Here is a 72089-nt window from a genome sequence, read left to right as displayed (position 1 = left end):
CCCCAGATCAGCCCCCACGGGCTGAATTATTTTGGATGTTGCTGCTGTTATTGGAACCTGCAGCTGCATTTTCAGCCTGAGTCATGTTGGCTGAAGAATTAGCTGCCTGGGCAGCCTTCTTTGCCTCTTTGAGAGGGTTCAATCAAGAGTGTATTTCCTTCATGATCAAATGAATGTCCAACACAACAGACTTTGATTTGGACTCTTGTACCTCCTCAATTTTCTTTTGCATGTAGTTTTGCCATATATTGGGAAGTGCAGAATAGAACATATGGAATACCACATCATTTGGCAGTAAAATATCAAGTATTTCCAATTTCATAATAATGTCATTGAACTTATCAAAAAACATGTGTATGTCAGTGACTTGGACACCACTCATTGATGTAAATGCCAGGACTGCTTCCCTGCAGAGCTGTGTTCTCAGGATGAAGAACTCTTTCTCAATCACATGTCAAAGAGAATAAGTGATCCTGCCCTTATCATACTTATTAAAATGAGGCCTAATGCTGGCTGCCAACACATTTGAAATGAACACATAAAGCCAGTGATTTTTGGCCTCTCAAAAAGAAGCTCATTCAGGGTCTCCATCAGGGCTTTTGACTTGCTTGTCCTCCAATATAACCCAGCATTGAGTGTCAATTAGCTTGGCCTTCATATTCACATGCCAGGAGAGGTAATTTGAAGGTCTGACCAGAGTGTTTGACTTGGTGGCATACTTAGTGTCCTGTTTGAACTGGCTGATTGCCTTGCTGACGCGGCTATCCAGGTCATAGAGGTTATATTGCATTCAGGACCTCAAGTTCAGATCCCATGCTGACAGTCAACCTGATGGTGGATTTGCAGGCATCATGACCCTGTCATTCTGAGTGCGGAGCTCCTTCAATTGAAGTTGAAGCTGCAATTCTTTGTGTCTCTCTTTTTGAAGTTCTAAATCAATCTTTTGATGTTTGAGATTCAATCTTCTCAGTTGCAATTCTTCAGAGTCAGTTGCCAGCAGCAGGTTAGAGATTACTGCAGGCGTCTCCACTCCATCTTCTGAAGAAGTCAGATCAGCATATTCAACACAATGTAGATGGACTGGTCTCACCATAGTAGGGGCTGTAATCAGCCCAGCTTGCTGATTGGGCATTTCAGGGGGTCCAATATTGGAACTCTTGAATGCCCCTGGGGGGGTTGGTGAGCTCAGGCCCCCCTGGTCATTTTCAGATCAGTCAGATTGACTGAATTGACTCAATTGTGACCATGAGTGAGTCATCATACATTTCACCATGTCATATTAATCTTCTTTATAATGAAGTAATCTTATTCAGTGAGATTCTTGCCTATAAGCTTGATTGACCGGATTGGCATGTTCTTGTGTGATCAGTCACTGAAAAATTAGTGAGTTGCAGATTTTTTCACCTGCTAAGTGAATAGATTGAATACAGAAAAAAAAAAAAATAATATAAGAGTGCATCAAATCAATCAATTGACATAAAATAAGACAATATTATATTGAATGAAGTGAGTAGCAATTAATATACACTATATTTGGCAAGAATTCCTCAAATTGGCAGTTATTTGCGCAAAATGGGTCTCATAACCTGTGAAGGATAGATTGCTTGATTGATTATGAAGTGATCACTAGCTATGTGGAAGTTATATATGGTGCGGATTATGTAAGAAGGCGGATAGGCCTGACATATATTAAGTGCTTTAGTAAGTGAGTGTGAGAATCTAGAGGATCTGATTCTAAAGTGCTTTGATAAGCAGTATGATAAGCAGTGTGAGGACAAGGAGCTAGTATAGAGAGCCTTGGCATCACAACACCCCACATGCAACATTCAATGAAGAAGTGTGTGTAGAAGAAACTATAAGGAGTTGAACCCCTAGATTTGCTCTGACTGGCTGACTCAGCCTAGTCATCATTTGCACATGCGCACGTGATCATGCTACGCGAGCTTGCTTAAGCTCGAGTTCTCATCTCATTCTTTTCTTCCCTTTCTCAAGCAATTCGTCCTTGTTATATAGGAGGACTAGCCTCTAGTTCTTAGAGCTTAACCCTTTACAGAAACCTTCTACAAACAATCATCAAGTCTGACTTCAGAAAAAAACACTGAAGCACCTTTTACATCAGTTGATGAGGAGATTCAGATAGTTTAACAAGAGTAATGACAGCAAGAGATATACAAAAAAATCCTCAAACTACAACAATAAATCAACACTTTTAGTGTAGAACTCTAAATCTCTAAGAGCAAGCAGCACAGAGCAGAGTTAATAAATCACACTATTAGTGTCAATTTCACTTTTTCCAAGCCTCATTCTTCACCAATGCAAAAACTCTCAAATGAATTTAAGACAAAAAGTCTCAAGGAACTAGAAGACTTTATCTCCTCAAGCCTTGTCTCTTATGTGTATCAAATGTTAGACTCAGCGCCAGGGCTAGGTTTATCTACATCATGTGATCAACACCCCACATGTGATCTAGCAGATCAGTCGTGATCCAGTCACGTGATCATGTGGGCTGTTTATAATTTGAGCAGACTTTAACATCTCTTTTTTCTCATCAATCTTAGTATTTTCATTATATAGCAGTTAGCAATGCAGAGAGTTTCCTTCTTATGCAGCTCGCATTTACTTTCTAACATCAAGAACATTACTTTGAAAATGATGATGAATACAAGATTCTTGAAGCAGTAACACATTTTAATGCTAAACTGCAATAGAAATGACAATAATATTATATCAAATTGAAAATATCAATTATTTGAAATAAATTCTATAACTAGATTCATGCTAAGATCATCAACTCAGATAAAATAAGCCAGAACTATGAGTTGAAGTATCAGACATTGAGATAATCTAAAGATCAAATTATTCATGACTTTATGTCCACTATTCAGTCAATTAAGAATTATCTCCTTAAGAAATATAGTAATTATTAATAAAAAATATATCTATTTGACAAGATTCTACTCTTTTTTCATGCAGAATTTAAGAGATATGCAGTTAAGCTGTGAGATCTCTTCTATGATACTTTTATCATAAAACTGAATATTGTGAAGAGCAACATTTCAAAGATTATTATATTAGTAAATGTAACTATACAACAAAAGAGTACTACTTGCAGAAAAGATTCACATTATGATATATCAACAGCATTTAAAAAGAAAAGTCACAAATACAAGAAGTGCTCTGATATTTAATATGGTATTTATTAAAACTTTATTTACTTTAATGTAGACTGCAAGACTCAAAAAGACAAGTTCTCTGAAGACAAATTCTTAACTTCAAAGTCTTCATCAAAGTTCTCTTTCAAATCAAATTTAAAAAAAAGGCAAAAAATAAATAATGAGTGTCATTTATGCTGCAATGACAACTTTTAACACAATTAAAAATCAGTAATTATTAAGTCTATTCTTTTTTTTTTCTATCTGAATTTCAATATTCATAAAAGATATGCTGATTCTCACTTTTATAGATTCTGAAGTTTAGACAAGTTTTATCAATGAATTCTGAGTCAAATAATATAAATTATAATCAACAGAGTATATATTATATAGAATAAAGAAATTTGATGATCATTAAATACACTTATTTAAAATTATTAATCTAGAGATAGAAGTTTCAGATAGTAAGAAAACTATGATCAAGGAATCTCATTTTTTTTATATTATCAAACTTTTAGACTATGATATGATACTAGAATTTCTCTGACTCAAATAACTTAATTTTTTCATTGATTGAAAAGATGAAGAATTCTATTTCTATCAAACATTAAACAATCAAGAGATAGCCCTGAGTGTAATAGATGCTACTAATGAAATACTCACTGATGCTTCTGACTATGTACTTAGAAGAGTATTTGTCTCAATCTCATAGACTTCTGAGTCTTTCTCTGAAATTTCAACACTGTTAAAAGTTAGCTTACTTGCAAATACAGCTTCTGTCAATGATCTGCTCAACTATATCTAATTATATTTATATCTTTTCTTTGAGAAAGATGTATTTATTGCATATATACCTGATGCAGACCACTCAATTGATCTCAAGAAAGAAGTCAGATTCTTATTTATGTCTATCTACAATTTCTCTGAAACAGAGCTGAAAACTTTTTGAAACTATTTGAATAGTATACTGAAAAGAGGCTGAATATCTTTTTCTCAGAGCTCTGCAGGCACTTTTATTCTCTTTGTTTCAAAAAAAATAAAGATCTATAATTTTATGTAGACTACAGAGGTCTAAATCATCTTAGAATTAAAAATAAATATTCATTATCTCTTGTGAGTGAGATACTAAATAGACTCTCTGAAGCACAAGTCTTCTTCAGGATTGATTTTAAAGATATTTATTACAGAATATATATTCTGTACAGTAATATATAAAAAATAGTATTTCATACACAGTATAATTATTTTAATTATAATGTTATATCTTTTGAGCTCACAAATGCCCCTGTCATCTTTCAAGTCTATATAAGCTATACCTTAGTAGATCTTCTTGACATATGCTGTGTGATTTATCTAAATGATATTCTTATCTATTCAAACTCAATAAATAAGTATAAGGTGCATGTATAAAAGGTACTTGAACATTTAGACTGCACAAATCTATTTATAAAATACACTAAATGTGAGTTTGTCAAAAATAAAATCTTTTTCCTAGAGTTTATTATTAGATCTCAAAGCATTTAAATATAACTAAACCAAGTGATAATAATTACAGAATAATCAGTTTCAATTAGTGTTAATAAAATTCAGAGTTTCTTGAGATTTGTAAACTTCTATCATCACTTTATTGAAAACTACTTTAAAATCACTAAGCTCCTTTTTGATCTCATAAAGATTTTAAAAAAGAAGAGATAAAAGCTGCAGTTCATATGAATAAAAAATACTCAATATATCTTTGACAATTTAAAAAACACTTCACACTAACTTCTCTACTCACTTATTTTAACTCAAGCTGAGAAAGTTAGATTGAATCTGATGTCTCTATAGCAGCAGTGACTATTATTATCTCTTAAAAACAAGATAATGATCAATAACACTCAATTGCATTTTGATCTCATAAACTTCTAGATGAAGGAACATAATATAATACTTATAATAAGAAACTTCTTGCAATTATTGCATCTTTCAAAAATTGATATTATTATCTGAAAAAGAGTTAATATTTAATTTTTGTCTATTTTGATTATATCAATCTTTAGTTTTTCATAACAACTAAAATACTGAATTAATATCAGTCTAGATAAGCAGAAGCACTATCAGTATATAACTTTATTCTACATCACTACTCAGATAAATAAAACTCAGCTAATAAACTTAGTCACTGTGCAAATTATATTGACTCTTTGTATGATAAAATTATGCTTTCTATCTTATAACAAAAGCTCTATCACAATGTCAAATAATGTTAAAAATTTAACTCTCATGAAAAACTTATAAATCTTGTTAACTACATATAGGTCTATAATCAAAAGCGTATACTCTGTGTGAAATCTCTTAATCTCAATACTCTGAGCTCTGAATCTCTCTCAAATCTTACTGAGTGTAGATTCTCTCTTATCACTATATAAGATGCTCATTTACAAACTCACATCATAATTATTGAAATCACTCAACATGCTGATCAGAGAATCTTTAAGAGAGAAGCATTTAGTTTCAAAGAAATATTTTAAGAATTGAGATATTTTCAAACTATTGATTAATACTGCTACAGTCTATAAGGAGCTGAACCTGTAGATTCGCTCTGGCTGGCTGACTCAGCCTAGCCATCGTTTGCACGTGCGCACATGATCATGCTACGCGAGCTTGCTTAAGCTCATGTTCTCATCTCATTCTTTTCTTCCCTTTCCCAAGCAATTCGTCCTTGTTATATAGGAGGACTAGCCTCTAATTCTTAGAGCTTAACCCTCTACACAGTCTTTGAATCAGTATATACAAATATGCTAGAGTTTCTCATCTTTATTCTTGTTAAAACACAGAACTCAAACTCCTTTGCAATAGCAAAGAAGTAGAAGATAAGAGATAAAGATACAATTTTGAGTAGTGATATATTCTGAATCATCTCAGAAGATAATCTAATTTGAGTAAATAATAGCGTTTATATTCTTCTGTAACAAGTACTGATTAAAGAGATAATCTACATCAATTATAATAACTTATAAAAAAGTCATTTTGACAGAAAATAGTTCATTGAGTGTGTTTAAAGTAAGTACTATTAACATAATCTTACTCAGAAATATCATTAAACATATTTATATTTATGATATTTATCAGAAAGTAAAAGCATCCTGTTACAAATAGTATAATGAACTTGATTCAATTTCAACATTAATCAATTTATAATAAATTATTATTATGAACTTCATCACTAATCTCTCAGTCATTATTTAACTAGACAATATCTATAATATAATTTTTGTCTTAGTTGATGTATTAATCAAATATACTTTATACATTTTATATGCAAAAGATATTACTGCAAAAGACTTTACAAATATTATTTATACTCATACTTATAATATCTTTAATATCTCTGAAAATCATATTTTAGACATAAAAGCTTTTTTCACAAGTTGATATTGATCAACTCTCTGTTATCTATTTGAGATTAAATAAAAACTATTTATAGTCTTTTATTCATAGACAGATGATCAAACTGAATATCAAAATCAGATATTGAAGTATTATCTTTGATACTTTATAAATTTTCATCAAAATGACTGAGATAAATAACTGTTTTTAGTATAGTTCATCTATAACAATTCATAATATATCTCAATCAATGAAGTTTCAGCTTATATACTCTTCAGCTACAAATCTGCCCTTCAAATTGATGTCAATAATTCACTCTATTCAAGTTTAATTGAGATAATTAACTGAATCAAAGAAATATAAGCAATATAAAAAAAGATATAAAAACAGCTGAAAAAGGTCAAGATTGCATAAAAGATATATTATGACTTTAAACACAGTGCAAAGTGCTTTCATGTGAGGAACTGAGTACTTCTCAATATAAGAAATTTCCACATACTCTATCTCATTAGAAAATTAAATTATAAATTTATTAATTCTTTTTAAATCATTGAATCTTGAAATATATATGTATATAAACTCTCTCTTTTACATTCAATGCACAATATTCACTCTGTCTTTTATATCTCACTGCTTGAATTTTATACAATGAGAGATGACACTCCTTTACCTCTAACATCATAGCTAGTAAATAATGAGAAAGAATTTCAAGTTGAGAAGATATTAAAATAAAGAGAAATATCAAAGTAAAGAATGATACTGTATATGCTGAAAAAGCTATGAATATTCTGATAATATATGAGAATTTCTTGAAAATGTTCATAAAACTGAGATATTTTATATTTTTGAACAACAGAAATTACAGTGATAAGTATGCTGAACTCACTCTGAAAAGTGCATTAAGCACTAATTCTTTCTCATATATGTACTTTTTCTACTACTTTTTCTCAAATGAGTTTTTTTTATGTAATTTTAATAAGGCAATCAAAGCATCAAAAATTATTATATTTTTAGAAAAAAATTATTTTACTATTGTTCGAATAAGTCAAGAGTTCAGATGCATATCTTTAGTTCTCTCTAACTTAATTTCTATTCATAATCATCATAATCATCATATGCTACTCAGAAACAGTAATTCTTCTCTTATTAAACTTAATACTCTTCTTCTCAGTCAACTCAAAGTTCTTCATCTTATACATAACTTCTTTCTTTATATTTTTTTACTTCTCATTCTTAGAGAACATTATTAGTATATCTACAATCTCAATTCAGCACTGAGTATGACAGACAATATTAATTAAAACAGAAGTATGAGTTTTCACTAAATGAATAGCATAAGAGAAAGCTGTCATTATTACTATTAGATATAGCAGTTTGACTCAATAATATAAGATCTTTACTAATTTTACTCATTTTGTAAAGAATAAAAAGCTTTGAAGAACATGTAACTGACTCAACTCAAAAGAAAAAGCAAGTTAAATAAACAATTATCAGTTATTATAATAAGTAAAAAAGCTAAAGATGCACTATATTCACTTGAATACAATACTTATATACAAGATAACAAGGATCACAGCATTTTCCATAGTGTGAATAATTATATATTATAGATAAATTACTCAGCTTGAGCAAACATCACTCACAGAAAATATCTCTAAGATAAAGTCAGTTATATAATCAAATAATTATAAGTTATGACTTAGTACATCTGTCACATTGTCATTATATATATAATGGCATCAAATATACTAAAAAACAGAAGAGCTGGCTCAAAGAGTGTAGATATTGATTCTATTATATTGATAAAGATAAGAAAGAAATGAGAAAAATTTCAGAATCAGAAATAACAACAACTGTAAGAAATTTATAATAATTCTAATTATGAGATTTTAAAAAAAAAAAGTTCAAAGAGTAAAAAATATCTACTCTTTTTATTCTTATAGCAATAAATACTCTCATGATAATCATTTTACATAATCAGTCCTTCAACATTATTGAATAATTATCATAAATAATATTCTCTATATTAATAAATACTTCATACTCACATCTTATCTCTATATTCAAAAAATAATCATCTTCTAGACCTGCTGAGGTCAGTGTCTATGAAAGAGAAAGTAACTGTGATGTCAAGACTCTTTAGCTTCTTGTTCTCACACTGCTTATCATACTTGCTTATTAAAGTACTTATCTTCATATTACTTATCAAAGCACTTTAAAATCAACATCTATCAGAAAATCAATATCATCTCAAAATTCAGCATTCAGAATCAACACAGATTAGTACTTCTCAAAAATTAGTTTTTTAACATCAGTACTTCTTAAAGAATAAAATTAGTACTTTATGAAGATTTAGATCACTGCATTGCTAATTTCTCATTTTATGAAAGATTAAAGATAAAATCTATTACTATTTATTCATATATATAAATATTCTAAATCCTCAAAGTTTCTTTGAGAGATTTAGTAATTAGCTACTATTCAACTCTATACATATCTTTTATTCATTATCATCCTCTTCTCTTCATAGTACTTGCCTATATATCTACCCTCTTATAATTTTAGTTATAGAGCTTCTCACACTTTCTTTTAGCACTTAATTCATTCATGTTAATGTTCTCACAATGATTCTAAATGTTAAATTTTGATATAATACTGATTTTCTAGTGCTTTGATAAGCAGTATGAAGATAAATGCTTTAGTAAGTAGTGTGATAAGCAGTGTAAGAGCAAGGAGGTAGTATAAAGAGTCTTAATATTATATAATTATTTATTAAAAGTAATTAATAATTTCTTTTCTATCTTTTTTCTATAGTAATATTAAAATATTTAAATCATTCAAATTTAATCTCATTATTTATAAATTTAGTATTTAATATAGTAATTTTATAATTCTTGATTAAATCTATTTGTATATATTAATTTTTCAAATATGTTTTGAATATCAAGATTACCAATGATGAAATAATATGATTATTCATGAATACACATTTAATGACTGTAATCAAATCTTTTGAAAAGAATGAAGAAATAATAAAATTAACTTTTTTAAAAGTAGTTTTAACTCATTTTTCACATTTTTATTCTTCTTGAAATTCAATCTTATTGAAATTATATATATTATAGATGTGAAATTAATACTGCTTAAATAGAATCTAAAGATATTTAAAATATATATTAATATATTCAATATCTTTAACTATTACTATTTTTGAATTCATTAACTTTTATTTTACTCTTTTATATTCAGATAGATGTTCAATAAATCTATAAATTTACATCTTACTAACTTTTAAAAAGAAGATAGTAGAATCTATATATTGATACCTGAGTATTAAATTCATGAAATCTTTAATATATTCAGTTATAAAAGAATAATTCTTTTCATCAAGTAACTTGTTTTATCATTTAATCACATTTTTTTAACTTTTATTTAATCTTTTGTTAACTGAAATCTTTGCAGTTATCAGATTTCTTTCATTGATATATACTTATAGACATTGATAATAAATCTCAAATTCTTATAACAGAGATAGTATTTTAAAATTTAAGTTTTTTTGATAATAAGTGATAACTTTTTGAATATAATCTTTGATATTTTTATTCTTATTTAACATTATAATGAGTTATTAATTATGTGAAGAATAGATTACTTGATTGATTATGTAGTGATCACTAGCTACATGGAAGTTATATACAGTGTGAATTATATAAGAAGATAGATAGACCTGACATCCTCACTCACTGATGTAATTATACTCAAGATTATATACAAAAATAGCTTATAGCTAGGTATCAGTATATAATTTGACTGGAAAACTTATATTGTTGAAAAATCAGTCATTTTCTCCATGTAATCATTTTCACCTGCTTACTGTATCTTCTAATATCTGCTGTTATAGGGTGTATTCAGTCACCCCAAGTGGCTTGATCAGCCTGTATGTCGCATTCTCAGCACACAGAATATAATCAATCAAAATCTCATTCTTGCAGACAAGATCCTGAAGAGTATGGAAGTAGACCTCTATATGTTTAGATTGGTGCAGAATAGTCTCACTTTTGATCAGTTCAATTACTGATTTATTATTTGCTCAAATTGTATACACTGGCTTATTGGCTGATAATTTGATTAAACTGTCATTATCATTAAGATTATTAAGCTGGGATGGCATGAAGCTGACATCCTTCAGCAATTCCCAGAGGCAGATAAGCTCATAGGCAGTCTCTAAGAATGTGATATATTCAGCCTCAGTAGATGATTTTAAAACATCTGTCTACTTGCTGCTTCATTTAGCAACAAGACCCTCTGTCATATAAATGACATATTCAGTGATAGAGTGAGAACCCAGATCATGGTTCACTCAATGAGTATCAGTGAACACTACAGATTCTATATATATGTCTTTTCAGTAGAACACACCTATGTCAGGTGTGTCTTGTAGATATCTAAGAATTCACTTGAATGCTGCTTAATCCTTCAAAGTAGAGCAGGAGCTGAATCTCTCTAGAAAGTCAGCAGTGAAGCTTATATCAGAATATGTGTTGGCAGTAAGATATTGCAAAGAGTTAATCTCTGATTGATAGGAACATAATGTAAATTCCACTATATAAGCAATCAGTTCTTCATTATCACTCATGAAATCAATATTCTTTTCTATAGAAGAGGATATTGGGTGGCAGTCATTCATTGAGAATTCCTCAAGCAGGTTCTTTATAAATAGTGGCTGGGACAGTGATAATGATTTAATATCCCAATCAATCTTTATTCTTAAATAGTAGTTAGATTCACTCACATTTTTGATCTCATAATTAGCAGTAATCTAGACTTTTGTCCATTCAATATCTGATATATTTGAACTATATAGATGAAGATCATTCATGTAGATGATTATATAAACCTTGCAGACATCATTTATGAAAAAACTGATGTCATGAGAACTAATGCAAAAGCCTGTTTTCAATAGCATTTTTCACAGCTCCTTATACCATAATAGTGCTGCTTGCTTCAAGCCATATAGTCTCTGCATTAATTCACATATCAGATTACTGCATCCCTTATAGAACCTGGCAGGTTGGTGCATATATATACATTCATTGATGGAAAGCTGAGCATTTAAGAACATCATAACCATGTTAATCTGCAGAATGTGCCATTCTCAGGATACTGAGATTGCTATGAGTGCTCAGAAGATGAAGGCTGATACAACTGGTGTGAATGTCTTTGAATAGTTGACACTCTTTTCTTGATAATTGCTGTAGATTATTTAGCAAGCCTTATATTGTTTGATTCTATCTGTATTATTAATCTTTTTGTTGAACACTCATTGATCATATAGAATCATCATATCTGAGGTCCTTTCAACTAGCTGCTATGTATCAATTTGCTTGAGGCAGTTAATTTCCTTAACATAGACATGAAAGTAATATTTCCAATCTGCAGATGCCTGAGCCCAGGTGAGATTCTTTGAAATTGACAAGCTGGTGATCTCAGGGTCTGCAGGGACATCAGTCAAATTATTGATGAAACCTCTCACTGAGGCCTCTCTCACTGAAGTAATATTCTTAGTGAGCATTGGAGGATTCTTCATCTCAAAAGCAGATTCTGAGAGAACAGTAGTGTTTTACATCAAAAATGTTGAAATTCACACAGTAATCTTGTAGTCTATTCATTAATTATTTGTAGAGTGTAGAAATATTAAAGGAGCAGATAGAAACTTCCTGTTCATCATGAAATTATCTGTTGATAAATTATATTGAATGAAGAGGATTGCAACTGTAGCTACACAGATGAGAGAAGGCAGATTCTTGATACTTTGCTCAGATAGAGCCAGAGAATCTACTAAATAAAGATATTCTTGAAATATCATATCTTTTAATATATAAAGGTGATCATTAGAAGGATTGATCAATTTATAATTAGTAAAGCCACTATAGCCTATGAATATAAGCTTCTGTGATCATGAGATCATCTTCATATTCAGTTTAAGTACTATTTTTAAATAAGTCTTGCACCTCTATCAGCAAATTCTGTATGTGAAAAGCAGGGCCTTGAGCTAAACTTCATATGAAGTAACCAGCTTCAGATCTGAATCCTCTACACTGTTATAGAGCTTGACTGACATTGACATAAGATTAAGTATTTCAGTCACTGCAATTACTGTCTCACCTCATATCTGAAAGAAGGAGAAGGAATCTATTAATAACATTCAGGCTTTTTTGATAATCAGGCTAATAGAATATTCAGACACACCATCTTACTACTGAGTATGAGGTAAAATTGATTTTCATTTAATACTCTCACTCATCATAGAGATAGCTGTGGTGTTTGAATTCAACTCACCACAGTCAGAGTGAATAATTACAATACTGTAATTGAGCAGATTCTTCATAAATTGATTGAAGGTTCATATATATTTTAGAGTCTTATTATGGTACTCTAATAGAAAGGTCCACTGCATTCATGTGGCATTGTCAGTGATCATCATCATGAGCTTCTTATCTGCATAATATAGTGTATCTTCTTCATTACTAAGCATTTCTCCACCCTCAAATAGGTTCATCTAGATCTTAGATCTTTATGAGTGGCATAGCATAGCAGAGCATTTTTATAACTTGTATATTTATGCTTGATTTTAATACATGTGGTGTAGAATGAGAGCTTCTTTAGACTGATGATGACAATTCTGAAACAGAGCTTCTGTAACATTTTAATTAGATTCTTCTCATCAATATGACTCAATCACTGATGTCATTTATCAATCAGTAACTGCTTTAGCATAATGACAGGTAGTCAGATTAATGAGAATAAAATGAAGGTATTAGTATCTAAATCCTTCAGGTTAATTAACTGCTCCACATCATTGCAGTTGAAAAGACTCAGTGATGCAGCATTCAGATCATAATCTGTTGAAATCACTCTGAGCTTTGAGACTATCAAATATGACAGTGGTCCAAGCTTTAAATTATTGATAATACCCCTGAATATAGAGAAGATATCAGATAGAATATATATATTATTGGAATTCAAATTCACATAGAAGATATTATTTTCTGTAGATGCTATTATCTCAAAGTAATTTTCAGCATTCACCTGCAGATCATGATGAATATATCCCTGGCACTTCAATAGATCAGTGGATATGAGGTTGGCAAATAAGCCTAGCATCAAATAGATGTGGTCAAATTTGATTAATCTTTCTCTGACTGAGATGAAGATGACTCTAATCCCTTGAACCTTCAAAGTAGCCTTATTGACCACTTGAAATGTAGGGCTGCTAACCTCTATTATTTGAGAAAATCACAATTGATTACTTGCAATATGACATCCAGCTCTGCTATCCCATATGATGAGTGGGTTGGTGTTTGATTTGACAGAGTACACAGGCACTCTAATGACCTGCACTAGATTCATCATTTGAAACATCTTAGAGCTACCATTTGCAGTTGACAGAGTCTTTTTGTCCTCACTACTCTTCTTCTTATTATATTTCTCTATTCTTGCTATGTTGATGGTCCTTCATTCCTCAGAGATGCTATCTGAATTGATTGTCCAGCAGAGCCTGCCATGATAATGATCACATTCTAGACAGATTGAGAGGTCAGAATTTGAACATTCACTCATTTGATAGTCTCTACATCCCCTGGGTCAGCCCTCACAAGCTAAAATATTTTAGATATTGCTGCTATTATTGGAACCTGCAGCTGTGTTTTCAGTCTGAGTCATATTGGCTGAAGAATTAGCTGCCTAGGCAGCCTTCTTGACCTCTTTGAGAAGGTTCAATCAAGAGTGTATTTCCTCTATGATTGACTAAACATCCAATATGACAGACTTTGATTTGAACTCTTATACCTCTTTGATTTTCTTTTGCACATAGTTTCATCATATATTAAGAAGTGTAGAATAGAACATGTGAAATACCATGTCATTTGACAGTAAAATATCAAGTATTTTTAATTTCATAATAACATCATTGAACTTATTAAAAAATATATATACATTGATGATTTGAACATTATTCATTGATGTAAACATCAGGACTGCTTTCCTGCAGAGCTGTGTTCTTAGAATAAAGAACTTCTTCTTAACTACATATCAAAGAAAATAAGTGATTCTGCCCTCATCATACTTATTAAAACAGGGCCTAATGTTGGCTGCCATTGTGTTTGAAATGAATATATAAAGTCAGCAATTTTTAACCTCTCAAAAAAGAGCTAATTCAGAGTTCTCATCAGGACTTTTGACTTGCTTGTCCTTCAATATAACTCAGCATTGAGTGTCAATTAGCTTGGCCTTCATATTCACATATCAGGAGAGGTAATTTGAAGATCTGACCAGAGCATTCAGCTTGATGACATATTTAGTATTCTGTTTGAACTGACTAATCACCTTGCTGATACAGCTATCCAGATCATAGAGATTATATTGCATTTAGAATCACAAGTTCAAATCTCATATCAATGATCAACCTGCTGGCAGATTTGTAAGCATCATGACTCTATCATTCTGAGCACAGAGTCTCTTCAATTGAAGTTGAAGCTGCAATTCTTTATATCTCTTTTTTTAAAGTTCTAAATCAATCTTTTAATATTCAAAATTTAATCTCCTCAGTTGCAATTCTTCAGAGTCAGTTGCTGGTGATAAGTTAGAGATCACTGCAAATATCTCCACCTCATCTTCTGAAGAAGTTGGATTAGCATATTTGACATAATGTAAATAGATCAGCCTCACTATAATAGGAGTGGTAATCAGCTCAGCTTGCTGATCAGGCATTTCAGAGTGTCTAATATTGAAACTCTTGAACACTTTTGAGGAGGTCAGTGAGCTCAGAGCCCTCTGATTATTTTCAGATTAGTCAGATTGACTGAATTGACTTGATCATGACTGTGAGTGAGTCATCATATATTTCATCATGTCATATTAATCTTCTTTATAATAAAGTAATCTTATTTGGTGAGATTCTTGTCTATAAGCTTGATTGAGCAGATTGACACATTCTTGTGTGATCAGTCACTGAAAAATTAGCAAGTTGTAGATTTTCTTTCACCTGCTAAGCAAACAAATTGAACATAGAAAAAAAAAATAATAATAATATAAGAGCATATCAAATTGATTAATTGATATAAAATAAGATAATATTATATTGAATGAAGTAAGCAGTGATTAATATATACTATATTTGGTAAGAATTCCCTAAATTGACAGTTATTTGCGCAAAATAGATCTCATAATCTGTGAAGAAGAGATTGTCATACCTATCCGCCTTTTTATGTAATTCACACTGTATATAACTTCCGCGTAGTTAGTGATCACTATATAATCAATCAAGCAATCTATCCTTCACAGGTTATAAGATCTGTTTTGCATAAATAACTGCCAATTTAAGGAATTCTTATCAAATATAGTGTATATTAATCACTACTCACTTCATTCAATATAATATTATCTTATTTTATGTCAATTAATCAATTTGGCACACTCTTATATTATTATTTTTTTTTTCTGTGTTCAATTCATTTACTTAGTGAGTGAAAGAAAAATCTGCAACTTGCTAATTTTTCAGCAACTGATTGCACAAGAACATGTCAATCTACTCAATCAAGTTTATAGATAAGAATCTTATTAAATAAAATTACTCTGTTATAAAGAATATTAATACAATATAGCAGAATATATGATGACTTGCTTGTGATCATGATTGAGTCAATTCAGTCAATCTGATCAATCTGAAAATGATCAGAGGGCTCTGAGCTCATTGACCCACTCAGTGATATTCAAGAGTTTCAGGATTAAACCTCTTAAAACACCTAATCAGCAAGCCAGGCTGATTACAGCCTCTATCATAGTAAGGCTGATCCACCTACATCATGTTGAATATGCTGATTCAACTTCTTCAGAAGATGGGGTAGAGACATCTGCAGTAATCTCTAACCTATCACCAGCAACTGACTCTGAAGAATTACAACTAAGGAGATTGAATCTTAAATGTCAAAAGATTGATTTAGAACTTCAAAAAGAGAAGTATAAAGAATTACAGCTTCAACTTCAATTGAAAAGACTCTGCACTCAGAATGACAGAGTCATAATGCCTGCAAATCTGCTGACAGGTTGACCATCAGCATGAAATCTGAACTTGAGGTCTCAAATGTAATATAACTTCTATGACCTGGATAGCTATGTTGGCAAGATGATTAGTCAGTTCAAACAGAATACTAAATATGTCATCAAGCTAAATGCTCTGGTCAAATCTTTGAAAATTACCTCTCCTGGTATGTGAATATGAAGATCAAGCTAATTGACACTCAATGCTGGGTTATATTAGAGGACAAGTAAGTCAAAAGCTCTGATGGAGACTCTGAATTAGCTCCTTTTTAAGAGGTCAAAAATCACTGACTTTACACATTTATTTCAAACACATTGACAGTCAGCATTATGCCCTGTTATAATAAATATGATAAGGGCAGAATCACTTATTCTCTTTGACATGTAGTTGAGAAAGAGTTCTTTATTCCAAGAACACAGCTCTGCAGGGAAGCAGTCCTGGCATTTACATTAATGAGTAGTATCTAAGTTATCAACATACATATATTTTTTGATAAGTTCAATGATATTATTATGAAATTAGAAATACTTGATATTTTACTGTCAAATGACATAGTATTCCACATATTCTATTCTGCACTTCTCAATATAAGATGAAACTATGTGTAAAAGAAAATTAAAGAGGTATAAGAGTTCAAATCAAAGTCTGTCATATTGGATATTCATTCAATTATAGAGGAAATATACTTTTGATTGAACCCTCCTTCAAAGAGGTCAAGAAGACCACTCAGATGTCTAATTCTTCAGCCAATATAGCTCAGACTGAAAATGCAGCTGCAGGTTCTAATAATAGCAGTAATGTTCAAAATAATTTGGCCTGTGAGGGCTGACTCAGAGGATATGAAGACTATCAAATGAGTGAATATTTAAATTCTGACCTCCCAATCTGCCTGGAATGCAAGTATTGTCATAGTGGGCTCTGCTGGACAGTCAATTCAGATAGCACTCCTGAAGAATGAAGAACTATCAACATAGTAAAAATAGAAAAATATAATAATAAGAAGAGTAGTAAGGACAAAAAGATCTCATCAACTGCAAATAGCAGCTCTGAGACATTTCAAATAGTGAATTTAGTGCAGATTATTAGGGTGTCTGTGTACTCTGCTGAATCAATCATCAACTTACTCATCATATGGAATAGTAAGGCTGGATGTCATATTGCAGGTGATCAATTGTGATTTTTCTAAATAATAGAGATTAGTAGCCCTACAATTCAAGTGACTAATAAGGCTACTTTGAAGGTTCAAGGGATTGAGATCACCTCTATCCCAGTCAGAGAAAGATTAATTGAATTTGACCACATCTATTTGATGCTAGGCTTATATGCCAACTTCATATCCATTGGCCCATTGGAGTGCCAGGGCTATATTCACTGTGATCTGCAGGTGAACGCTGGAAATTACTTTGAAATAATAACATTTACAGAAAATAATATCTTCTATATGAATTTGAATTTCAATAATATATATGTTCTATTTGACACTCCTCCTATATTCAGGGTATTATGAATGATCTAGAGCTTGAACCACTAGCATACTTGACAGTCTCAAAGCCCAAGGTGATATCAACAATTATGATATGAATGCTGCATCACTGAGTCTTTTCAACTGTGATAACATAGAGTAGCTAATTAACCTGAAAGATCTGAATACTAATATCTTTATTTTGTCCTCATCAATCTGACTATCTGCCATTATGCTGAAGCAGCTACTGATTGATGAGTAGCACTGATGATTGAGTCATATTGATGAGAAGAATCTAATTAAAATGTCATGAGAGTCTCATTTTAGAATTGCCATCATCAGTTCAAAGAAGCTCTCATTCTGCACCATGTGTGTTAAAGTCAAGCATAAATATGCAAGTTATAAAAATACTTTACTACACTGTGCCATCTGCTATAAGGGGTTGAACCCCTAGATTTGCTCTGGCTGGCTGACTCAGCCTAGCCATCATTTGCACATGCACACATGATCACGTTATATAAGCTTGCTTAAGCTTGAGTTCTCATCTCATTCTTTTCTTCCCTTTCTCAAGCAATTCGTCCTTGTTATATAGGAGGACTAGCCTCTAGTTCTTAGAGCTTAACCCTTTACATTATGAATTGCTTCACTCCTTTCATTGATAGACCACTAGGAGCCTTAATCCTGTATCACAAAGCTCAGCAAATGTGCTGACATATGATAGGCTATTGGGAGCTTTAAATCTTGCATCATGAAGTTCAGTGATAGCACTGATATATGAATAGGCTGGGTTAACAATTATGCTAACAAATGAATGAGAACAATATTGAAAATGTCTAGCTAAATAAGATAAAGTGACAGACTTGTACAACAAATACACAAATGAATCAACATAAAGCAATGAGCAGGGACGCCTTCAGCAGCTTTGAACAATAATGAATGGCCTTTCTCCAACAGCAGAAACAGGTCCAGTGTGAGAACAGAAATTTAATAGCAGCTCAGCAAGCTGAAATAGCTAATCTACAACAAGCTTTGAACACTCTGACATCAATTCTCTCTCAATTGAATCTGCAATCATTCATTGCAGTCAGAAGACCAAAGATCAAGCTACTGAACTGTGAGAAGTATGATGATTCTAATCTGAAGCACTACTCTCAGTGAGAGCTAAAGCTTCAATCAAAACTTAAGATTGATGAGAAAGCTTTAGATAATAATAAGGAATATGCTTGGTATATATACTTGAGACTAAAAGAAATAATAGCAGCTTGAGTTTATCTCTGAGTTGAGAATAATAAAAACAAGATCAACTTCACAGTAGAGAGCTTACTGGAGCAGACACACATGCTCTTTAGTGATTCTGCACAACAGAAAAAGGCTATGCAAAAGCTCAATAATCTATGACAGAGTAGAAGAGCTCTCTTTGACTTTCTGCCTGAATTTAATCAGCTACTGCTGGAAGCTGATGGTCACAGATGAAATGATCATGTTAAAAAGAGGTATTTGAAATCCACTCTAAGCATAGAGCTGAGGAAAGGCATGATGGGTGTAAGAGAACCATCTCTCTATGAGAATTACTACAAGGAGCTTAGATTAGTTGATCATCAACTCTCTGAGCTTCAGACTTTAAGGCAGTGATCTAAATGTTATGAGAGCAGATCTTCTTCAGATCATATGATGTATAATTTACACTCTCTACTTTGTCATACTGTTCTTGACTGATGAAACTGATCTCAAGCTTCCACTGATGATCTGATGAATCTCTCTCCTGATGCTGTGACCCCAAGCACCTGCCACATCAAATTGATAAATCAGACAGAGATTAATTGATGAAGAAAGCAAGGCCTGTGCCTGAGATGTGAAGTCAAAGATCATATGATTAAGAGCTGTCTGTTCAAATCTCTCAGACACTCTGCTACCCCCACAATAGCTAAAGTGATCCCCAAGCTGGTACTGGACAACAATGATGTGGATATGAGTGAGGATTTGAGAAAAGAGTAGCTTCAATCAAAAAGACACTGAAAGAAGCAAAATAAGAAGCTTATGAGAAAGTAATGGAGAAGATTTAAATCTAAGATGATATTCAAATCCTTCACTGTTGATGCTCTAGTAGATAATGCCTTTTCAACTAGAGCAATGATAGACAGTGAATGTAATGTCTATGATCTTATTTCTCAATTCTATATTAGTAAGCATAAGCTCCTGTGCATTGAAATTCCTCTGTTAAAATGACTGACTTTGAAGACTCCATGAGACTCTCTACAAGCATAGTGACTAGCATTCAAATTGATATAGGTGGTCACATAACTGAACAAACCTTTCTCTACATGGTGAATGAGTTACATGATCATGATATATATTTAGTTAACCCCTGGCTGGCCCAGCAAAAGGTGACTGTAATCCCTCATCAAAGAATTGTGAGATTTGAAGAAAGTGGCATAGAGGTAGAGCCTAGTTCAAATGCAAAAGCTGATGTGATTTCCATCTCTGTCATAAGCTTCTCTAGGCTTGTGAGCACTTGAGAGAAGTGAAACATTAAGATCTTTGCTGTCAGTTTGACTGACATTCAAAAGACTTTAGAAGTGAAACTAAAGATTGACTCTAGAGAAAAGCTGCCTGAACATTATCATGAGTTTTTATATGTATTTGATAAAGAAGCTGCTGACACTCTACCCCTACTTTGTGACCCAGGTAGAGATCATGAGATTGAACTGATTAAAAAGATTGAAGATAGCATAGAACAACTCCTTTGGGGCTCACTATATAATATGTCTTGAGAGAAACTACTGGCTTTGTGAAAGACTCTTACAGATTATCTAGATAAGAGTTTTATTAAAGTGAGCAACTCTTCTGTGACTGCTTCTGTACTATTTGCAAATAAGTCTAGAAGTGAACTAAGATTCTGTGTGAACTATCAAGCTCTTAATAAAATTATCTGAAAGAATTGATATCCTCTATCATTAATCAGTGAGACTCTACAGTGAATTGGACAGGCTAAATGATTTACTAAGCTGGACATTATTACAGCTTTTCACAAGATTTGAATCATGGAAGGTGATGAGTGGATGACAGCCTTTAGAACCAGATATAGGCTATTTGAGTGGCTGGTTACACTCTTTGATTTGGCTAATGCTCCAAGCACATTTCAAAAATATATCAACTGAGCATTACATGGATATCTGGATGACTTCTGCTCAGTCTATTTAGATAACATCTTGATATTTTCCTCAAGAAGCTTACAGGAGCATTGTGAGCATAAACAAAAGGTGATTATGTGTCTATGAGAAGCAGGCCTGCAGGCAGATATCAGAAAGAGTGAGTTTGAGATGAACAGCATAAAATATCTTGAATTCATCATTGAAGCAGACAAGAGTATATGAATAAATCTGAAGAAGATTAAAGCTGTTTTGAAATGAGTAACATCTACTACTCTTAAAGATGTATGAGAATTTTTAGACTTTGTCAATTTCTATAGATGATTTATCAGAGATTTCTCAAAGATCACAATCCTACTGACAATTCTTATATGCAAGAATGTTTCTTTTTTGTGGATGAGCAAGGCTGAGGAAGCTTTTAAGTGTCTAAAATCAATGTTTATTGTTAGGCTCAGCGTCCGACCGAAGGCCGGTGCCCGGTTAGACTCGACGTCGGATTAAGCTCGGCGCCCGATTAGGCCTAACCCACATCACGTGACCATGCGACCATGCGGGTCGCTCGATTAGGCCTAACCCATATCACGTGACCACACGACCATGCAGGTGGTTATAATCCATGCAGGCCCCCAGCACCCCCTTTTCATCCCATCAAGCTTAGTATTTCATTATATAGCAGTTAGCAATGCAGAGAGTCTTTCTTCTTATGCAGCTCACATTCACTTTCTAACATAATACTAAGCTTCCCTTCTACCTTCTCACTCAGATTTCAGCAGAGAACTTGAGTGCCTCAGTTGAATTAGAACCTGCTAGTTCAGAGCCTGACAACACATCAGATCAACTGCCAAGACAACAGCACTGTTGAAGACAACAGCTCAATCCAACATCAGATGGTCACCACAGACTCCCAACCCCCTGGAAGGGGCTGAAAGAACTGGTGATATCTTCTAACAAGACCAACTGATCAATCATGCATCTTAATTGAGGAATTCAGAGAGGCAATTCACTCAGACAGCAACTGTGTTTATAATGAGTTGGTGACAATCTTCAATGACATCTTTGATGATGAAAAAACATTAAGGAATACAGTCACACATCTGAGAATGGAATGGGACAACACTACTAATCAGGCCACTGTCAAGCAAAGCCAGATTGATGAGCTAATTGCTGAATGTGATGAACTTAGCCACACCCTGGTCCACATGACAGTCAGCAACCAAGCAGCAAGTTGAGGTGTCACCCCCTCTGAGACTGCCAGGAGATCTGTCAAGATTGATGATTCAAAACACCTCACTGACAGCAAGGAGCTGAAATTTGAACACTGGCTCTCCCAGATGAAGAACAAGCTCCAGGAGAATGCCAATCACTACCCTACTGAACACATGAGGATAGTGTACATTGAAAACCAGACTGATGGGGACACAGCATGTCACATTGCACCCTGTATGAAAGAGGACCACCCTGAGTGATATCAAACTGCAGAAGAGATGTTTGAGCATCTCAAGTCAATATATGAGAATGCTAACAAGCTGCAAAATGTCAAGAGTGATTATCACAAGCTGATTATGCACAATGGGGATAATTATCATGAATTTGTCACAAAATTTTTACACCTGGCAGGGGAGGCCAAGATTGCCAGAGGGGACTACAAGACAGACTTCAATGACAAGCTGTTCTTTGACCTTCAAAAGATGATAGCAGTAGCCAATGTGATCACTGATACATATGCTGAGTTTCAGAAAATCTGTGTGCAGGCAGCTCACACCCTTCAGACAATCAATGCCACCCAGAAATCAAAGAACTCACAGGAAAATGAGTCTAATATCTTCAAGCAGAACACCCTGTGGATCATCAATAGTCAAACACCTTCTAGCATCTCTGCAACAAAATCCTCTACTGTGAAGGAGGTCTTGAGCTCTCATTCAGATATTCAGTGCTACTACTGTAAGAAAAAAGGCCACATTATCAGAAACTGCTCTGCAAAGCAGAAGTCCCAGCAGATGATTGCTGAGCTCACAGGAAATGATGTCTCTGAGTCTTCAGCAGACTCAGGAAAAGAGTGAGTCTGAGAGAAGACTCCACCTCAGGTAGTTCAATAGTCTGTGAGAGGTTTGAGATGAAGGACTTGATTGAGGGGAAAAGCTTTAATGTACCAATCAAATTAGCCTACAATGGAATTGCTACTTCTACAAATTCTCTTGCTGATACTGAAGCAAATGGAGCAAATTTTATTGATACCTGATATGCCATAGAACTGGCAAGATTCTTTGGTAGGAAGTTTCAAGAACTCCCATTCAAATGCCGCATGAAGGGATACAATGGCGCCTCTGGTGGGGTGATAGACTGCACATTGACTCTAAACCTCTGGGTGGATGGCTGGAGATTTCAGAATGTCCCTCTGCTGATAACAGACCTAGGCCAGCACCCTGTCATCCTGGGATGGAAGTGGTTGACAGTGAAGGATTGAATCTTTAGCTGACAAGAAGAAGATTAGTCATTTATTGTACAACTGCAACTCAGAGAGACTGACCTCATTTATTCATAGTCAGAATTTATTGAACAAGAGATTCTTCCTCTGTAAGACTAAGTTTCTGATTCTCTGAGAAAGTGTTAACATGTGCTGTATGATCATATACTCAATCATATAAAGTGAAATATGAAATATTATACAGCTTTATTGCAGCTTATACACTTGAAATTTAATCTTTTTTAAATACTTAAAAGGATAAAAGAAGCCTTCCTTCCTGAATATAGGCTTTATTTCTTTATGTAGTTAATATTTTTAATGATAAAAATATTATTCTAAAATAAGATAAAAAGTAGCTAATTTGCTTATATGGCTAACTCAATTATTAATTATATTATCTTCATATTGCTTATCAAAGCACTTTAGAATCAGTATTTTCTAGAGAATCAGCATCATCTTAAAATTTAGCATTCAGAATCAACACAGATTATCACTTCTCAAAAATCAGTCTTTTAGCATCAGCACTTCTTGGAGAATAGAATTAGTACTTTATGAAGATTTATATTACTACATTACTAATTTCCTATTTTATAAAAGATTAAAAATAAAATCTATTGCTACTCATTCATGTATATAAATATTTTGAATCTTCAAAGTTTCTTTGAGAAATTCAATGATTAGCTATTATTCAATTCTACATATACATTTCATCTATTGCTATTCTCTTCTCTTCATAGCGCTCACAGTATCTATACACCTACTCTCTTACAACCTTAGTTATAGAGTTTCTCATACTTTCTTTTGACACTTAGTTCATCCACCTTAATATCCTTACAGATGTCAGCTTGTTGATTATATTTTAAATTCATTGTTATAGACTTAATAGACAATCTCTATTAAAGTAATTAAAAACTGTAAGAATACTAAAATAAATAAACTAAGTATCAAAAAAAAGTGTGAGAAGTTCTATAACTAAAATTATAATAGAGTAGATATATAGATACTACAAGTGTTATAAAGAAAAAAAAATAGTAATAGATAAAATATTTATATACATAAATGAATAGCAATAGATTTTATATTTAATTTTTTATAAAATGAGGAATTAGCAATGCAGTGATCTGAATCTTCATGAAGTGCTAATTCTATTCTTCAGAAAGTGCTAATATTAAAGAATTGATTTTTGATAAATGCTGATCTGTGCTGATTCTGAATGCTGAATTTTGAGATGATACTGATTCTAAAGTGCTTTGATAAGCAGTATGAAGATAAGTACTTTAGTAAATGAGTGTGATAAGCAGTATGAGAACAAGAAGCTAGAGAGTCTTGATATTACAATCAGTATAGATCAGCATTTCTCAAAAATCAGTTCTTTAGTATCAGCACTTCCTGTCATGGCTCAACTAGAGTCAGAATGATAACAAGACAACAGCTTCAATTCTTCCATCGAACTAGGCAGCTGCGACGAGAATATTAAACTGAGGATTAGAATGTGGAATGAACGAGCAGCTAAATATATATAGTGGTTGAGAATCGGATCGGATCAACCTTCGGAGTATATATGGTTGTGGATCGGATCGGATTAACATGAGTGACCGAATATGGTTGAGGTCGGAACGGATCAACCTTTAGAGCGTAGCGGGGTGGATCAACCTTATTCCATATACAAGCAGCTGCGCCGTAACACTTCCTGAAGGATAGAATCAACACTTCTTAAAGATTCAGATCACTGCATTGCTATTTCCTCATTTCATGAAAGATTAGAGATGAAATCTACTGCTACTCATTCATGTATATAAACATCTTGAATCTTCAAAATTTCTTTAAGAGATTTAGTAATTAACTACTATTCAATTCTATATATATTTCATTTATTAATATTCTCTTCTCTTCATAGTACTTACAGTGTCTATATACTTACTCTATTATGATCTTTATTATAGAGCTTCTCATACTTCCTTTTGACACTTAGTTCATCCATTTTAGTATCTTCACAAATTATAAATCTCATATTAATGAAAAGTTCATATAATATATAGATCTTTATAAAATAATATTATATAAATTTTTATTATATATTACTTATTTGCTATAATCTCTGCATAGTCTATCATTTCAGTAATATAAGTGTTATCATTTAAAAGCAATCAACTACACTGTATATTATAATTTTATTAAATATAAAAAATAGTAGATTTTATAATATTTCTCAGTTATATAAAAGTAGATCTTTAAATCTGATATAACAGCTGTATAATGAACTCAATATGACATATATTCATAAAATTCTGACTTAGTTCTTGACACTTTTAAGCAGTAAATCTTATCATTTTCTCAACTTCAAATTTATAAAAATAAGAATGATTCAGATCATATATCTATCTCTTCTTCTCAGCTATTATCATTAAAAACAATTTAAAAGCTGAAATATTATATTAATATTGTGAAAAACATCATACAAAGTATTAAAGATACTCTTGAATTGAAATCACTCATCTTAACATGTTGTTTGAACAAAATATTCAAAATAAGTTTAATTTATGCAGAACTTAATGAGTAATAAACCACTGAATTAGAGAACTTTCTTAATATCAATAAACACTGCAGAGCTAAAACAACCTGTCATCAGATTCAGTAGAGAAAGTCCTCACTATTAAAGATGTCAATAGAAAAATCAAGCAGCATAAGAATAATGAAGCTGAAAAAGAGCAGAATAAAAAGTAATAGAGACTTGAAGTTAATCTTATGAAAATTGACAATAACTCACTCACATCACTCATAGAAGAGGAATTAAATCAATTTAGAGATGACACACATACTAAGAATGATGTAGATAATCATTTTATTATAGATTAGCTACTAGTTGTTAATATAAAGTGCAATAACAAGGATGTGATTCAAGATTTTTATCATTTTGGTGTGGTGCACCCACATGAGGTGTGGGTTGCGCAGCGGCACGATTAATTACTACAACAATGACTATACTACAATTATTACCACAACTATTACCAAGTACTATAACTTATTGCTATATCTACAACTACAAGTATTACTACAAGCATTACAATTACTGCTGCCAACAATATACTCGAGAATTACATCAATTAAAAAAATATAATGATATATAAAGAAAGTGTTTTCCCATTCCATCCATTACTCAATCCAGAGGACGCCTTTCCGTTCGAATAGGTAATAACTATGCAAGAGACTAGCTCAGCCCTCCACCCACGGAACAAACCCTCTCATAATGTACAGTCCAATGTAGTAAATAAGTAAAATAAAATAATAAAATAAAATAATAATAATAAATGAAAAAATTAACAAGGAACGGAGACATTGAAAAAGAGTATGTATATAATATCGAAAGGGGGGGAAATTAAATGAAGTAAAACCACAAATTGTGGGGAGAAGAGCTGCCATCGGGATGGAATATGGATGGGATGTCAAACAGATTATTCATCTATCGGAATCTCGGGTTCCACTCCAATATCCACATCATCCACATCATCCTCTTCCAAATCAGTCGTCCACTCCTTTCCAAACTGTGTTTTGCTGCTAGAGGTCTTGGTCAGGGCCGCTTTACGCTGATCCGCACTGTAACCACCTGCTACTGCACTTATTAAAGTCTTCCCCCCACCAGCCCGTTTAAAGAAATCTTCCGTGCGCAACCCGCGCACTTCATCTGGGTTAACTATCTCCATCGTAATCCCCGAGTCTCGTTTTGATCGTATCAACTCCCGGATAGGTACCATGGCAGCATCCCTGCAAGCCTCTTTGATATCACTGCCAGACATCCCAGACATGGCCTTGACGAGGAAATCCAAATCGAAGTTCTCCCGGTCAATCTTTGTATCCTTTAATATAAGTCCCAGTATCCGTAATCGCTGCGCAGTGGGCGGTAAAGTAACAGGGAATTTCTTCGGCATGCGTCTGAGAATCGCCTCGTCGATGTCCTGGATCCGATTCGTGGCGCCCAGTATAAGAACGCGCTGCGGTTGGCCAGATGTATTTGCGGAGGTCAGCCCGTCCCAATGCGTCATGAACTCGGCCTTGACCATGCCGCTAGCCTCATGCTCGCCGCTCCGCCGGGTCCCTAGCACCGCATCGATCTCGTCGATGAAAACGATGCTGGGCTCCAGTTTTCGTGCGAGGGAAAATACTGCATTGACCAGCTTGTTCGAGTCGCCGTACCATTTCTCTGTTAGGGTTGAGATGTGAAGGTTTATAAAGCACGCGCCGCTCTCGTGGGCGAGCGCCTTTGCCAGCATCGTCTTGCCACAGCCCGGTGGGCCGTAGAGAAGCACACCGGAGGGTGCACTTAGGAGTGAGGATGTGGAGGAATACAGCTGTGGCATAGTTAAGGGGTATATGACAGACTCCGTTAATTCTTCAATGATATCTTCCAGCCCACCGATGTCGTTAAATGAAACGGGGATGTCCTCCGGTGCCACCACGTCCATTGCGATGGCCTGCTCATAATGAGACAGCACGAGATCTTCTTTCTTCTGTCTTCGTGGACGACCTTTCCGGCTCGGGGATTCGTCATCTGAATCTTCGGGTGTATTAAGCCGTCGCAATATGGCCGCAGATTTCCGCTTTGCTTCCTCGTGCTTCTGTCTTTCGGGATCAAACTCGACTTTGGAGAGGAGGAATCGGACTACGAAATATGTGGAGAGAGACTAACACATGTCAGCAAGGATGGCCGCAAATGTGAAGGGTATCCGCAGTGGCTATTTAGAGGATTCTTTACTGTGCCAGCAATCATTATCAGCTCCTGCAGCAACTGTTGCCATTTGCGTCCGCCGCCCGAAGCCATGGCGGCAGTGAGTGGGATTGTAGCCTCAAGCTCTGTACGGGGTAGAAGGGTCCAAGTAGATGTGTCCACTATAAGCAAGCCTGGCGAAAGTCGTTCCTGTGACTAGTCTGATTAAAATAAAATCCCCGTGTTGAAAAAAATACTCCAGCTATAAGGTATGCAAATTGTTCTCTGTGTTAAATATTTAATTAATGTTTCTTGTTTGTTGGTTCCAAAAAGGAATATGAGCCAGCCGAGGATCAAAGTCACATGTTCTTGGCGCACCTAACGAAACCCAACGCGTTTCGAGTTTTGTTTACGCACAACTTGAATGAACAATCGCCCTTAATAGAACTGAAGATAGGGCTGCTTGATGTCTTTGCATACAGGGGGGGGGGGTGTATTGCCGCTGTATATTGCGCGGATACGTATTTACCTTAGCTATGCCAAAGCGAAAAGCTGCGTCGAAATTGTCCAGGTTGGTGGACGACGACTTTGACGATGACTTGTTGATGGAGGTTGATGCAGACCACACCCCCGACGAAGACCTAGATACCACCCCGCCCCCCGCGAAAAAGGCAAAGGGAAGACCAAGAAGTACTGCTCCCAAAACTGCAACGACACATACAACTACGTCGCTTAAGCCTGCTTCACGCAAAGGTCGATCTACGGTTGTCGTCGGACCTAATAAACGTGGTCCTGCGAAAGTTTCGGCCGCGAGAGGTCACTCAGTTGAACAAATTGAGGAGGCACAAGAGCCCGCAGATACAAGTTTGTCAAAAGAAGACAATGTACAAGAGGAGGACCATGAGCATGCAGATGTGGAGCAAGAACCGGTCGTTGAAGATGAACATGAACAAGCATCGAGCGACGAGCTCGATTCTCCCAAAACAACGACGCACGTTATTCGACAAAGTGGTAATCAGGCAAATACTAGGGCGAAGCAGCGAAAGACGACTGTGAAGCGAATGACTCTAGATGACGGCTTTCAGTATACTCCTTTAGGGTCGCGTCAAACTAAACCCGCCAAAGCACCCCCGAAAGCGAAAGCTCCAATGAGACCTGCAGCGCGAAGACAGAAACCACCAATTGAACCAGAGGTTGAGCCAGAGGTGGACAAGGAAGAGCAAGAACAGATGGAAGAAAAAGAGGAAGAAGTAGAAGATGAACAGGAAGAAAGAGAAGAAGAACAAGAGAAGGTCGAAGAAGAAGATGAGGAGGAGGAGATAGAGACAACTGTCTTACTTGAGAAGCATGATTTAAGTGCACGCTCCGTATCGCGCTCTCCTACCAAAAGCTTCTGGAGAAGTCACATACAAACCAAACCTCCACAGACAGCAATCCAACAGCGCAAAGCTGGAAGCACATCGGATGGAGAAAAGGGCGAGAGCGACACAACGCTACGAAGAAAGCTTGGGGATATGACCAAAAAGTACGAAAACATGGACATGAAGTATCGAAATCTGCGAGAAGTTGGAATCCTCGAAGCCAATGCCAACGTGGAAAAGCTACGGAAACAATGCGAAGCAAACACCGCAGCATCCAACGAATTAATCGCCTCGTTAAAGAAGGAATTGGCCATGCAAACCTCTCTAGCCAAAGAATCCCGCGCCCTTCAAAAGCAACTGCAGGATCGGGACGACGAAGTAGCGGAGCTGGGGACGAAGATCAAGCAAATGAGCACCAACTTAACGAGCGCTCAAAATGAAGTGAAGGCTCTTCGGATGAAGCTGGCTGCTTCTCGAACTGCAGCGACCAATGTGGAATGTGTCAATTCCCTGGGTGCTGGAAGTGCTACTAAAAACGGCGGCAGTGTCTTGCGAACTCTCATGGTGGGAAGTGCTGAAGCGGCCCTGGCAGCGCAAATAGCGCAGCTGAAGGAGGATCTCTATAGCGATCTCACCGGCCTGATTATTCGTGATGCAAAGAAGAGGGAGTCGGATCACCTGTATGACTGTATACAAACGGGAATCAATGGAAGTAAGTTTGGACTTCCCCGTCTTACAGCTACCATCCTCTACTTTCTTGTATCTGAATCTAACACGATATTTCTTTCCATTCTCTCATTTCTCTTTAAGCAGCATTACACTTCAAACTCGCCGTTGCGCATGACGTGGAGAACACGAGCTTTGAAGCTGCAGAATTCCATTATTTCCCCCTTCTCGACCCAAACCGTGATCGCGATCTAGTCGATATTCTCCCTGAATATCTTTCTATAGATATTACGTTCCCGCGACAGCATGCGGCTGTGTTTTATAGTCGAGTTGTAGATACTCTGACGAAGAAGATACGACGAGCGGAAGATTGAACGGGGATGTGCATGATGTTTTTCGTTTATGGGGTTGCTGCATTTCCCTTCCCCCCCCTCTCTCCCAACCTGATGATGCAGGGCATTTACATCCATCCATTCTCGAGTGAGATCGATTCGGATATGATATTTTGTATATCCAAGGAGGATTCGAACCCATTTAATTTTACTTTGAGCGGCTGCGTTGGTGGAATGTTGTTGGCGCTAGTTGTATGTATTTATTGTATTTTTTTTATTAAGATGTTATTTTTGTTTGATTATTTTATTATTTACATACAAAGTTATATTTTACAATATAATATCACACGCTCTACCCTTGAACAGCGGAGTCGCCCTTCATGAAAGCTTCATGATTCTGAGCTTTCCACTGGAGGCATTATTACGAGAATAATTCATTACAGGGATTGTCATTGACTAGGAGAAAATATCTCGAAGAACAAAGGGACACAAAAGAGACACACCCTGAAGTCAATGGGGATCATGTTAAAAGGGTCTCTGGAATGATGCTCGAATATCGATGAATATTATAGATACCATTAAACTCCAGTGGCTAACCTGTCGGGTGTATTGCCCCTGTAAAGTTGAAAAGGATATCAATTCGTCGGTGGCCAATTCACAGCCTTGCTATATATATGGGGTTCCATGTAACTATAGCTGTAGAAGGCGGATGAGAATTGTATAGGGCAGTGGGCAGTGGAGGCAGGGGATATTTAGGTGCATTGTACCAAATGTGACCAGATTCCCAACTTTTCCGAATTTGAAACTATTATAGTAGGTGAATATAAGATATGGATATGGGATATGGATTTTCTCCGAACTCTACAGCCCTTGCTGCCCCTTTATTTACAGGTTGATGCCCCTGACTAATAGTTAACTAGGATCTGCTGCTTATATAATCGCCTATCTGGTGGTTGGTCGTTTGCCCAAAACTGGTTAACTCTCTTATTAACTTCTTACATCGCCAGTTTTATCCGCCAAATCCAACATGATGAGGAGTGGATTTAAAACCAGCTCCACTACCATCCAAGCTACAACGACAATGAATCGATAGCAGGCTGTAGCTGTATTTTATCCCACTGGTCTTCTGGACCCCCTCCATTCCTTTCCGCATAGATACAGCCAAACCTTAGGAACAGCTGTTCCCTTCTACTCTTGCTCCTTCAATCAAAAGATCCCGCTTCCAGCCATGGCTCGATTAGGTCGCATCGGGTTTCTGGCCCTGGCCATTGTATTTCATACAATATACACCTACTCGATATTTGACATCTACTTCGTTAGCCCGATCGTCAGTGGAATGCGTGAATTCGGCGCTCAGAGACCTCCCTCTGCAAAAGCACCGGCAAAGCGACTTTTTCTCTTTGTTGGAGACGGTCTTCGCGCGGACAAGGCTTTCCAATCATTCCCGGACCCATCTCCTGGAGGCGTGCTAGATGATGATTATGCCAATCCCAACGGTCCCGCGTCACTCCGCACCCCTAAACATCTTGCGCCGTTTATTCGCTCTCGCGTTCTCTCCCATGGCACTTTCGGCGTGTCGCATACTCGGGTACCCACAGAGTCCAGGCCGGGCCATGTTGCGCTTATTGCTGGTTTGTACGAAGATGTCTCATCGGTGACGACGGGATGGAAGCTCAACCCAGTTAATTTCGACAGCGTTTTTAATCGTAGCAGACATACCTGGAGCTGGGGGAGTCCGGATATCTTACCTATGTTCAAGGAAGGCGCAACACCTGGGAGGGTCGATGCGGAATCCTATGGCGAGGAGGCGGAGGATTTTAGCAGGGATGGCACGCAGCTGGACATTTGGGTTTTTAACAAGGTGAAAGCATTATTCGCTGCGGCGAAGGAGGATCCGGAGCTCGATGCGAGGCTACGAGAAGATAAACTTGTGTTCTTCTTGCATTTGCTAGGCTTAGATACGGCGGGACATTCTTATCGGCCTTACTCGAAGGAGTACTTGCATAATATTAAGATTGTCGATCAAGGGGTGCAGGAAATTACGGAGCTGGTCGAGGAATTTTACGGCGACAATGAGTCAGCGTTTGTTTTCACAGCTGATCATGGTATGAGCGATTGGGGGAGCCATGGGGATGGACACCCTGATAATACACGAACTCCCCTGGTTGTATGGGGTTCTGGTGTTGCCAAACCGAAGATCCAGAAAAGTGGGAAGGCCCCTGGGCATGAGGATGGATTTTCGTCTGACTGGAACCTGGACAATGTTCAAAGACATGATGTTTCTCAGGCCGATATCGCTGCTCTTATGGCGTATTTGGCTGGTTTGGATTTCCCCGTGAATTCGGTCGGAGAACTACCTCTTTCCTACCTTGACGCCTCACCTAAAGAAAAGGCCTTGGCAGCTCTTGCGAACACGCAAGGAGTTCTGGAGATGTATCGGGTCAAAGAGGAGAAAAAAAGGACATCGACTCTGCAGTACCAGCCGTACAAACCTTTCGGGGATGATGAGCATTCTGTTGAAGCACGAATCCTAGAAATCAACAAGCTAATATCCAAAGGAAGATACGATGACGCGATTAAGAAATCCTCTGAGCTGTTGCATACTGGTCTGGAAGGTCTACGATATCTACAGACCTACGACTGGCTCTTTCTAAGGACGATTGTCACCGTAGGGTATCTGGGATGGATTGCATATGCCTTGACTACAGTCATAGATCTCCACGTTTTGCATGAATCCTCGGTTCCAAATCGTACAACGTTCAGTAAGATGTTCTTTTCATCTTTACTTGTCATCTTGTTTTCCGTCTTCTGGATTCAGAAGTCGTCGTGGAGATATTACACATATGGTATTTTCCCCGTCTTCTTCTGGGAGGAAGTTATAGCAAGTCGAAATGCGCTGGTCGCCGGACGGAAAATACTTCTTAGTCATGTTAAGTCACTGGGTGGCTACATATCTTTCGGTTTACAGATATTGGTCTACGTTGGGGTCTTGGAAGCCCTTGTGAGCATTCCGTCGCCCGTTTACCAAGTCATGGTATTGGAAAAAACTAATTCCATAACAAACAGGTTCAATCATACTTCCACCGTGAAATCTATACCATTTGCTTCATCCTTGCAGGACTGTGGCCTGTTTTCTACGGTACAGGCTTCGTATCGTGCAATAAACTTGTCGTGGCCACATGGAGCATCGGATGTGGGTTAATGAGCATTTTCACACTTTTACCAGTTATCAAGGTGGAAAATGCAACGACAATGTGAGTATCCAACTGCTTCTGATGTGTTTCATGGAAGAAATAGTGGAATACACATTCTTACAGGTCGTACAGAACAATTGGAGGTGTCCTCATGGTCCTTACTGGACTGCTCTATCTAGCATTTGAGGAATCAATCACCCCTCGATCTAAACCCGTATCAAATGCCGTTAGCAACGGCTCCCGACAAATCATGGGGATGCAGGTATGATTGCCATCCATAATGCTTTCTTCAAGAACCTTTTCTGAGTTGTACTAATACCTAAGCGAATATAAATTAGATTGGCATGATTCTGCTGGCAATAATAGTGAGTCGATCTAGCATCGTGTCACTGCAGGCAAAAGAAGGTTTGCCTTGGGGAAACCAAACCGTTGGATGGTTGGTTTTAGGTTAGTTTTATCCAACTCCTACCGATTTCACATATACTGCCTAGCATAGCTTCATTCATTCCTATATATCCTAGAATATTCAGGCTAACTTTTGCAGTGGCTTCTTTTGTGCTACCGTTCTTCCATAGATTATACCCAAACGGCTATTACCTCCATCGCCTCGTCGTGATCTTCCTCTCCTTCTCCCCGACGTTCATCATTCTCACCATCTCGTACGAGGGACTCTTCTACTTTGTCTTCTGCATCACCCTCGTCAGCTGGGTTCAGCTGGAACATCGCATATACACATTTACATCTCCCCAATCAAAGCCAACCCCATCAAACGGGGACCAAGTTACCAAACACCCTTACCGCATCCTAACAATAGCAGACGCTCGCATCGCCCTCTTCTTCTTCTTCCTTCTCCAATCAGCCTTCTTCTCCACTGGCAACATCGCCTCGATCTCCTCCTTTTCCCTCGAAAGTGTCTGCAGACTAATCCCCGTCTTCAACCCCTTTTCCCAGGGTGCCCTACTAATCCTTAAAATCATCATCCCATTCGCCATCATCAGCGCAAACCTGGGAATTCTTAACCGGCGCCTAGGCGTCGCACCATCCGCCCTCTTCATGATCGTCATGTCCATCAGTGACATCATGACTCTAAATTTCTTTTACATGGTGCGCGACGAGGGGAGTTGGCTTGACATTGGCATGACCATAAGCCACTTCTGCATAGCCAGTGGGTTGTGCACGTTCGTTGCTGGGCTGGAATTTCTCAGTGAAACGTTCATAGCCGGAATTGAGTTTGAAAATACTGATGTCGTCAGTAAGGGTGAGGATGATAGTAAAGGATATTTATCGCCAGGAACGGATAAGGTGCGGAAACCTGCTGCGGAGTCCAATGGCACTAATGGCCTATCTTCTTATGAGCGGGATGGGAAACCTAGTGTTACGGAGAAAGCGAATGGACATACTACTAACGGCGTTTCGAAATCTTCCTTCAAAGCATCTAATAGTCATTGAGAGCTTTTCCTTTATCTTGTCGCGTTTGGCGCCAAAATTCTCTTTTGTGGGGGATGTTCGCAATATTCTAGAATGATGCCCCACAAAGGAAATATAGGCACAGGTTGCTGTTGGGATTGCTATTACTGCACGTCCGTTCCTCTTTTTCCGTCGCCCCGCACTGCACCAGCGTTTCTTCCTGGTAGTTGGTTACACTTTTCCTTACAGAATACAAGTGCAAATAGAGGGGGAATTTGGTTGAATATAACACATCTCCATGGCCTTTTTTTTTTGGTATTGTTATTTTATGCTCTTCATATTATCTATTTTTGCTGTGCGTGGTTTCCTTCGCTTAGTTTTGCCCCTGCACTACCCTCGGGGCCTTGTTCTTCACCTCTTGTGTACCAAATTTCAAATATCCTTTTGTTCTGAGCTTTTCTACATGTTAGATATCGATCAAGAGAGATGCCACTGATTGACTTTAAATACCCTTCCAGTTGAAAGTTCATTATCAATTGATTCAGTTCCAATCTCTGTTGTCAACCCCTCATGGCCAATAACCTATCCCATCTATGCTCCAGTGGATATCAATTCTTTTCTACCCGTATATATCATATCACGAAACTTGAATTCCGAACCTCTTCTTCTCTCTTTTACCCCGAAGCAACACCACTGCCTCAGCTAATAAACGGAATATGATTTAGTCATTTTTCTTTTGTCTTGTTACCTTGTCATGGATGTCTATTACACCTTCTTTTTCCCGACAGGGAATTAAAGAGGGGATGCGATTTTTTGTGGGGACGGCGGCCTAGACAAACGCGTGGGCATCTCATATGGCGCATCTCTACGTGGCACTTGCACCGGTGCATATACTTTTCTTCTCTCTTCATATGCTGGAACGAGCAGGGATGTAGAGATGTCTGGGGCCTCATTGCTCTCCTAGTCCTGCATGTGCATATGCAGATCGAATCTGGTCCTCTCGAGGGAAAAAGGATAAGAGGGGGGGATGGGGGGGATATTTTAGGATGATTATCAATCCAGCTCCTTCGTCAAAAAGACGACTCCCCTACACGTTTTTGATTTGTTGCAAACCATCCCTCGCGAGGTGAAGGGCCCAGACACCATTCCTTACCTTAGTAAACAAAAACACCTTGAATGGCTAGATGATAAGATCACTGATTCTTCAATCCACCAGAAGAGGGAAATTTTCTGTCACTGTTCAGGAAAAGTCATCGAGATTTCTTGAAAGAAGCGAACGTCAGAGGTCTGAACCAATAAGCAACGACAGAATAAAGGTCAGTCCCGGTCATAAGGATACAAACAGGCTAACTCATCTTCGATAAAACATCCGTTTTGAACTCTTGCGTCCTAGTAGCGCCTTGCATCTGTCAACTTTTCAAAGTTGGCTTAGCGATCAGCTAAGCTCGGTCGGATATTTACCTGGTCAAGGTCCAGACTTGATACCCTGTCATTCTCTCCGTAACATATGAATGAAAATGTTATGCTAACCATGCATCAAACCTTTTTTTTTTTTTTTTTTTTTTTTTTTTTTTGTTTCTTTTTCTGTTCATTCTTTTCCACTTCTTTTGGTTCCCCTTTCAATCCCCCATGTCCTTGTATCGTCTGCGGTTCCAGGATTCTGAAAAATCCTGCCCAATTTCCTGCCCACCCATTTTCCTAGTTAGAAGGTGGTCGGTCACTGGTGGTCTCAGGAGGGGACACCCGATATAGCAGAAAGTAGCAGCAGTAAAACGAAGATATGTGAAGTAGTTACGTGTTCTTTGGAAACATGGAAACCCCGATCCAAGATCCTGCTCCCGTTTGTGTTCATGCTCTGTCACGCTCTACCATCCTGCATCCATTGAGATGTCCAACGGCCTCCAAACCAAAGTATGAAAGTTATCGATCGCAAACTTGCATCACACAGTTATGTACCGTGTGTATGCATGTCCAGGAGGATCCACGGATGTGTCCCATCCCTTGAAGACCTTCCCGCCACGTTTACCGTTTCCCCATATCCCGATCCCCGTTTGCTATCAATTTACCATATTTCCCCAGATTCTAGGCTTCCTTCATATCTGGAGGTTCGTGTTTTGTTTGACAGCCCTACACTTGCGCTACGGCATGAAGAGTTAACTACAAAAGAAAGATCGAAGAAAATATCTCGGGACAGGATGCGCTCTTCGCCTCTTGGACTGGGAGCTTGTGTTGTCCTGTGCTATGAGATGTCGACTATAGACTTAAGAGAGTAGTTAGGTGCAGGAGAGGGCGGTCGTTGGGTGCCGGGGTTCGCAGTGGAATGGATGCAACGAGTTCTCACGTCCTCGATAGCTATCAATAATTAAATTATATCAGTTAACGACTTCGCACCTACGGGGTAGCTAGCTCAGGGTTGTTGTAACGCTGGCGTTGCCCTTTGCTGGCTCAATACCTAATAACTCTGTACCCCCGGCCCGTAACTACAACCTAGACTCGAAAAAGGGACCGGCGGGAACAGTATCTATCATGCTGCTAACTAATAAGTTGATGGTTTTACTTCTTGAAGACTCTTAAGCGGCAATCCATCCCAACACTGGGTTCCAAACCCGCCCTATGCAACCAACCACCCGGCCTCCCCTCGTTTTTCCCTTCTTTAATAGCATATTCATTCCTTCGTTCTCGTTTTCCGAATCGCCAATGCGGCGGCCCATGGATCCACGGGGAGCTGCAAGACCTCAGGTTGAAGGAAATAGACGAGGTGGGGCAACCTTGTAAGCTTGATTGCCGAAAATTTCATAGACTCCAAACTCCATGATTCGGAGTTGCTAAACTAATTTTCGAGGAAGAGCACGGAGTTGTTGAAACCAGAAGTCGACTGCGTAATCTATGATATCATACCAGGAAGTAGAAACTTTGCGAGGCAGCATCCCTGGTGGGAACTCGGTACTATTACAGTCTGTGGATTTTTTGGCAGCTCTACGTTATATATCTTTCTGGAGCTGGTCTCCGAGAATTTTTTATTTATTTATTTATTTATTTATTTATTTATTTATTTATTTATTTATTCTTTTTTTGGGTCCTTAGAATATTTAAGCAATGGGATAGATTCGGCGGCTGGGAGACAGGTTGTGCCAGGAGGCAGCCGATCTTGTAACGGACAACATTTATTTTTATTTTAGCCAAGCTCTTTCAGGTCAGTTCCTCATGCAGGGAAATAATAGTTGTTCACAGTGGTTGGAAATCTCCCTGCCGTGGATTCATCTCACTCACCGCATCCTTGAAGCATGGTTAGATATTAGTTAACAAAGTAATTATTAGTCTCCTGTCCCGCATCAATCAGTATATTGCTCAGATGCTAACAGTCCTCTCTCAGTTTAGATCCCTTGAAATCGTTTCGAGAAGCAGAGTCTCGGTAGTTACGTAAATACTTGTGCACCTGAGGTTTTACGGCTGCTGCTTACATCCCATGCCTGTATGTATGTATGTATGTATGTATGTATGTATGTATGTATGTATGTGTGTATGTATGCATGCATGTATGTGCATACAGTAACTACAGCGGGAGAGAAAGGTTTGTTTTTGTGGCATGTTTCCTTTTTTATATTGTATTCCTTGTAACTCTGTACCTCCTCCAGATTCCTTGAGGAATAAAACTATCATTGCAGTTCGCGTTGAACCAGAAGGAATCCGTTGATGTCTGTGGCGGGGAATTGGCCCGGAATCGACTCTTACATTTTTTTCTCTCTTTTAATAGACTCGAATTCCCCGCCATGCGCACCGCAGGGATGGCCAAAAAAAAAAAAAAAAAGAAAAAGAAAAAGAAAAAAAAAAAAAGGGGGAAATGAAGAAGAAATAAAAGCCAAACATACTAGCTATTTGTCCAGCCTCATCTGGTTTTAAATGCCAGTCCGGTAAAGGTCAAATCCCTCCGCTTGCTATGTTTTATGTTTCTCTTTCAATACCGATGAGATCCCCGATTCAATTAACTACATAGTTATCGTAGATAGATAGTAATCCTAATAAATCTGTCTGGTCTTAATTATTTAAGATTTGTGCCCTGTCCCTGTAACTAACTACCAAACAGCTAACTAGTGTAAGTTGTCTATTCGTTAAGTGGTTTATCTTGTTAATATTCTCCGCGTCTTCGAAAATCTTCCAGGATGTGAAGAATAAGAAAATAAATCAAAAGAAACACGTTAACAAAAAATCCCACCCACCCCCTAAAGAAAAAATAAAATAAAACATCCCACCGCTTTCATATTGTACACCTGTGTATCTGTATATATGTGTTCTGCTGGGTTGGTTGGTTAATTGTGTGTCCCTTGCACCCGTTCTTTAAGTAATGTGGTTTAATCAGTCCCTCTCCCGCCCTCCTCCGACCAGACCACCAACATCACCGCCGTCACCACCAACTTCACCATTTCCCTTTTCTTTTCTGTTTCTTCTTCGTCTTAAACCCTCCTCTTTATCTCCCCTCCATCTGCGCACCCGCCCACACACTCTCTTGGTGGGCCAAACACCCAACAATGAGTAGCAACACCCCAGACAATAGATCTGACCAGGTCATGACTGGTGCAGAAGACCCACCCCCAAACCTGACGCCCTCGTCAACCCCGGCCGTGGAATCCGATGTTCCATCACCCACAACCGCCACAGTTCCCAAGAAGACTGTGCCTTCAATGCAGACCCCAGGCCATCCCAGCTTCAGACGGTATGTGATCCAATTTCCCAAAAGCAAAAATGAGAATGTGTATTAATTAAAAGTGTGTGTGTTGCTGTGGCTGGAGTTCGATGGGACCGGGTGGTCGGAAAATGCGCTGCGCAAAAATTATATACAAATTAACTGACAATTAAATGGGGGGAATATAGACAACGAGCATCGCGTGCCTGTGAGGTATGTTTCTTAAATTCCCTTTCCTCTCTTTTATATATATACCTAGGCGTATACCTAGGTTTCTGTGTGTCATTCCAGCCCCGTTGTCTAGCAAAGACGCGATAGAGCTGTCGTTGGCATTCAGCCTCGGCACCTCGGTCTGGGAGAGAGATGACGCCCTATATCTCTTAAATATCGAGGACTGCAGCAGATTACAATGGGTCTATTTCTTCTATTAATATATTTTATCCGTATATTTGCTGACGGTGATGATCGTGTCCACGTTGACTTCATAGACGTGCCATGCTCGAAAGGTTAGTCTCAGTCCTAACCACAAATTCAGAAAAATTCTGCTCGTTTTCGTTGATACTCGCAGCCCGCCCCGACAACCCACCCATTTCTTTTGTTGGGTGGTTGACCGAAGCCTGGTTGATCTAAATCGGGTTTCATTCTTATGTGGCCTAGGTCATTTTGTCATTGTGATGTTATGTGTCGTTCTGTCTTTAACATGTCTCCTCACGGATTGGCATAGGTGCGATGTGACGCCGCTAGTCTAGGTGTACCATGCACCAATTGCGTAGCTTTTTCGATTGAATGCAAAATCCCAACGCCAAAACGGAAGAAGAACCAGTCAAAGGCAGCTAAGGATGGGACCAGGTAGGTTTGCAGGAAAATATCCCGATTTCGCTGTGCAGCTTTGACATCAATTGCTAATCGGTTAATTCCTTACCTCAAAGCAGCGATGAACGACCAGACTCCAGGAGCGGAGCCAATGGTGATAGCTCCAAGGTCTCTGGCATAAACCCAGTAGAAGGCATGCCCCAGACCACCTTGACGGATGCCCAAGCAGCCCAGCAAGCTTCCCAAAATGCCACGTACGCCCAGTTCATGAAGCCAAAATTCGCCCGCGCCCCGATCAAAGAAGCTGGAAGGGTAGCATATCTAGGGGAATCGTCAAACTTGTCCCTCCTCGTCCATGACCGCTATGGCACTACCGACGTCGTCCACTACCCGCTGCCGGAGGGAATAAGAGGCTCGCGCGCACGGCTGACGGAGCTAGACAATTTGGAAATTGACATTTTGCACCAGAGGGGCGCATTCTTACTCCCTCCCCGAGCACTCTGTGATGAGCTCGTCGATGCATATTTCAAATGGGTTGCGCCCGTCGTGCCCATCATAAATCGAAGCCGGTTCATGAGACAATATCGCGATCCTAAGAACCCACCTTCCCTACTTCTCCTGCAAGCGATTCTCTTGGCGGGATCAAGGGTATGCACAAACCCTCAGTTGATGGATGCCAATGGCTCGACGACGCCTGCAGCTATGACTTTCTATAAACGAGCTAAAGCCCTATATGATGCGAATTATGAAGATGACCGTGTTACTATAGTGCAAGCTTTGGTTTTGATGGGATGGTACTGGGAGGGCCCAGAGGGTATGAATATAGCGCTCCTCTAGCTAACTTTTTTTTCCCTTTTGATTTGTGTAATACAATGTATCCTGTTAGCTAACCAGTGTGTGCCTTTAGATGTCACCAAAAATGTTTTCTACTGGAGTCGAGTTGCCACTGTTGTTGCGCAAGGATCCGGAATGCATCGAAGGTTCGTCATAACAATATTACACGTTCACGAACTAGAAAAACCCCAACTTCTGTCGATCTTCCTGCTAACAAAACTCTACACTCACAGCGTGGAATCGTCCCAACTAAGCAGACCGGACAAACGTCTCTGGAAACGAATCTGGTGGACCCTTTTCACTCGTGATCGATCCGTCGCCGTCGCCCTCGGCCGACCGGTAAACATAAACACAGACGACTCTGATGTCGAAATGCTAACAGAGGATGACTTCATCGAGGACGAAGTCGACAGCGTGGCTGAGTACCCGCCCGACCCAATCCATGTCCAGTTTTTCCTCCAGTATGTGAAACTCTGCGAGATAATGGGTCTGGTGTTGTCTCAGCAGTACTCGGTTGCTTCGAAGGCGCGGCGCACGAATGCCATCGATCTGACGCATAGCGATATGGCGTTGGCTGATTGGCTTCAGAATTGTCCGAAGGAAGTATACTGGGAAAGGCCTAGACATCATTTTTGGTCCGCTTTGTTGCATGCCAATTACTAGTGAGTTTTTTCTCCTGAAGAACTTGATAATTGGCAAGATCCCTATAGCTAACCTAATACCTCCTCTGTGAAGCACAACATTGTGTCTACTGCATCGTGCACACATGCCCCCAGCCACGTCAATATCTGGAAATTACGGATCGGACGGGATGGCTTATCCGTCCCGCACTATTGCATTCCAGGCCGCTGCCATGATTACATCGATCGTCGAAAATTTGCAAGCACACGGCGAACTTAAATATACCCCGGCATTTATGTAAGTTAAATGACCCATCCCTTGCGTTTCTGTGTCACTACATTGCAAATAACGTTTTCATCATTCCCTAACTTTCCATCTAAAAAAAAAAAAAAAAAAAAAAAAAAACCAGTGTATATAGCTTATTCTCGGCCCTAATCATGCATGTATACCAAATGCGCTCATCCGTCCCGACAATCGTCTCCACCAGTCAAGAGCGGATCAATATATGTATGCAAGCCTTAAAGGATGTCTCAAAAGTCTGGCTCGTCGCAAAAATGGTCCACACCCTCTTCGAGTCTATCCTCGGTAACAAAGCGCTCGAAGAACGCCTCCAGAAAGCGGCCGGCAAACGGCATCAACGCACACGACGCGATCAACCGCCCCCACCCACCGGCCCCGCAGCAAAACGGCCCTCAGAGCCCTCCAAACGCAAATTTGACGACATGGAAATCACCCTCCCCAATGGCCCTCCAGCCCCACAAGAATCCTACGAGCGTTCTCGACCGCAGACACCTGCCGTTACACCGTCACGCGAAATACCCCCAACACCGATCATCTCAAACATGGGCGCCCCAAACCCCCACCAACCCGCCCAAGCTTCCCCACGCATCCAACAACGACAGCAGCAACAACAGCAGCAACAGCAACGCGGTATAACCCACGACGCCTTTCTAGGCGCTACAGGCAGTTCCGGCGGGAACACCCGGCCGACCTCCCCCTTCAACCCATCCTTCAGCATCCCCGCAACACCCCCCGACCTCTTCCTTGTCACCCGCAACTCCCCCAACATCTCACAGTCACTCTGGGAAAACTTCCAGCCCGACCAGCTCTTCCCCGACGGCACAAATATGTCGTACACAGGCTTCTCCCCACCCGGTCCCGCGATCGACCCACAACTCCAGCAGCAGATGTCACAGCAACAGCAACAACAAGCATCGATGATGAGTGGCATGTCAGGCCCCAACGCCCCGGGTCTCAGTCCCTCTCAACAACACCCGCAAGTCGGACAGCAACAGCAGCAACAGCTACCCACGCGCGGCTTGCGCGATAGCTCCACAATGTCCATGCATAATATGCATGGGATGGGGCAGTCGATGCAGCAGCAGCAGCAACAACAACAACAGCAACAGCAACAGCAGCAGCAGCAGCAACAGCAACATCCGGGTGGAGGGGGGTGGACACCCATGCAGACGCTGGATTCTTCGAGTCAAGATGATAATTGGAGCACGAGTTCGAGGGGGCAGATGCCGATTCCGCCGACGTTGAATGTGGAGGATTGGTGTGTTTCTTTTCTTTTCACTTTTATTTTCCTCTCTTCCTCTTATGAGTTGGTTTTTGGGTGGGTGTTTGCTAACATGTTTTTCGTTTGGTGTAGGTTCCAGTTTTTCGGAATAAATGCTGGCGTAGGTGATTTGGGATAGGATTTGGGATAGGCATTGTGATAGGTGTTTTTCCCTTCAACTCTGGCGAATGTGAGATGATAAGGCTTTGCATTTGATATGGTATTGTGTATTGTGCAAACTGACGAGGAAACAGGCCATTCAACCAAAGGTGTCATTCATATATTGACATAATACCTTTTATCTGTATATGTATACTTGTATGATGTATTATATGTGAGATGTTTTGCTATGATTCTCACTTACTTTTTAGCTATAGCTGCCCAAGTATAGATGTCATAATATTAATGTTTTTTGTGTGGCAATGATTGTTCCAAAAAAATAACCAAAAGAGGTTTTGTTTGTTTATATCCACAATTCCACCAATTAAAGAATTAAATGTTTGAAAATTGACAGTATGCCATCTGTGTTCTACAATCACTACTCATCATTTCATTTTTAGAATATAGGGAATTATTTCTACAGTGTCTGAAAAGAGGATAAAAATTAAATGTTGAAGTTCTCTGTAAATAGACTCAACCATTCAGCTGATGACTCAGCGGCTATCTAACCTAAGTTAACTACCAACTTTATCATTCAGCCGCGATATCTTCAACTTCAACTTCACCATATCCCTTAATATACTTACGAGATACACAAACTAGAGGCCATATTCGCAGTCAGGTACAAGGAATATTGAGTCCATTGCTACTGCAGAAGTATATACCGTCCCTATTCCACGTTCTACGCCACGAAGTCTCCGTTTTTAGCTCAACCTTTGCCCAAGCTACCTACGCAAATGCTGCTAGGCAAGTAAACATCCCGACGCGTTTTAAAATAGCGAAAGAAAGGACAGAGTTGGTCAGTTTAAGTTCACCTACATTACATTCGGGATCATTTTGCGAGAGGCTCTACGGCTAAATGTTCTGGTTATCCGGCTCTTGATTTGAGCGCGCGGCCTGCGACACACTTTTGCATTCCAAACCATCAGCCTATATCATTAATATATATAGTCAGACGATAATCGGTCGTCATAATATCCCTCATAACAAATCTTACGATCCAACGATATTCAGATGTCCTACCCCTGCTGCATGGTCATCGATGATACCCCGCTGAGTGTACACTCACAGACGTTAGCCGTTCTGTTTTCGGTTCACGGCCCATTGAAATGTCCACTGAGGTACGCGGACATTGACGAAATTGAAGAAGAAGACGGAAAGACTATTGTGTTCCGTTTCCTATAGGACACATTACAAGCGAACGGCGGGTAATCAGGAATTTTGACAAACGAAGACAAGGCGTATTGGCAGGAAGGATAGCAGGAACAAAGCCATATGATTAAGGAATGACCAACAATACCAACCAGGCCGATGTCTTCAATTCCGCAACCTCCAGAAGAACCGCAAGCGTGAATCCCTTATCCACTGTTCGTCCACGTAATCGACGCTTGATCTCCCTAGTTGATGATGATAACGACGACAATGTCTCTGGAACAACCGCCACAGACCATCCAAGCACAGCTGCTGGGCTAAGAGCTGATAATGTCTACTCTAATTCATTTTTAACGCCCATTGCCTCCCGGTCTCAGGCTGGTACCCCATCTCCATCCGCAAGCAGAGGTCCATCCAGTACACCATCAAGCTCGTTGAATAGGGTCCAGTCGTCAAGTAGTACGAAGTTGGGAAATGGATGGACAGACACCCGACTGAATAAACCGACAGGCCAGTTTGCAGGCCAGTTTGCAGCGGAGTTTTGGGAATCGTCGTGGTCATCACTGCAGGGGCTGGCGTCGATCGTGTTGGGGAGTGAGGATGCCTTGGGGAAGGTGAAGCCGTCCACGTCGACATCAGGCAGATACCAACACGGGCGGAAGCCGTCGAAACCGGATTTTGTTCCGAATTCGAGAAGTGGACCTTCGTCATGGGGCCCGACAAATTTCTTTAATAGACAGTTAGGATCAGGATCGAAAGAAGAACGGCAGTCGATGGTACAGGCGCTGAAAAGGCAATCCCTTCTCCAAGCTAATGGAGATGCCACGCCGGATAGTTGGGGGAATTATAAACGAAGGGATTCTGGGGATGCACCCCGGGGCGCTTCCGCCCCACCTCCAGAACAGGAGGATGCAGATACTTTGGTATATGTGCACCATGTCCAGAAGAATGACAGCATCACTGGAGTCTCCATTAGGTATGGCTGTCAGCCAACTGTTATGAGGAAAGCCAACGGGTTCTGGCCTAGTGATACTATACAAGCCAGGAAGACTGTTCTTCTTCCAGCTGAAGCCTGCACGCTGAAAGGACATCGACTTCCTGAGAAGGAAGAGAATGTTAATCTCTTGGAGAATCGTGATAATACGAATGACCCATTTACGGATTATAGTTCATTGGATCCAGGCACAACGCCTTTCCCTACATTTGGATACGGAGAGTCTTATTTACGAGGTATTTGTGCCGCATCAGCAGTATCGTCGATATCAGGCAAGTCATCGAAGCAGGCACCGCAATGGAAACACGAATGCTGGGTGCAGGTCGACGGATTTCCAGATGCTATTGAAGTCGGCCGCGTACCCAGGAAAGCTTTAGGGTTTTTCCTTCCACGAGCAAGGCGAAAATCTCTAGACCAGCCTTATTCCGACTTAGAAGATAATTCCCGTTCTCCCTCTCAAGATCAATCACTCGATACAAGTACGGGAAGACCCCCATTCCCGACCTCCACTAGTTCCCCATCCGCCTCCCCATTCCTTTGCACATCAAACTCCAGCACCCGCGACCACTCCGTATCCAGCTCAAAACCCCTCTCAGCCCCACGCATCCACGGGCAACGCAGCAGCTTCACCCTGACCGGCCCTGGCGGCGTAGGAACACTAGGCCGTAACGCAAAAGCCCCCGGCCCCGCCGAAGATAAACTCAACCAATTCATAAACACGCACCTACCAACCCTAGCCGTGCCCCCACCGCCACCGCTTCGATTCCCCTCATCGTCTTCTGTTAGCAACTATGCGCGCCCTTCCATTGAGTCTACTTCAACCGTCATCTCCAACTCGTCCACGGGCCTGGAGAATGTGGGAGGCGCCATTGAAAGCTGGGTACGCAAGATGGCGCGCAGCGCTAAGGCGGGTGTTATGGAGTTGCAGCATCAGGGTAGCCATTTGGGTATTAGCGGGATGGGCGATTTGATTGAGTTGAATGATACACCGACGTATGGGAAGGGCCCTGCTAGTCGTAGCGGTAGTGCTAGTGCTGGCATGGCCTCGCCGATTAGGAGTGGGGATCGCCGTGCCGTTGTTTACCAAAGCCCTACTCGCGTTTCAACTAGGTCTGAAGAGGCAATTGGGACGTTGGATTTGGCAGATGGAGGTACCGTGAGGGGTAGAAGAGTGAAGCGAGAAGACTGACGAAGTTTTGTTTGAATTTTATTCTGCAGTGGTTGGATGAGAAATGATGGGTGAGACACGGAGAGTTTACTTTGGCATCAGATATTTACTGCGATTACTCATGTTATTGCGTTTCTCCCTGTTTCTCCATCAGTGGTCTGTTGTGTGTTTCACTTGGAAGAGACTGGCTTTTCCCCTCTTCTGCTTCAATCCTAGCTTTAATTTCGAGTAAAAGACAAGAAATTTTTCTAATACTTAATTGCATGCACAAAGCATTATGGGATTGTTTTGATCGACATAGATGTGACTATTCTTTTTATTTAATTTGACCATAGGGTGGTAAGCTCCCTCATTACCGGCTCTCTCTATGTTATTTTGGCTTCTTTGTTTGCACTGTTTCCTTTCTCAACTGTCATCTCTTGAGTTCTTTTCCCATACCCACACTTTGCCTCAGATTAAGCAGTTCTCTATTGTTTGTTTATAGGTTCATGTAATGTAATGAACTGTACATGTTCTATGCCTCAATCATTATGTATCAATGCTGGTTTCATCCATAGTGTAAGCCTTGCATTTTTGCAACTGACAAAAAAGTTTCAAATTATCATCAAAGTTCAGATGGTTTAGCTCTGTCGCATAATTCAGCAAAATTTGGACAGTTAATTTAAGAAAATTATTGTTTTGCTAAGACTAATGAATGATAACTTTCTTTACTTGCTCTGTATTACAATTTTCATTCCTGATGACCCATTCCTCCACTTTGTTCATAAAGTGATGAAATCTAATGTCATTCTCTGATACTCTGTACGCATTCAGCACTAAAATATCTTAAACAATCTAATGTGATTCGTGCATTTCTCATCTCAGATCTTGATCTCACTGTGAACAAAGTTGCTGGGCCTCATCATGAACCTGTCAGGTCTATCCGCCTTCTTATGTAATTCACACTGTATATAACTTCCGCGTAGCTAGCAATCACTACATAATCAATCAAGCAATCTATCCTTCACAGGTTATAAGACCTGTTTTGCGCAAATAACTGCCAATTTAGGGAATTCTTGCCAAATATAGCATATATTAATCACTGCTCACTTTATTCAATATAATATTGTCTTATTTTATGTCAATTGATCAATTTAATGCACTATTATATTATTATTTTTTTTTCTGTGTTCAATCTGTTCACTTAGTGAGTGAAAGAAAAATCTGCAACTCACTAATTTTTCAGTGACTGATCACACAAGAACATGTCAATCTACTCAATCAAGCTTATAGGCAAGAATCTCACCAAATAAGATTACTCCATTATAAAGAAGATTAATATGATATAGTGGAACATATGATGACTCACTTGTGATTATGATTGAGTCAATTCAGTCAATCTGACTGATCTGAAAATGATCAAAGGGCCCTGAGCTTACTGACCCCCCCAGTGACATTCAAGAGTTTCAATATTGGACTTCTCAAAATGCTCAATCAGCAAGTTGGGCTGATTACAACCTCTACCATGGTGAGGCCAGTCTGCTTACATCATGTCAAATATGCTGATCCAACTCCTTCAGAGAATGAGGTGAAGATGTCTACAGTAATCTCTAACCTGCTGCCAGTAACTGACTCTGAAGAATTGCAACTGAGGAGATTGAATCTTGAACATCAAAAAATTGATTTAGAACTTCAAAAAGAAAGGCACAAAGAATTACAGCTTCAACTTCAATTGAAGAGACTCTGTACTCAGAATGACAGAGCTATGATACCTGCAAATACATCAGTGAGTTGACTATCAGCATGAGATCTGAACTTGAGGTCCTGAATGCAATATAATCTCTATGACCTGGATAGTTGCGTCAGCAAGATGATCAGCCAGTTCAAACAGGATACTAAGTATGCCACTAAGCTGAACACTCTGGTCAAATCTTCAAATTACCTCTCCTAGCATGTAAATATAAAGGCCAAGCTAATTGATACTCAATGCTGGGTTATATTAGAGAACAAGCAAGTCAAAAGCCCTGATAAGAACTCTGAATAGGTTTCTTTTTGAGAGGTCAAAAATCACTGGCTTTATACATTCATTTTGAACACATTGGCAGCCAGCATTAGGCCTTATTTTAATAAGTATGATGAGGGCAGGATCACTTATTCTCTTTGACACACAGTTGAAGAGGAGTTCTCTATTTTAAGAACACAGCTCTGCAGAGAAGCAGTCCTGGTATTTATATCAATGAGTGGTGTCAAAGTCACTGACATACATATATTTTTCAATAAGTTCAATGATATTATTATGAAATTGGAAATATTTGATATTTTACTGTTAAATGATGTAATATTTCATGTATTCTATTCTACACTTCTCAATATATGGTGAAACTACATGCAAAAGAAAATTGAGGAGGTACAAGAGTTCAAATCAAAGTCTGTCATATTGAATATTCATTTGATCATGGAGAAAATACACTCTCAATTGAACCCTCTTAAAGAGGTCAAGAAGGCCATCTAGGTAGTTAATTCTTCAGCCAATATGGCTCAGGCTGAAAACACAGCTGCAGGTTTCAATAATAGCAGCAACATCCAAAATATTTTAGCCTGTGGGGGCTGACCCAGGGGACGCAGAGGCTATCAAATGGGCAGATGTTCAAATTCTGACCTCCCAATCTGCTTAGAATGTGAGCATTATACGGCAGCCTATAGTGACATTTGAGTCAAATGGGTTTTTTTGATGGTTTTTATACTAGTGTTACTATGAACACGCACTAATCATATTCATTTCATTTATAATCAAATAGACCTTGTTGATTACAGCTTCTTTGACTCTATTGAATACATGAGTGGCAAGAATAGAGGTAAGAATAGGGGGTAAGAATAGGGGTAAGAATAGAGGCAAGAATAGCTCTGTGAGAAGTAAGACTTCTTATGAGAATAATAAATAGCAAAACAATTCTTCACATTAATATCAATCTTTACAAAGTAAACTAAAATCTATCAAATATTTTACTAATCACTCTTAACTCTGATATCAAAAGAATCTATCAATCAATCTATCAATCACTCTTGACATTGATGCTGAAATCTTGTCCCATTTGCTGATGAGTCAAGATAGTTTGATTGTATTTCAATTTCACTATAATAATTTATTTCCATCTTTGTCACAGTATTTTTCATCTTCTTCTTTACATTTTTCTCCTCTGTCTCTGATTCTGGCTTTTTTCACTTGAACAATAGATTCTTCTCAAGCTTCATTATCTTCAATTTATTAATTTTGTCTTCAGATTTCATAGGGATTGGGTACAGCTATCTTCATTTGATAAGATTTAGAATGAGTAAATCAACTGAGAGAGCATATTTGCATTTGATCACTGATACAAAGATATTCTCTTCTTTGACTTTGATATCTGATGATTTGACTTTGATATTCTTTGGTTCTGATGGTTGTTCAATGAGGTGATTGAACTCATCATAGGTAACAAGACAAATGTGAATAATTGTAGTTGCTGAGGTTGATGAGTGTGCTTTCTTAAATGAACTCAATAACTTTTCCAAATCTAACATTCAAACATCAGGAGTGAGCATAACTGCACCATCCTTTCCTGTAACTGAGGTAGAAATGAATACATCAACTGGAGAAACAATAGTAAGAATATTCTTTCAAGCTGTATCAAGTCTGGCAGTAATGATTTCTAGAAAATCCTTCATTGTAAGAAATACACAATCTGAGTAGATTTCATTTTGAATTTTTCAAATTGACTTCCAGTTATAGTATGTTTGTAGTTTGGTGTCATTGTATTCACATTTCCAAATATGAATAAGAATTTTGTAGGATTTTCACAAGGATGACAATTGATTCAGCTCAGGTTTGATTGCAGATTCTTTTATAGATGATGTATGTTGGATTGATATATCAGCATTAGAGGTCATTTGTTGAACTTTCTGTGTTTTTTAAATAGCCAGTTGACATGCTCATTGAGAAGGTCCAGGATCAAGAATTGTGATAGAGAGTGACAGTGTCAGAGTTAGAAGACTGGGACTATCTTCAATGATAATGATTTCATCATTTATTGAAGAGATGATAGAGGATTTCAGTGTGGATGGATTGGCTTTGCCACAATAAGAACAGGCAGCTTCACTATTACAGTGTGCTTTATGAGAAAATTCAAGATGATTCAGGCAGAATGGTGTCCACATAGTGAAGTAAATCAAGATGATAATAAACAACAAAGAGAAGAACAGGAAAATTTGAGTGTGTGTATATATATATCTGTTTTTGAGGGTAACAGAGTGAGAGAGAGAATGTGTGTGTGTGTGTGTGAATTTCAGTAACTTGATTAATATAATGATTAGTATAATAGCTAACCATTTTGAAAGTGTTAGACATGATGAGTAATATTATATAATATCTTCAAAGAGTGTACACACAACAGAATATTACTGTATCAATTAAATAAGAAAACTGTTAATTGATATATATTTTAATACTGTCAATAACTTTAGATATGACTATATAATGATGAACAATTATAATTTTCAAATGATAGAGTGTTCAAGTATATGAATACATATATTCTGTATGTACGGTGTACATACATTGTATGTATATAATTATATCTAGTTCAAAATACACATAGCACTGCAATATAAAATTTATAGAATAATTGTTATTGTAACAAACTTACAAAGTATATTCTTGAGAATATTAGTAGAATACTTAATATAATACTTAATCATATTCAATCTAATTACATCTGTGATACATTTGACTTAAGATTCTCACTATTTTCAGCAGAGATATCAGACTTGTTATCTTCACTATTCTCACTATTCTCATCATAAATTTTCATTTTTATCATATTATCAAAATTCATCTCATGCTCCTGCAATCACTCTGTCAGCCAGTCCCAAGCACCAATTGGCTTGTTAGATTCCTGTAAAATAGGAACTTGTTAAGATCTTATATGATTATGTACAAGTTTTCACAGCTGAAGATATATTATCTTATGTATACATTCACTCTGTTCATTGACAGCTGCAGCAGTGACTCTTCCAGAAGAAAATCTCAACTTTGAAATCTGATTCTGACATCAATTCTTTGTCTCAAGTGGTAGATGCTCATTATATCTATCAAGTATTAGTATTTCTATGATATTAGATCAACAGAGATATTAGTAATGAAGATATTACATACCCCAGTTTTCAAAATGCATGTGAAGTTCTGAAAGCACTTGTGAATCTGGTTTTAAACCATGTTGTAATGCATTATCAAGATGATAATAGAGCTTCCAGGGCTGTCCATATACCCCATCAGGTCATTTACATTGAGTGCGAATTTGATGATTATTCTAGACTTCCACATAGTTTGTTACCTCTTGTCAAATAATTGGCATATACACAGTGAGAAAGGCAATATGATCAGATACTGTATTGGTGTGAAATAGACCTGCATGACTGAGATTCAGAAAATAGTGCTGAGAAAAGATTAGTATAAAGATTAGTATAATAATTAATAGCAAGAATATGGAATTTCATACTCTTCAGTAATTTGTCAACTGTTTTGCAAGTTGTCCTCATCAAGATTCAATTTGTTGATTTAGTGTACTTGTTCTGAATTGATAGCACTCATTCAAAGAAACATTTGAATCAGTTGCCTGATGTAGTTTGAGTTGTGCAGCTGCAATCATTGAAGTTTCAGTTCCTCAATCTGAATGAATAACCTGAGGAAAAGTATCAGTGGTTTGAAGAACATCAAGAAATTGTCAAAGAACAGAAACAGTGATACAGTTTGTGATTTCAATATATATCCATACTATATACTGAGAATATGCATCAATTGCTGTATAGATTTCAATTTCCCAATGTTGAAACTTGCAATAACCATCAATAGACCAAAGATAATTTGATCCAGGAACAATGTAGGATCCTCAGTGACATTGAAGATCATTTAGTCAACATGTAATTCCATCTAGATTAAGCAGCTGAACTGTTTTGAATAGACAATCTCTGATTTTATTAGTATTATACTAATCATTATATTAATCAAAATATATCATGAAATGCTATGCCCCTGCTATCTAAAATGAATGTACAGATGTTCTCTTTCAAAACTCTGAATAAATTCATTGTTAAGCTTTTTCTGTATAGTAGATATAAGCTCTTTCTGCACCTAATCATTCTCATAGTTATCTCTTTACTGATGAAGTTTCAATTACTGCTGAATTTGATAAAGCTCATATATAGAAAGTTGAGACTCAGGATACTTTTCTTGAATAACTGATAGAATATCAGTATCCTGCAAGCCTCATGAAAATAATTTTTAAATAAGATTTTGAATTAATTTATCAGCTTCCCATTTCTTGATATTTTTAATATTCTATTTTTGAAGACAATAAACAACAGTTGATTGACTAACTTCAAGATTATGATCTCATTTCAATTGAGAGATAATATCTTATTGAGTTAGATTGTGTTGATGAAGATTAATAATAATATCTTTGTGAAAAAGAAGATATGAATAACTGGACAGAGGTATTTTAAAAGAAAGTGAAAGAAAAAGTATTCATTATTCTAAAATAAAGAAAAAATGAATGAATGAATGAATGAAAATATCATAACATCATAAAAAAAGTAAATAAGAAAATCAAAACAAACAGACAATACACTAAACTAACTAAGTTAGCTTGCTTTAACATAAAAAAAATTTCAACAAAAAACAGATTAGTAGAATGATTGCTATAATTATAAAAACAAAAAAAAAATTAATTTTCAGACTTAAAAAGCATGCACTCATTCAGACTCTATCTCATTTGCATAAATTTCTCTGAAGTCATTTCCTCTTTCAAGGCTCTATGAGCCTGTTTATGAGTATTAATGTCTTTTTCTGAATCTTCAGTCTTTTGCTCACTCCATTATTTCTTTGTCAAATTTGAGTTAATTTGTTCTGCACAAAGCAGTATTTTCAAAACAGAAAGCTTCTGATTTGAAATTTTTTTTAAAAATTGATAATGACTAGCAGTATTGTTGAAAAAATGATGTCAGAATTTTCAAAAAAGAGAATTGCTGATATCTTTTCATGAGAGAATCTACTGCTTATATAAAACAGCAGCAAGACTTTCTTCTTTTTTCATCAGTTTCACTTCTTCCTCATATGCAGTCTGGGAATCTTCCTCAGTTGGCATATTTTCTTTATCAAATCATTTTTTATCTTTCAGCTGTCATTTCACTTCTTGCATAGTGTTCTCAGAATGTAACAAATGATTTCATGCAGTGAGTCTATGATAAATCATTAAAATGATTAATATAATGATTAGTAGAATATAGAACTTACTTTTCACTTGATGTTGAGATATCATCTTGTCTCTGCTTCAGCATTGATGCTGTAATCTCTGTGCTAAGTCTATATTCTATTAATATTTATATTAACAAGATTTCAAGATTTGCTAACTATCTTTTATTCATGATCTCTATTCTTTTATCCTCAATCATCTTCTTTTGATCTTCAGTATTTGCCTTTTTGAATGTATCAGTATTTTTTAACTATTGAATATGATAATTTACTGCTGCATGATCTGCATTCTTCACTCATTCAATAGTGACTTCCTTCTCATTCATTTTTTCCTGTCATTTTATTGCTCTTTTTATATGAGAGTTAATTGACATTTCTTCTTCAGCTTTTCATTTATGGCCAGCTGTGACTCCAGGCTTTGGTCCACAGTGTGTCATTTTGATAGAATGAGAAAAAAACTGATCTTGAAAGTGAGAAACAAAGAATCTGGTGCAGGAAGTAGTTGATTAATACAATAATTGATAGAATAAAAGGCAGGCAAGCAGCAGAGCAGAAGTAGTGAGATGGCAGAAAGAAGAATTGGAAGAATTGAAAATCAATGATGATATTCTTTATGATGTGTTGTTGCATTTACTTGATTGCCTATTTGAGTGTGCTTATATTGTTGTGTTATTCATCAACTGCACATAATCACATATATAACTGCACACTCACTTCAAAGATCTTATCTCTTTGCTCTTTTTCTTTCTCAATCTTTTAATCTTCTCATTCATCTCATTCTATGCACCTCTTTCTCTTCCCTCTCCTCTGCAGAATTTTTTTAAATTATCTTCTGTATCAAAATGACTGCAAGAAAACGCGTTCAACAGAGAGGGGCAAAAAAAATATAGTTAGCAAGGCAAGAAAGAAGGGAAAGCATTCTCCAGAACAGTATGTGACTCATGTGAAATCTCAACATCACTATCATCAAAAAGCTGATAGTAAGTAAAAGTATATTCATAGATTTTTTGAATTTGAATATCTAATTTAATTATTTTAGTCACTGCTCTCTGTGAAATCTGCTGTTATTAGTGTGATGTTAAGCTTCTTATTTACAAGCTCTCATTCCAGCATCTTGTCTATGAAATTGCAGCAGATATATATGGTGATCTTTGATTTCAAGCATCTGCAATTCTGGCTTTGCAGGAGGCTGCAGAGGCAGTTTTGATTGATGAATTCACAAGTAAAAAATGACTAGATTTTACAAGCTAATCTACTAATCATTATACTAATCAATTGAGATGTTAGTGACAAATCTATGTGTCATCCATGCCAAACATGTTACCATTCAGGATAGGGATATGAAATTGGTGCAGAGGCTGTGACAAATCATGACAGACAGTCACATTCCAGGATGTGAAAATGATTATTAGTAGTTTCTTGTTGTTTTCATCTTTTATTCACTTTCTTTCACTTTTTGATTTTTCATTTTGATTTTTTGATAATATCTATGAAAATGATTATTTTCTAATTTTTTTAATTTATTTTTTTTTTTAACTTAATCAGAATGAAATGAGATGTTTCTGCAACAGATAAATTTTCATATAAATTTCTATTGGTGAGTGTCTATAAGTGGAATTAAGTAATTATAGTGGAAAAATATAAAAAAATCTATTTGACTCAAATATCACTATAGGCTGCCGTAGTGAGCTTCTTAGTGATTGTAACTGTGCTGAATGCTCAGAATTCTATGTCTATGTTCATGTCTATATGAGCTTCTTAGTGATAGTGATTGTGCTGAATACTCAAAACTCATATTCATATTCATGTCTATGTTTGAATGAGCTTTTTAATAATTGTGACTGCATGAAATGCTTAGTACTGTCATGGCTCAACTAGAGTCAGAATGATAACAAGACAACAGCTTTATTATCTATCTAACTAGGCAGCTGCGACGAGAATACTAAACTGGGGATTAGAATATGAAATGAATGAGCAGCCGAATATATAGAGATGGCTGGGGATCGGATCGGATCAACCTTTGGAGCAGAGATGGTTGGGGATCAGAACGGATCAATCTCAATCCATATACAAGCAGCTGCGCCGTAACAATCTATTTTACAGTATATATAATATATTTAAAATTCAGAACATATAATACAAAGTGGGCAAGCTTGATTGATTGCAGAGTTTGCACGCTACAAGAATGACTATATACGGTGGAAAGCATGTCACGCGACTGAAGTGTCCGACATAAAGCAGCTTTATAATACCTGAAATAGTCTTATTTGACTCAAATTGAGTTCTTCAGTAGCTTAATATTTAATCGTGCCGCGCAACTCATACCTTGAATGAGTGTGCCACACCAAAACAATAAAAACATTAAAATGATAAAAATGTTGCAATTTCATCATCTTCATCATCTTCATCAATTAATAACTCACCACAATGTCAAATAAAGATAAAAATATTGAAGACTATATTTAAAAAGCTGTTACTTATCATCAAAAAAATTCAAATTTCAAATTACTGTCTCTGTCATAAGAATTTGAGATTTATCATCAATGTCTCTGAGTATATATCAATGAAAGAAATTTAAATACTATAAAGATTTTAGTTAACAAGAGATTAAATGAGAGTTAGAAAAATATAATTAAATAATGAGTCAAGCTGCTTGATAAAAAGAATTATTCTCTTATAATTGAATATATTGAAGATTTTATAAATTCAATACTCAGATATCAGCATATAAATTCTACTATATCTTCTTTAAAAGTCAGCAAGATGTAAACTTATAGATTCATTAAATATCTATCTGAGTATAAGAAAATAAAACAGAAGTCAATAAATTCAAAAAGAATAATAGTTAAAGATATTGAATATATCAATATATAATTTAAATATCTTTAGATTTTATTTGAGTAGTATCAATTTCACATCTGTGATATATACAACTTCAATGAGATTAAATTTCAAGAAGAATAAAAACATGAAAAATGAGTTATAACTACCTTTAAAGAAGTTAATTTCTTCATTTCTTTATTATTTTTAAGAGATTTAATTACAGTTATTGAATATATATTCATGAATATTTGTATTATTTCATTATTGATAATTTTAGCCTTTAAAACACATTTGAAGAATTGATATACACAGACAGATTTACTAAGTAATTATAAAATTATTATATTAGATACTGAATTTACAAATAATGAAATTAAATTTGAATAATTTAAATATTTTAATACTGCTACAGAAAAGAGACAAAAGAGAAGTTATTGATTACTTTCAATAAATAATTATAAATCTCATATTACTGAAAAGTTTATATAATATATAGATTTCTATAAGATAATTCTATATAAATTTTCATTATATATCACTTATTTACTATAATCTTTGAATAGTATATTATTTCAGTAATATAAGTATTATTATTTAAAAATAGTCAACTACAATACATGTTATAATCTTGTTAAGTATGAAAAACAACAGTTTCTATAATATCTCTTAGCTATGCAAAAGCAGATCTTTAAATTTGATATAATAACTGCAGAATAATCTTAATATAATATATATTCATAAAAATCTGATCAAGTTCTTAATACTCTTAAGCAGTAAATCTCATTATCTTCTTCATTGTAGATTTATAAAGATGAAAATAGTTCAAATTATATATCTATCTCTTCTTCTTAGCTATTCTCATTAAAGACAATTTAAAAGCTAAAATATTATATTAATATTGTAGAAAATATCATACAAAGTATTAAAAATACTCTTAAATTAAAATCACTTATCTTAATATATCATTTGAACAAGATATTCAAAGTAAGTCTAATTTATATAAAACTTAATGAGCAATAAATTACTGAATTAAAAAATTTTCTCAATGTCAGTAAATACCATAGAGTTAAAACAATTTGTCATCAAATTCAAATAGAGAAAGTCCTCACTATTAAAGATATTAATAAAAAAATCAAGTGATGTAAGAATAATAAAGCTGAAAAAAAGCAGAATAAGAAGTAACAGATATATAAAATTGATCTTATGAAAATTAATAATAACTCACTTATATCACTGACAGAAGAGGAATTAAATCAATTTAGAGATGACACACATACTGAGAATGATGTAGATAATCTTGTTATTATAGATTAGCTACTGGTTGTTGATATAGAGTGCAATAATGAGGATGTGATTCAAGATTTTATCATTTTGGAGTTTTCATCATTTTGATGTGGCGCATTCACATGAGGTGTGGGTTGCGCAGCAGCACGATTAGCGCAGAACTTTTACCTCTCCAGTCAGCAGATCTAACAACTCTATATTATTAGAAATATTTTAAACATCTCATAACCGCAGGAATTGCATGAGCAGATGAATAAAATCAAGAATCTGATGAGACAGTGACTTGAAAGTCCTCCTCAGAGCCTAGTGAAAGATTTAAATCAAATTATTAAAGTCTGTGAGCATGAAATAATACAACATCAATAATGAAGAAGTAATATCGGGTCTATTTGCTTCAAATGAGAAATAGAAGCAAAAACACAAGAGGTCTACTCACAGCACTCAATGCGCAGGGGGTCTAAATAGAAGAGAAGCTCAGGATCTTATTATTTCACCCACTGAACCTGCTGAATGACCTGTCATTCAACCTCCTGAGCCTCCACGCTCTGAGCCTTTGCCACACTAAAGAATCAGGTGCCCTGAACCTAGTGTAATTTAATTTAATTTAATTAGGGATTGGTTAACGTAGATAATTTAAATTAAAATCTAGCTAGGTGAGGTACGGTGATTTGAGTGTTCGCTCATTTGGGGTGTTCACTCGTATGTGGATTACGTTAAGACCTTTATAAAAATGTTAAATAATCGTGTCACACTCTATTCATCTCGGCAAAATTCAATGCAATGCAACACAAGACTCTATCAATAGATTGCATATAGCTATATATATCGCGCGCGAGGTAAGATAGAGAGAGGTATTGGCTGGTGACTGTGGCCTTGGAAGCGTGGGCGTCGCTACGGGGGTCAAGAAGGAAGACACTATTTGATAAAGTAAGAAAATAAAAGATAGCATAATAGGGGGCGAGGGGAAATAGCTCTGTACAAAATAGCTCTGTACATAGAGTCGTAATAATAACAATGGAGGAGTACGAAGGAAAAGAAAAAAAAAAGGACCATTAGAGTCAAGATGGAGAAGTCAAGAACAACACAAAGGAATGGGGGGAATCAAGAAACAAAGAATAAAAGGCAAAGGATAAATAAAACAAGATAAAGGAATAAAAGTAAAAATCGGCGGCTTGTACATTTATACACATGTCTTATCTTGAGAGCCATTGGAGTCACATGACAACCCATATGGGATGGCATATCGAGTGTCTATATCGTATAAGTATGCACAGGTGGATGCCGAGACAAGCACAGTTGGAAACCAGTGATAGGTCGAGAAATCAAGGTTTAAAAAAAAAAAAAAAAAAAAAAAAAAAAAAAAAAAAAAACCAAGAGGGATAAAAGAAAGGCAAAAGCAAAAAACGGATGTGTAGCCTTTGTTCCACTCAGTCTCCATTTTTTTTCGAACCAAGCATGAGACGAAGATAGCAGTCGATACTTCTCGTCACGTGTCTCGTACAGCCCGGCCTTGGACCTCTTGCCATAGATGATAGCGTTGAATTGAACACCAAGGATAGAAATTTTACCATTTCTTAGTTCCATCCCAGTGAATTCTCAGCCATCACAGGGGCACTGATCATCTGCGTCTTCCCACTCCCTGATCCACCACTATTATGGCTGTTTCGCGCATCATGCTGAATGGAGCTGACATTTCCGTCCCCGCGACCACCGGTCATCAGCGTGTCTGATGTGATCGGCCAGGGTTCGGGCGTATTATTATTTCCAATCCCGCTCGTCAGAGAGCCGGTGCGACGGTGCATCTTGCGCTTCTTGCGGTAGCGGCGTGCGACGAAGAACATCGCTGCACCATAGAGGGCTGCACCGCCGACAACACCGAGACCAATGCCAACCGAGGTTGCGCGCACATTGGATGAGCTGCCTGAGCCGCCGGGACTTTCATTCCCTCCTGAGCCGCCCTCGTTTCCGTCATCATTGCCACCACCCGGGCGACCGGTGAGGCCACCACCGGGTCCTCCGGTTTCCTGGCCGAGGGGGCCGCCGCCGGGAATCAGGGGGATGGACGGATCGATCAGGGACATGAGCTGGGCAACGGAAGGGTTAGGGTGCTTGTAGATGAGCGAAAAAGGGTTGTGCAATGAGACGGAAAGTTCTGTCACGAGGTTCTCTGGGATGTAGATAAGAGCCAAAGTGGTAGTGTAGGTGTTCTTTTGAACTGTGTCGTATGGCTCGATGGATCGCATGACGGTGAGACTGCGGGAAATCTGCAGACCATATGAGACGCCGATTGGAGTGTAGCTGAAAATTTGAATTATTGAATCCCTGTTCTTGACAGCGAACTCATAGGGGAGCGAGCCGTTGAATCCGATTTGTACCAGCCTCGAGTCAGCTGGTGCTTGAGGAATGCCACCATCGGGAGATATGATACGGGGAATGGCTGTGGGTTTGTTGGCTTGCGATGTGTTTGGCGGGACAGGAGTAGGCTGGTAGACAATGCTTGTCGGGATGTACATAGAAGTTAACGAATCTGTCGAGAGTGGCGTGGTCTCCGTCTGGGTTGGTGCTGGTGAACTTGGGGTTGGAGACGGTGTCAAAGATATTCCAGTTCTAGAAGGGCTTGGGTACGTTCCGGTGGGGTTCGTACCGGTGGGGACGACTGTCGAACTAGGAAAGATACCAGATGGAATGGAACTAGTCGTTGAGGTAGTGCTGCTGTTGGTCACAGGGGGGATCGGAGTGAGGGTAACTCTGCCGGTAGGAGGGATACTTGGGGAGCTACTGGGCAATTTTGTGGGCGATTCCGTGGGTGAGTTCGTGGGTGATTCCGTGGGTGATTTCGTGGGTGATCCCGTGGGTGATTCCGTGGGTGATTCCGTGGGTGATTCCGTGGGTGATTCCGTGGGCGATTCACTGGTAGTTGACGGAGGCACTACGGTGGGCAACTCGGATGTTGGAAGTGGTGTTATATCTGTCACGTCCGGACTTGTGGTTCTGGAGGGTGAATGGGTAGATGAAGATGTTTCAGAGTTCGACGGGCTTGGGTCTGGAATAATGGTAGGAAGAGTAATAATTGGTCCCTGTGATGTCGTAGTAGGTTCTTCACGAGTAAAAGTTCCAGTGCCACCAGGAACGCCTGAAGTGGAAGTACCATCAGTCGGAAGTTGCAGGGTTGGAAGCTCGAGTGTGGGGAAAGTACTGGATGATGATACATCTTCATAGCTCGACGAAGAGGATGGGCTCACGGTTGGAGCAGTGGAACCTGTTCCTCCAAAAATGGATGAAGCACTGTTGGAGGAAACGGTCTCTGATTCGGATTCTGAGGCAGAGGGCGTGCTAAATAGATTCGGCAGACCAAGACTGAGATTGCCCATTGGCTTTGTGGCAGACGAACTGTTGGGTTCGCTGGCGGCAGTGATTCGGTGAGCCTGTCCGTCGTAGGAATTTGACGGCCTGGTATTTGAAAGGGTGTCGTTCGAAGGGGAGTAGTTTGAAGCGGGGTCGCTTGAAAGGGGCGTACTTGAAGAGGTAGTACTCGACGGGGTGACACCTGTTCCCCCAGCGGCCTGGCCTCCTATCGTAAAAGGTTTGCCATCAGGACCTACGTAGACAGTGACGGGTATGACCACAACGGTGGTGTCCTGGTCATTTAATTGTGGAGCACGTTTATCCACGGGTGCTGGAACGGCAGAGCCGCGCTTTATTTCCCGCGGGAAGTAATATCGTGGCCGCGCTGGAGAATCTCCCGCTCCTCGAGCGTGACTTAGAGGAGCGTCCAAGGCACCCAGGGCCAGCAAAGCAGCCAAGATAGAGTATCTGTTGGCCCGCATGTTTAATGGTTAGGTTTGGGCTGTCCTTTAATTGGATTTCGTAATCGTCAATCCTGCGACCGCATATTAGATTTTGAAACAGGCAGCCCACGATATGATGTTTGAGATAGCGGCCTCACCGTTAGAATATGGAGGAATAAAAACGAATATAGGTGACCAAAAAAATTGTTAAATGATATTGATCTGTCAGGAATTAGTATATGCAGCATCATCTTCATGATGAAAAATGGCAAAATAAAAATCATGATAAAGGTAACATGGTCGAATAAATGAGATAGGACATGATGAGATTGATCGAGAAACAGGTGATATCATGACTGGATGATGTAGTCATTGGGGGATGGATGAAACCGCATACCTTTTCAAAGGAGTGGAAAGGGACAAAAATCCCAGATGTAAAAGAGGGTCTTAAACTACAACTCTAAATGGGATTCCAATGAAGTTAGGTAGTAGAGTATCAAACTACTGCCTCACTCAATAACTGCGACTGTGAGTGTGAATGTGTCTTAGTGAATTCAACACAAAGTAACTGGGCGCAAAATCAGATGAAGTGAATTGTGTTCTTTTTTCTGCATTCAGCTTGATAATTCCCTTTATTGCCTAGATTGTCGTATCTCCATTAAGTCAAGCAATGGAAATAGGTAATTTTGGGAGATTATTTTTTGGTATTTGACGACAGAATGCGATCAAGAGTATAGAAATTTATCAGAGCGAGACGGCGAAATGTCTTTGTGAATTGTTCCGACCACAGCAAGAGAGACAGAAGACCAACGTCGCAGGTCCTTTGTGTCCAATTGCAGGTATGTTTTGGTTCCCCGTTATATATTAATAGGAGAGACCCTCGAGAACCGGACGTTGAGTATTGTATTTGGCAAGTAGCGAACCAGTCGTTCCGTAACGTGTCTCCTCGTCCTTGTTCTCGATTCTCCTTTTGCACATGTATTGTTTCTCCCAAGCTAAAAGGCAGACGTATCCGACGCTCGAACTGGTACGCTTGATTGCCCCCCCCCTCTTTCTATGATTCGTCCAGGGGAAGATTTTAGATGGAATAGAGAACGTGGGGGAATCCGACTCAGCCAGAATCCGTTGGAAGGGAGAGGGTGCGCGGGTGTTGAAAAAGGGACACGCACAATATTAATATAATATATAGACGGGTGAAACGAGCGGCACCCAAAGAAGAAGTCCTTGGTGTTGGGGATTGAAAAAGGGGAGAAAGGGCTTGCGGTAGGTTTTCTTTCAGTTAGTTAAATCGCACAAGGTGAGATGGGATAAAGCGAGCAGGGAGATGAGAAAGGGAGTGAAAGATCAACGACAGGACCGTCGAGAGTCGACGTGGAGGATGGATGACGAGAAGAGAAGAGGAGGAGGAGAAGGAGAAGAAGGAGGAGAAGAGAGAATAGGCAAGGTTGTGAGAGGAGTGGAGGAGAAGAGGAATAAGTGTGGAGATGAATTGGATTGAGGTTGAGACTTGAGATGAGTGACGGGAACAGAGGAAGCGAAGGAGCGCATTGAGCAGTTCCAATACGGAACAGAAAAAAATACGTCCAAAACAGTGGACTGGGGGGCGGTCTACAGCACTTTTTGGCCAGAGTATCAATACACGCAGAATACGAATACGGGCCAACCTCCCTGGGCACAAGTCACCAACTCTAGCGTGGGTAAGGTGCGTATGGGCGTGTAAGCGTATATCCATTCTGCTGCTAAAGAAGAACATGGATTTATTTCAAGAACACAGCTAAATCATACACGAAGTAATCCGCAACAAGGCAGTGATTGGCAGCCCAGTGTCAGCGATGGTCAGCAATGGTTCATTATTGGAGCCTTGGGAGATTCTGACGGCACCACTCCGCCGAGCCCGTCGCAGGACCCCAGTGTCTCCGCTGATCAAGTGCTTATCGGGGTTAGGGTAGCCCGCCCCCAGAAAACACTTGGAGCCAAGGGTTGACCATTATTATTATTTTATTATTATTACGAAGAACATTCTGGATAGTTATATTTTCATTATTTCGCCCTTGATCCCCGGTCAAATAGACACAATTACATGTACTGCGCTGTAATGCATGTACTGTACAGACCAAAAACTTGGGAGAGGGGGCACTTAATAATTAAAAAGTATAGTTAGTTATAACTAACTGTACGGTATTGGAATCCGTCGGGCAACCTTTTTGTGTTCAGGTACAGATCCATGGATCCTTGGAACAGAGCCAGTCAAAGTCTGGTCTGCCGTCCTGTGAACCATGGAAACTGCTCGCTGCCAGACGTTGTACTCTGTGTTTCTCCGTGTATATAAGATGATAACAGAGCGTATTGGTTTGAATAAATTCTGAATTCTTAACCACGAAATATACAGCTTGTTCCCTACTGCCGTATCATTTATTACTGCCTACTCCGTATCCATTTTATCTGCCCTTCTTTGGACAGACAGTGACTTGCGCCACATTTTAAGGGGTGCTAAATGTTCACCGCATCCTAGGGACAATTTGATTATGTGATTAGTCTAGTTTATTGAGCAACATAACTAGTTAAAATAAAAACAGCTTGAATGTCATCCATTCGGCAATCATATAATATGCAAATTGACATTAGACCGGATTTCGCACCGCTACGTTGAAAGTTTGAGCAAAGCCAAATAACTACATAGCTAACTAATTAACTAGCTTCACTGAATAGAGTTTTGTCACGTGGTCCAAGTAATCGAGCTGCCCAGGGGGAAGCCAGTAAATATATATATCCATGTCCATATATGCCCGTCATATTATATCCCCCACGTCAACGGGCAAATTATCATAAGCAAGTGTCAACAAATGGATGCTACCATTTTCTTGGGCCTAGAATTTGATCCAACTGTGATATCTCGCTGTGCCAGACTTGCCAAGTGGTGCTGTCATTCAGCTAACCCAGCTCCCAGGGGCAAGAAAGTGAAAAGGGAGCAGGAAAAATGGGAAAAATTGCATGAGAGCCCAACGGAAATTTAGGCCTTGGAATTTTTCAAGGTTCTCTTGTTCTCTTGGAGAGAGTGAATCCTCCATATATAGACGATATTGGGCTGATTCAGTGATTTTCCTGACCGGGTCCAGGGACCAGGGGAGGAGCGCTTCTCTCTATCTGAAAACCCCAAGCTCATTGGGAAGACTCAGCGAGGAGTGTCCAGTCTAGTTACATTGGCGAATGGATATTTGTTCTTGTGAATGTCGCCAAATAAGGAATCATGTTTCTAATGCTCAGAACTCTGGTGTTCATAATAAGGATAGGTCAAGAAACCGTTTCAAAATGAAATGTTATGCTCAGAGTCAGTGCGCAGTTGAAGCCCTGCTCAGAGATAAGAGATACCTTGAAATATTTGTTCCGAGGGGATTTTCTCTCCCCTCTCTTTTCTATCTTTTTTACTTCTCTTTTTCACCGTGATGTCTCAGTCAAAAGAAGAAACAAGGACATGCCCTTCACCCGATTTAGAGTCATGGATTGTGGAAAATAGCACTGCTTGAAAGAATTCGAGTCTAGAGATTGACAAGCCATGGTCAATTTTTATTATTTATTATTTATTATTTAATTTTATTTATTATTTTATTAATCCAAAAACACAAGAGTAAAACAAGTTCGGATGTTTCTGCGTGCCGTTGCACTTTAACCAGCCACTGTATTTTACATCCGCAGACTTGCAGATTTTGACAAAGCCTACGTATGGTTTCTAGGATAATGGCAAGGGAATAATAAATATATCTGTGAAAAGATATCGACTTCATTTAGACCTTCAAGCTGGATCAGTCATGTTCACATCCTTAGCCATGATGTTCGCACAACTTTCTGCCTGCTCTTAGTGTCGGTATGATACAGCGTCTGCTGGAGAATCCATGGTTTGACATAGGCCGATTTCAGGCACCAGGAGTAACCTTTCAAAACGACTATTTATACGGTGCAGTTATACGTATAAAAAATCAAGCAATATCATTGTCAACACATGCAGTTTCTTTTCGAATAAGATATAAACGGGTCTACCTTCACTGGCACTGTTTTGTTTCCTTCTCAGCTCATTCCCCCATCGTCCCTCATCGACCCCGAAGGAAACCGTAAAACATAAACTTTGTGATAATGGATCCTTTTAAACAGCATAGGCTTCTAAGCACCACAACCATGGATGACATAGCACAGAAGAGCAGATTGGCATGCAGGAACAGAAAAACATTTAGAGATAGTTCAGACACCACAGAGAGCCAAAACTGCTTCTCTTCTTCCTTCTCCGGTTTTTTGTCCAAACCAAAGTCTTCCGTACGTGCTGCTTGAATGGGAGTGTATATTGACATGAAGATATCTCAGACTGAAAATTTGAACTGTGTGCAAACAATCATTTAAGCCCACCATGAAAAGGGTTCTATCCAAAGGCTACAATCCTAATGTTTGAAAGTCTTTTCCACCTTTCTCATCGATCAATCACTCCAAGAATCATTAAGTCATTCATTCGCAAATCACAAATCTGCAAACGGACGATCTGCATTTGGTCGGTCCATCTGTCTCCTCTGTAATCCATTCCTCTCCCTGTTACAGATTATCTGTCGTGAAACGCCAAGGAGCGTAACTACAAGCCACAATTTTCAAGGTGACAATGGGTTCAGCGGACGGGAGTGACTAGGCAGCACAGCCATTGTTGGTGGGCCCAGGTGGCAGTTAAGATTAAGAGGGCACGGAAATATAAAATACAGACCCCATTTCAATTCTTAAAGAGGCGAGGCAATGTACGGAGTATGCATGCATGCCTTTATATACATTAAATTTTGGGTTTGTTAATGGGTATCCCGATGCAAAGCTGTGAGAGAGAGGGAATGAACGACTGTAGATTCATTTGAGCCCTTAAAGAACCCACAAGCGATCATACTCCATACATAGGTACAGTTCATATCTCCATAAGGTTAGCTGAACCGTCCATACTCTACGATCGCTGTTAGGGTTGGAATCAGACTGGAAGAACCGTTTGTTAAGCAACCTCCTTCATCCGATTCTTATTAAGCTAGCTGGTCTATATTTTGACCAGACCCTTTTTCAACCACCTTATCCAAACCTAACTCACCACCTTTACTACGCATTTTCTCAACCACATTATTAAAATGAAGTCTAATAATGAAGCTGCTATAGCTGCTGCTATAGCTGCTGCTATAGAGGATTTAAAAAATGATGTTTTTCAATCTACTAAAGCATATAACATCTCATGAAGCATATTGAAAAGTAGAAAAAATGATTTCATTCAACAAACAATTGCTCATAAACATTGACAAAAGTTGACTTCAGAGCAAGAGATCTTTCTAGTTTGATAGATAAAAGAGCAAGATTTGCAAGAATTTCCACCCTCTTACATGTGTGTATGAGAAATGGCAACTCAAATTCTATAAATGAATTGAAATTTCACTCAGCTGAGTAAGGATTGAATAAGAAAGTTTCTAAAATGAAATCCTATGATAAGATCTGCGATTGACTGAAGAATTAAGTCTTAAAGAATGAAGAATACTCAGCAGGAAACACTTCAGCAGTTCTATAATTACTTTTCTGAAACACAACAGGTTCATGGAATAGTCACGAAAATATATGAAATATGAATGAGCATGACATTACTTTAGAAGTATGTATGAATATCAGAGTGCTTTCTAAGCAAAGAAAAGATAAAATTTATGTTAAATCTCCCTTTAATCACAAGTAGATTTCAATTCTTGAAGCTATTAGTGCTGATGAGCATTATATAGACTCTCTAGTCATTTTTTGTAGTCAAAATACACAATCTAGCTGATTTGAAAATGTGAATATACTCAATTGAATCTATACAATATCAGATAATGAATAGATATTAAATAATATGTATCTCAACTGATTATATACAATTTTTCTACCTCAAATATTTAAAAAAGGTCAGCATAAATTATTAGTGTTAAAATGATCATGACAGTCATGTCACTATCAAATTTTTATAAAAATATCATATAAATTTAATTTATTTATTGTTTTTACCTGCTTATACATCTCATATTCTTCAGCTATTGAATCTTAAAGTTTTTTCACTCATGAAGAGCTACTATAAAGCTGAGATCATTGACTTTAGCTATCTGGATGATGCAGCTCTAGTGAAAAAAAGAAGATTTATACAAGTTTATAAACAAACACTTTTAAAGACTTTAGAATCTTAAAATATATATAAAAGATAGAAAGCAGCTGATCTAGTGTTATTTAATTTTTTTAAGAAATTAGATTCCTCTCAGATTCAAAATCAGAGTCAATTTAATTCAAGGCTAGTAATATCTTCAACTTTTTTATTTTCTGAACTATAACATCTATTACTTACAACTTATTAAAATCTTAAGCATATATATAAAACTCGGCAATAGTTGAATAAGGAGAGAATTCTTACAAGAAAGCAGCAGGTTTTTCATTACAAAGCTAGTAAGATGATTGATGAGTTAAATGCTCTACAAGCTGTCAGCCAGTTTACATACAATTTTTAAACTTTTTAATCAACTAGAGACCCTACAGCAGTCAAAAACTAAAAAGAAGATAAAAGTTGATTCAAATACTCAGTTTATCAATATAGAAAGAATTAAAAAAGCTTAAGAGGAAGCTGCTACTCTAGAGGCCAGGAAACAACTACAAAAGCCAGAAATTGAGGCTAAAAAAGTAGCAGCAGTAGCAGTAACTTTAGCAGCAGGTCCAGAAGCCTACATGTTTGAATGGCAATTAGATTGAATTTATAGTTAAATATTTACTCAAATAGAAAGGAGGGTTGCTTTGAATAAGGTGGTTAAAAAAAAGTCTGGTCAAAATATAGACTGGCTAGCTTAAAAAGGTTTCAATTCAAACTGGAATTCAACCTTGGATGTACCAGCATGCACATTAAAGAAAAAGTCGGAAAGGATCCATCTTCAATAGAAAGGAAGAAATAAGAAAAACCCGCTCAATTGGCCAGTTTCATCTCATTCACAATATCTCGGTATGACATTTACCCCTGGATTAGAGGGACCACAAAGCGGGGCCGTTTTGCTCTTTGTGCTAACGATTCAGAAAGCCTATAGCAGACTTGTGGTTGAAAAGCCGAAAAATGAAATTCAACCTTTAGATTCAGTTTTGATGGGAGATCGGTTGAAGAATTGATTCCTTCTAACATTTCTCTAGGTTCCCTTCACCTTGCCGCTTCTGGCCTCACTTGGTGTGTTAATATGAGGTGGGGAGTATTCAGGTCTTTCTTCTCACTGAGGTCGTTGCACTGAGGTCGTTGCTCTGAAGTAGTCAACTACTCCGGAGGAGCATTTGAGTGTTTTACTAAGAAGCCAGTTGCCATGTGCTGCTATGCACAGCTGAGTAGGATGTGGAATGGAAGAAAGATGAGATAAATATGATATTGGATACCGAGGACAGACAGAGCGAGATGCCTTCTGAGTGGAGTTAGAACAAAAGGTTAATTTTTGAGTTAATATAGTTAAACAACTTGATAATAGATCAGGTCAAACTTTTCCAGATGGAATGCCATCCATAATAAATTCAGCAAACATATATCCTTCGAACGGGAGATCTCAGAAATCACGTAAGTAATTATACATCATACCTCCATCCGTTCACTTTAGGAGGCTACCTACCCACCTTAACCTCGACACGACGAAGGCATAAAACGGGCCGTAAGCTTATCGCCCCTCGAGCCCCGTGAATCCCTGAGGTCCCAGCCCATCGTGTCCGCCTGTGCGGAAGTACTCAACAACCACCCCGAGGGCATAACAGGTGCCCGCCGCGACACCACCTGTCAGCAAAATGCCACGCATGGCCTTGCGGAGGAAGTGGGTTTGTTTCTCGTTATTTGGGGGAGGTGGGGTGGAGGAATCTTGTTTCCCCTCCTGCTGCTGTTTCTGCTGCTCGCTATCTTTAGGGTGAGAGGAGGGCGACTGATTTTGCTGGCCGTGGGGGGAAGTAGATGTCTCTGGATCTATAATGACGGATTGGAAGGATGGCTCTTGGTTCATCTTTGATGGTGAAAACGAAGACGAAGCAGGCACTTCAGCTGTGAGACATCCAGAATCGAACTGATCAATGGATTGCCGTTCGAGCTTTGCAGCTTGCGCTTCAGAATGTAGCATGGCTTCATCCCTACCGTCTGTCTTCTTCCCCATCACCACTTCCGGGGTATCTGGTATCCCAAAACCAGCAGCATTCCCACTGCTTTCTCTTACCTTTTTAAAAATAAGAATATCCCCACCCCCAGATACAATCTCGTAACCTTGGCCTTCCAAACGCGGGAAATGTTCTAGGAACCGTGAGGGGTTGTTGAGACGCGAAAGCGCCTCTGTCGGATGCAGTTGTTGCGTGATATCGCCCGAGCCTGAGTGGCCGGATGAAATGCCAATGTCTTTGACTTCCATTGTTAGTGAGTCGTAGGCCAGAACTCTGTATTGAGAAGGGGAGGAAATTTTCCCCTTTGTTTGAGGTAATTCCCTTGTTGGCTTTTTGTTGGCTCGATCACTAATGCACCGCATTCCCTGCATGTTCTCACCCAGTTCTCTCAGAACGGAGTTGATGGAGGTGTTAATGTTTTTAACCTCGGTCAGAGTTTCTCCAATGGTAGCTAACTGCTTCAGACATTCTTCCATACTGGTTTTCATCTCCTCTGATGGGACGGGGACGTCTCCATTGTCGCCTTGGGACATTGAACTTGTCGCTATTTCGTACTGAGCACGCTTTTCTGTCAAAAATGCGCTCATCGAGTTGGTTTTCTCTTTGACTTTTCGCAATTCCTTCGCAATATTTCCTATTTGACTATGAAGCTTAGCTTTGCTGCTACTTACCCCAAAGACGGGATGGATCTTGTCGTTTTCGGAACTGCTGGCAGTCACAGTTATATCCGCACGATCGCCTATGTCATGGTTATAGATGATTTTTCCATTCTTTTCCCCTCGGCCATCATCGTTATTAAGTTGTGAGTTGACTCCCTTTGGTATCCGATCTATTGCTGGCATCAATATAGCAGCAGTATCCGTTGAATTTGCAATATTGGCAGACTTGTTATTCTCTGGACGAAGTTTCCAACGCAACTCGTCGACGTCCAAGCCACAACCTGCGTCCTGAAGGGTTTGAGAGGCTGTTGCAGCTTCATATTGGCTCCCCTCCCGAGGTTCGAAAGAGGCATGAATGTCGCTGGCGCGTAGTTGATCCAAACCTGCCTCAGGTTGGCTAGCGTTTCTAAAATTGAAGGAGTTTCTGTAAATTTCACAAACAGGTGACTCACTGGAGGGCTTGTCATTTCGCATATTACCAGAAGAAGGATTCTGCCCAGTCTTCTTCTCTGATTCTCTCGTGTTATGTTGAGCTTCATCTTTAGGAAGCGCCTTCATCAATTTGGCAAGACTCTCACGGTATAGTTGATAGTTGGCTGCAGAGTGTTCTACAGGAGTCTTATCGGTTTGGGAATTGTCCACAGACGAAAGGCCATTCTCTTCAGTCGTAGCTGCATCCTCTTTCTCAGGTCTGAGCGTAGCTATATTATTGCAGACTACCTGGTCAGGTTTACCCACAGACCATACATCTAACGTGTC

The 72089-nt window shown here is 38.2% G+C and overlaps 11 protein-coding genes across 11 annotated transcripts in view; 7 read left to right on the top strand and 4 right to left on the bottom strand.

The window, feature by feature from the left end:
* Nucleotides 1-823: 823 nt before the first annotated feature.
* PAAG_08403 (hypothetical protein) lies at nt 824-1132 on the bottom strand (the record flags this gene model as incomplete). Its single annotated transcript, XM_015846500.1, has 1 exon — nt 824-1132. One exon carries the CDS (start codon nt 1130-1132, stop codon nt 824-826), a length of 309 nt encoding a protein of 102 aa, XP_015701164.1.
* A 21583-nt stretch (nt 1133-22715) lies between these two features.
* Nucleotides 22716-23695, top strand: PAAG_08402 (hypothetical protein; the record flags this gene model as incomplete). Its single annotated transcript, XM_002789654.2, has 2 exons — nt 22716-23287; nt 23503-23695. 2 exons carry the CDS (start codon nt 22716-22718, stop codon nt 23693-23695), a joined length of 765 nt encoding a protein of 254 aa, XP_002789700.2.
* Nucleotides 23696-27147: 3452 nt separating this feature from the next.
* On the bottom strand, nt 27148-28511 carry PAAG_08400 (ATPase family AAA domain-containing protein 1-B; the record flags this gene model as incomplete). Its single annotated transcript, XM_002789652.2, has 2 exons — nt 27148-28374; nt 28446-28511. The coding sequence occupies 2 exons, from the start codon at nt 28509-28511 to the stop codon at nt 27148-27150; spliced, it is 1293 nt and encodes a 430-aa protein (XP_002789698.1).
* A 422-nt stretch (nt 28512-28933) lies between these two features.
* PAAG_08399 (hypothetical protein) lies at nt 28934-30798 on the top strand (the record flags this gene model as incomplete). Its single annotated transcript, XM_002789651.2, has 2 exons — nt 28934-30470; nt 30572-30798. 2 exons carry the CDS (start codon nt 28934-28936, stop codon nt 30796-30798), a joined length of 1764 nt encoding a protein of 587 aa, XP_002789697.2.
* Nucleotides 30799-31984: 1186 nt separating this feature from the next.
* Nucleotides 31985-35399, top strand: PAAG_08398 (GPI ethanolamine phosphate transferase; the record flags this gene model as incomplete). Its single annotated transcript, XM_015846499.1, has 5 exons — nt 31985-33757; nt 33823-34010; nt 34083-34212; nt 34289-34397; nt 34495-35399. The coding sequence occupies 5 exons, from the start codon at nt 31985-31987 to the stop codon at nt 35397-35399; spliced, it is 3105 nt and encodes a 1034-aa protein (XP_015701163.1).
* A 4484-nt stretch (nt 35400-39883) lies between these two features.
* PAAG_08396 (cutinase transcription factor 1 alpha) lies at nt 39884-44006 on the top strand (the record flags this gene model as incomplete). The annotated part of the gene is made up of 10 exons (XM_015846498.1): nt 39884-40068; nt 40227-40251; nt 40527-40544; nt 40763-40887; nt 40971-41665; nt 41759-41831; nt 41919-42347; nt 42421-42603; nt 42716-43864; nt 43961-44006. The coding sequence occupies 10 exons, from the start codon at nt 39884-39886 to the stop codon at nt 44004-44006; spliced, it is 2928 nt and encodes a 975-aa protein (XP_015701162.1).
* Nucleotides 44007-45312: 1306 nt separating this feature from the next.
* On the top strand, nt 45313-47361 carry PAAG_08395 (hypothetical protein; the record flags this gene model as incomplete). The annotated part of the gene is made up of 1 exon (XM_002789647.2): nt 45313-47361. The coding sequence occupies one exon, from the start codon at nt 45313-45315 to the stop codon at nt 47359-47361; it is 2049 nt and encodes a 682-aa protein (XP_002789693.1).
* A 1444-nt stretch (nt 47362-48805) lies between these two features.
* Nucleotides 48806-49114, top strand: PAAG_12552 (hypothetical protein; the record flags this gene model as incomplete). Its single annotated transcript, XM_015848030.1, has 1 exon — nt 48806-49114. One exon carries the CDS (start codon nt 48806-48808, stop codon nt 49112-49114), a length of 309 nt encoding a protein of 102 aa, XP_015702357.1.
* An 11171-nt stretch (nt 49115-60285) lies between these two features.
* On the bottom strand, nt 60286-62538 carry PAAG_08393 (hypothetical protein; the record flags this gene model as incomplete). The annotated part of the gene is made up of 1 exon (XM_002789645.1): nt 60286-62538. One exon carries the CDS (start codon nt 62536-62538, stop codon nt 60286-60288), a length of 2253 nt encoding a protein of 750 aa, XP_002789691.1.
* Nucleotides 62539-63823: 1285 nt separating this feature from the next.
* PAAG_08392 (hypothetical protein) lies at nt 63824-64483 on the top strand (the record flags this gene model as incomplete). Its single annotated transcript, XM_015846497.1, has 3 exons — nt 63824-63977; nt 64092-64215; nt 64291-64483. 3 exons carry the CDS (start codon nt 63824-63826, stop codon nt 64481-64483), a joined length of 471 nt encoding a protein of 156 aa, XP_015701161.1.
* Nucleotides 64484-70190: 5707 nt separating this feature from the next.
* PAAG_08391 (hypothetical protein) overlaps nt 70191-72089 on the bottom strand; it is a gene marked incomplete at both ends in the record, with an annotated part of 2922 nt that continues 1023 nt past the window's right edge. Inside the window, one exon of the mRNA XM_002789643.2 lies at nt 70191-72089. This exon is cut by the window's right edge and continues 1023 nt beyond it. Coding sequence (XP_002789689.1) covers nt 70191-72089 — 1899 coding nt within the window.

The sequence above is a fragment of the Paracoccidioides lutzii genome (assembly GCF_000150705.2).
Source record: "Paracoccidioides lutzii Pb01 unplaced genomic scaffold supercont2.33, whole genome shotgun sequence".
Lineage (NCBI taxonomy): Eukaryota > Fungi > Ascomycota > Eurotiomycetes > Onygenales > Ajellomycetaceae > Paracoccidioides > Paracoccidioides lutzii.
The sequence above is the reverse complement of the archived record's forward strand: the minus strand, read 5'-3'. Positions and strand labels throughout refer to the sequence as shown.